At 31.0% G+C, this 69946-nt stretch overlaps 5 protein-coding genes, 1 long non-coding RNA gene, 2 other non-coding genes and 1 pseudogene across 11 annotated transcripts; 4 read left to right on the top strand and 5 right to left on the bottom strand.

Moving 5' to 3' along the window:
* Nucleotides 1-20585: 20585 nt before the first annotated feature.
* On the top strand, nucleotides 20586-27602 carry LOC118031279 (auxin response factor 3). Of its 2 annotated transcripts, XR_004684504.2 has the most exons (12): nucleotides 20586-21413; nucleotides 21730-21786; nucleotides 22181-22363; nucleotides 22483-22567; nucleotides 22713-22803; nucleotides 22880-23044; nucleotides 24030-24149; nucleotides 24222-24297; nucleotides 24970-25135; nucleotides 25235-26157; nucleotides 26781-26901; nucleotides 27351-27602. XR_004684504.2 is itself a non-coding variant. In XM_035035632.2 (11 exons), exons 1-11 carry the CDS (start codon nucleotides 21099-21101, stop codon nucleotides 26820-26822), a joined length of 2223 nt encoding a protein of 740 aa, XP_034891523.1. In that variant the 5' UTR covers nucleotides 20586-21098; the 3' UTR covers nucleotides 26823-27124. The 2 variants fall into 2 exon arrangements, 1 of the variants encoding a protein (XP_034891523.1); XM_035035632.2 differs by lacking the exon at nucleotides 27351-27602 and having other exon boundaries at nucleotides 26781-27124.
* Nucleotides 27603-28845: 1243 nt separating this feature from the next.
* LOC118031486 (uncharacterized) lies at nucleotides 28846-30353 on the bottom strand. Its single transcript, XM_035035919.1, has 4 exons — nucleotides 30176-30353; nucleotides 29679-30046; nucleotides 29481-29562; nucleotides 28846-29237 (listed from the first exon to the last, which is right to left on the bottom strand). The coding sequence occupies exons 1-4, from the start codon at nucleotides 30351-30353 to the stop codon at nucleotides 28846-28848; spliced, it is 1020 nt and encodes a 339-aa protein (XP_034891810.1).
* A 1819-nt stretch (nucleotides 30354-32172) lies between these two features.
* Nucleotides 32173-33220, bottom strand: LOC140956096 (uncharacterized). The gene is made up of 3 exons (XM_073412289.1): nucleotides 33143-33220; nucleotides 32900-33004; nucleotides 32173-32688 (listed from the first exon to the last, which is right to left on the bottom strand). The coding sequence occupies exons 1-3, from the start codon at nucleotides 33218-33220 to the stop codon at nucleotides 32173-32175; spliced, it is 699 nt and encodes a 232-aa protein (XP_073268390.1).
* A 1117-nt stretch (nucleotides 33221-34337) lies between these two features.
* Nucleotides 34338-34422, bottom strand: LOC118031698 (small nucleolar RNA R38). The gene has a single exon (XR_004684564.1). It is a non-coding gene; the product is annotated as a small nucleolar RNA R38 (small nucleolar RNA).
* Nucleotides 34423-35306: 884 nt separating this feature from the next.
* On the bottom strand, nucleotides 35307-35394 carry LOC118031697 (small nucleolar RNA snoR20a). The gene has a single exon (XR_004684563.1). It is a non-coding gene; the product is annotated as a small nucleolar RNA snoR20a (small nucleolar RNA).
* A 206-nt stretch (nucleotides 35395-35600) lies between these two features.
* On the bottom strand, nucleotides 35601-35682 carry LOC118031701 (small nucleolar RNA snoR64a; annotated as a pseudogene).
* Nucleotides 35683-39504: 3822 nt separating this feature from the next.
* On the top strand, nucleotides 39505-43552 carry LOC118031416 (MLO-like protein 12). The gene is made up of 14 exons (XM_035035827.2): nucleotides 39505-39848; nucleotides 39983-40040; nucleotides 40131-40288; nucleotides 40387-40503; nucleotides 40718-40778; nucleotides 41318-41406; nucleotides 41503-41577; nucleotides 41692-41780; nucleotides 41879-41928; nucleotides 42038-42078; nucleotides 42187-42360; nucleotides 42556-42591; nucleotides 42693-42821; nucleotides 42971-43552. The coding sequence occupies exons 1-14, from the start codon at nucleotides 39726-39728 to the stop codon at nucleotides 43340-43342; spliced, it is 1572 nt and encodes a 523-aa protein (XP_034891718.1). The 5' UTR covers nucleotides 39505-39725; the 3' UTR covers nucleotides 43343-43552.
* Nucleotides 43553-49812: 6260 nt separating this feature from the next.
* On the top strand, nucleotides 49813-52623 carry LOC118031485 (uncharacterized). Of its 3 annotated transcripts, none has more exons than XR_012171289.1 (4): nucleotides 49813-49946; nucleotides 50757-50927; nucleotides 51250-51364; nucleotides 52359-52623. It is a non-coding gene; the product is annotated as an uncharacterized lncRNA (long non-coding RNA). The 3 variants fall into 3 exon arrangements; XR_012171288.1 differs by having other exon boundaries at nucleotides 52307-52623; XR_012171287.1 differs by having other exon boundaries at nucleotides 51250-52623.
* Nucleotides 52624-58363: 5740 nt separating this feature from the next.
* On the top strand, nucleotides 58364-59373 carry LOC118031385 (glutaredoxin-C9). The gene has a single exon (XM_035035774.2). The coding sequence runs from the start codon at nucleotides 58586-58588 to the stop codon at nucleotides 59042-59044; it is 459 nt and encodes a 152-aa protein (XP_034891665.1). The 5' UTR covers nucleotides 58364-58585; the 3' UTR covers nucleotides 59045-59373.
* The last annotated feature ends 10573 nt before the right edge of the window (nucleotides 59374-69946 follow it).

Below are 69946 nucleotides of genomic sequence, written 5' to 3'. Positions count from 1 at the left end.
AGGAGGAAAATAGAAGTAAATCTGGATCCTGTACAGTGCCATTTATCGAAGGATTTGACTTTTGAGTGCAACTATTTGGTTCCATTCTGCCACCCCTTCTTGAGTTCCTCAGCCGTAGATGGGCCCATCAAGAAAAGTTGCCTCCGAAGATTCGTCTATGGAGTCAGTAGTGGGCCTCAATAAATAGCGAGTCATCTCAGCTTTATTCCTTGTTTGTTTGGCCTGTTAACTCACCACAGTGCACACCTCCATTTGCCTTCTAGCATCGGAAAATTACAATTTACATTTATTTCCCTGTAGTTTAATCTATTTTACAATTAATAATAATATAAATTATAACTTTTTAAAATGTAAAAACAAATAAATTATAGAATAATTTAGGTAATTTTTCCTATAGTAGTAAGAATAGTTTCACTCCAAAACATATTAGAAACAGAAGCAGCCATCAAGAGAGAATGAGCAGTTTTAACAATATACCTATGCTTTCTTTCAGCAATGTCATTTTGCTCACGAGTATTCGTACATGAAGTTTGGTGAATAATTTCATCTAGAGCAAGCAACTCACAAAATTTATTAGAAGTGTATTTCGACCCAAATCACATTTAAAACATTTGATAAAAACAAAATATTGAGTTTTGACAAGAGCGTGAAAGACTACATATATCTTAAAGAATTCAAAAAAATATTTCATTAAATAAATCCAAGAATAATAAGTGTGATCATCAATAAAAGAAACATAATATCTAGACACTACTTTTGTGGCAATAAAAGAAGGTCCCTATATATCATAATAAATCAAATCAAATGGAGAAGAAGAAAAATAAATACTTTAATAAAAAGGTAAACCAAAAAAATTTACCAGTTTACATCCACTACAATTAGAAATATCATAAGTTTATAAATTTTCTAAAGCTCATGTGGATGCCAAAAATCTCAAAGGAAAAGATGAAACATGACCTAGACGATGATGTTATAAATAAAAACTAGAAGAAAAAAAATACTCAAATGAAAAAAAGACACATCAACACTAGTAGTAACAACAACTAACACTTTTAACTCATTTAAAATATCTAGTCCTCTTTTCTTACAGCCTGTTCCATCAGCTTTTGAGATTGTAGATCCTGCAGACAACAAAAAAAGAAGAGGAAAAGATGACTAAATAATTACTAAAAACATATAATTTACTAATAAAAGGAAGATTCAATATGAGTTTTGAAATAAAATAAACATTAGGGAGAAACAAGTGAGGTGTGACAATATAACCAACATTTGTTAACAAATGAGTGTTTATCAACAATCATGATAAGAATAGAAGATGAATGAGACAGAAAAGCAAAAGATAAAGAATATAAAGATATGTGATGTTAAGCACCAGAATCCAAGACTTATTCAAAATGTGACATACATGAAAAACTATAAAGCAATTAACCTATGGAAGAGGAAGTAGACATAGCTTGTGGCTATAAGGAGAGAAACTTATGAAATTGTTCAGCCGGAGTAATATGCTTAATGAAAGGATCTGATGAAACTACTATTTCAATATTAGATTGTGGTGGTTTGTAACCTTGAGCTAGTATATAAGTATTAGATTGTGACTGGTTGCCAAGCTTTCAAGCTTAAGATTACTGCTGTGATTGATTCTATTGTCTCTACTTCGGACACTGAGCCTTCCAATTACCTTTTTACTTTCAAAAACTGCATTCGTTGAAGGCAACCCTTGCGTATAGCATATTCTGATTATTAGAGAGTGGCTTAGATGTATAAATAGCACTAAAAGTATAAATAATTTCCTTTTCATAATAAGAAGACGTATTTCTTCAGCTAATAACTCATTGACATCTAAGTCAACATAAGAAAGTAGAGAACGATGCAAAATTAAATCTTTAGGCTTTTCAAAATCACTACAAAGTGCTGTTAAAAATTGTACTAATTGTTGTTGTTCTCTACGAGCAATATAAGCACCATATGCTTTTAATTCTGTTGATTCTGTAATAGCCAATTAATCCTATAGATCTATCATAGTAGAATAAAACTCATGAATACTCATTATTTTGGTGAAGAGATCTTATGTCATTCTCCAATTGATATTACTTTGCAAAATTTGATGGAGTGAATAATCTTTGCAGATGATCTCAAACCTCATTTGTTGTCTCATATTTCATTAGTTGTGTATCTATGAAATGTTCAACATAATTGTTAATTCAAGTAATAATTTTTACATTGTTTGCTTCCCAGATATTTATCAAAGCATCATAACACTCATCAATATTCCTAGGTTTTATAAAAATTCTACTAACATATCCTCATATCTTTTTACTCTTATGAAAATTTCTCATCACATAACTACAATTCAAGTGATTCTTTCCATCCAACATCACACTCATTGACTGAGAGTGTGTTTGGTATTGCGGTTGCTGTTGTGATTTGAAAAAAGTTATTTTATAAAAAGTACTTTTAGTTGAAGTTGGTTTGAAAAAATAGGTGTTTGGTTAAAACTGTAGTTGAAATTAAGGTTGAAAAAAAAGTAGTTTAATGTGTTTGGTTAAGAATGCTTTTGAAATTGAGGTTATAAAATAATTTTAAAATATATATATTAATATTAATGGTTTTAAATTTAAATATTGTAAAATTAATTACTCCTATTACATCATGAAAAAAATAATACTTTATATAAAATATTTTTTATAAACTATTTATAATTTCATTACGTATAAAATTAATTCGATAAAAACTACAGTTTTCATAATTTTTTGAGCGTGTAATAAAATTACATAAAATATTATCAGATATAAAATTGATATTACTATGTAAGTGAATTTAATTCAATGTATACTAGTTTTTCGAGAAAAAAATATTGTTCACATCGCGAATGAATTTAATTCTCTAAACTAGTTTTTTTTTTTTAAAATCAATACAATTAACACATTAAAAAAAAAACTTGCGGACAGTGCAAGTGAATTGCACTGTTCATGTGAACAGTGCAATTCACTCGTGAACAGTGCAGTGAATTGCATTGTTCCTTATTTTTTATAGCTTGCAGTGCATGAAAAGCATGTCTTCATAGCTTTTCCTTTACAGCGTTTTAAACGCAAAAATCATGTGGGTCTCATGCACAGTAAATCATTTTTTTTTAATTATCAAACGGTTGCAGACTGTGTTTTAAATAAAACGCAGCCGCGTAGACAAACGGTGTCTGAAGCAAATTGTCTATTTTAGTAGCCATAATTAACAAATAAAGAAAACTAGAACGCAAAAGAAAGGAAAACAAAAAATCAGAATGCAAAAATTGAAAGAATACCTTCTCAAAATTATACGGTCACTAGAAAATCGAATCCAAAGATTCACGAAAACTGTGTTCAAGATTAAGTCTCATTCTATGAAACTTAGCTCTAATACCATGTTAACCAATCTGAAAAATAAAAAAATATACAAAAATAAAAAAGGGAGCTAGCGTTTCATTAATATTGTTTAACCTAAATATAGGCTAAATAAAAAAATTTTAAAAAAAAACAAAAAAAAAAACTATTTTACTATTAATAAATAATTAAAAAAGGGGAACATTTAGTTGAGTATTTAAATTTTGATTATAAAAGGACTGACTTAATATATAAATTGCCCATCTATAAACAATAAAAAGAAAGGCGTGTATAAATGAATAGGCGAACCCACCATGCAGTTATGAGCGGTAATCAATGTGCTGAGAATTTGCAACCACAAAAGAGAAGAAGTAATCACAGCACTGAGATATTTTAAGAAAATGTCAGATGATAATTTGTTACTCCATTAAGAGAGTGGCAGAGCAAGATAGAGTGCGTACAAAAACACGAGCATGGGGGACCGTGTCGAGACTGATGATTGACGCGACTAAAGTACGATGAAAGGCTGCGACAAAGGGCACAGAGCGGCACCCGCGTAAAAGTCGAGGGTTCCCTCTGCAAAAAGCCATCAACTTTACTCTCCGTCGTGGGGTGGCGGGGTGGTGGGGGGGGCCCCTCTTGATTTATTTATTTTCTAATTTTCTTCCAGATTTGACCTTCTCTGTTCATCTGCTGTCTGCGTGTAGTAATGTGATGTGGAGCCCACTCGAGAAGGGAGAGAGTTTGTCGAGGTGTGAGTGTGACACGAATGTGCAAGAGAGTGGGTTGGGTTTTTGTGTTCTTGTTCCTAGCCAGTTAGCATGGAGTGAAAATTTTTAGAGAGAGAGAGGAAGTGGAAAGAAAAATCTTAGACAAGGGATGGCTAAATTTAGAAAATTAATTCAGCACTTTTTCTTACATATAATGTACCTAATATGTATGTGTTAGATTTTCTATTATAATAATAGTATTTGAGGATAAATTGCATAATTATCATAAGAACTAAAAAGAAAGTATGAATTGACAAAAAAACAAAAACATTTGGTGAAATAGAATATTTTTTAATGTCATGGTTTGAAAACAACAAAATGTTTATAAACCGCGACATCAATTTAATTAGAATGTTTGTCTTCTTTATATAAACACGACCTATCATCATCTCAAAAGCAAATAAGCAAACTAGGTATCTTGCTTCTTATTGGGACCTGGTCTACGATGACTTAGGATCCTTATTCAAGTAAAAGTATGGTAATGGAAAGTTGTAGAAGAAAAACATGATCAAAGCATTCAAAGAGAATTTTCCTTGTAAAAAATCACAACACAAATTACCGGATCTAGAATTAGTTCTATCTTTTTCACATGATATATTTCTACTTTTAACTTGTAGTTTTCAGTTGAGTTAAAACCCTTAAACCATTCTTTTAGCAATTCTTGTGATGATCAAAGTATTTAAAGAGAATTCTCCTTGTAAAAATTCCCAGCACAAATCATTATATCTATAATTAGTCATATCTCTTTCACATGATATATCTCTACTTTTGACTTGTAGTTTTCAATTGAGTTAAAATCCTTAAACCATCCTTTTAGCAATTTTTTTGATGATCAAAACATTCAAAGATAATTCTCCTTGTAAAAATTCCCGGCACAAATCATCATATCTATAATTAGTTCTATCTCTTTCATATGATATATTTCTACTTTTGACTTGTAGTTTTCAATTCTTAAACCATCTCTTAGCGATTCTTGTGATGATCAAAGCATTCAAAAGGAGAATGTGATGATCAAAGCATTTAAAGATAATTCTCCTTGTAAAACTTTCTGGCACAAATCACCATATCTATAATTAGTCATATCTCTTTCATATGATATATTTCTTAGTTGAGTTAAAATCCTTAAATCATCTCTTAGCGATTCTTATAATGATCAAAACATTAAAAAATGACTGTCCTTGTAAAAAATTCCCAGCATAAATCACTAGATCTAGAATTAGTTTTATCTATTTTGCATGATATATTTCTACTTTTTGACTTTTAGTTTCAATCGAGTTAAAATCCTTAAACCATTTTCTTAGCAGTTCATGTGAATACATGCAAAAGAAATGGATTAGGACAAGAATGAGAAGGTTAGTTTTAAGGAGTTCCTCTTTTCTTTAAGGAAGTGACACCCACCTCGATGAATCTGAAGCAACAGACTTAAAAAACTCGATCCTTCTTTCTTATTTCTCAGTTGAAAGAGAGGAGAGTAAAGGAGAAACAACCTCGATCAAGTGGTTTTTGTTCATTGACAAAATTTTTAATGAAAGCTGAGATGGGGTAAGTTTAAAGATCTAATTCTTATTTTTAATGACATGTTGTGATTGGAAAACATGATATGTTTAATTGTCACTTTGGAGATAATAACATTTAATAAATATCATATTTTAATAAAATAAAAATATACAATTTAACCATAAATAAATTTAAAAAGTGTTATTCTACTCAAATTTTTTAATTACTATGTTAATTTTTCAAAAAAATCCAGTATTCGAGGGAGTCCAGTATTGTTTCATGGGTCCGTACAATTTGCTGACATGCCATTGAAATTGAAAATCTTTCAGGGTGGGGTGGAACATTGGGTTGGGGCATGGATTAGAGCGTGGAAAATAACGTGGTTCAGAGAATGATTATGAGCGATACCCACATTGAAGCCTTATTTTATGGGAGGGTGAATGGTCGCGTGTGCATTAATTAAGACAGCAAGCTCTACTTTAGTTTAAAGAAAATCATGTTTTGTCTTACCTAGTATTAAAGAGTGCAAACTGCCTTGTTAAAGTGGGCAATGTTTATTTTATTGGTTAATTATATAAAGGGACAATACTATTTAGTATTTACCTTACTCGCACTTCTGTCGCATGAAAAAAGGCCTTGGTAGTACAACAATATGATAAATAGTCTCAAAATCAACTATTATAGGGAAGTTCTTCTTGTTGTGTTTTTTTTTTTTTATTTTAAAATATTAAAGGTCAATGATAAAAAACAAACATAATGAAGAGTATGTTTGGAAATGTGATAATGATTGCTTTTTAAAATATTTTTTATTTTCAAAACACATCAAAATAATATATTTTTTTTATTTTTAAAAATTATTTTTGATATTAGCACATCAAAATGATCTGAAAATATAAAAAACAATATTAATTTGAAGTATAAAAAAATTTAATTTTTTTTAAAAACACTTTCAAAACTTAATCTCAAATACACTTGAAAGCTAATTGTAATGGAACAACCTAATAGAAATAGAAATTCATCCGGAAAAAAACTTAGAAAGAGAATAGCAAAGACAATTAAATGCAGATGCTGGATCATATGGTGCCAACCTAACAACATAAACATTTATTTTAATTTTAATTAATTTTTATTTATTTTCATATATTTTAATATGTTGATTTTAAAAATAATTTTTTTAATAAAAAATATTATTTTAATATATTTCTAAGCAAAAACACTTTAAACCACAATTATATATATATATATAATATCGTTTTAATATGTTGATGTCAAAAATAATTTTTTAAAAATAAAAAAAATATTATTTTAATATATTTATAACAAAAATATATTTTAAATAACAACCAATATCACATTATCTTTACACACTTCTCATTCTATCGTGAAAAACAGCATGCCCAAGATGATGCTTCCATGCAGTTTCATGATTATTGGGCAACCGAGCTAAATATATGTTTTGCATCCCCAATAAATTTACTATCAAGCATTGCAAGACATTAAGCTAAGACTTTTCATTTATTTTTTTTAAACAGAGAACATCAACAGCCCAAATAAACTCCTCACAAATCTGTTTACGTTGTTATTCTCTATGTTCCTATGCAAAATAATAATAATAATAATAATAAAATAAAAAAGACTAATGAATGACAAATAATCTAAAACGACAAGCATAAAATGCATAGAAAATTGGCAGGAGGCCTGCTGCGCACAAAAACAAAACCGGAAATAGATTCCAATCTTGTAAATTCAGAGGGGAAAAAATAAATAAGAGAAGGATCAACCTAATCCATCTAGAAACTAGTCGCAAAACTTGCATTTTCTCATCGTATAAAATATCATAAATCTAACTGAGTCAGCTCGCAGCATCTTTGAATTTCATTGAAGAAGAGAGAGAGAAGGACAAACCCAGTCAAAGTGCACTTTTCCAAATACACATCCAGCCAATGATCCAGAGCAAAACAAAATGCATTCAATGCAACTCATACTGTAGACCTTGCAGACAACAAATTATTTCAAAACCAGCTCTAAATGAAAGCATATTTTTTAGCAGAGCTTCTTTCACCTCTCATAAGATGCATCTATCAAAACCAAAGCAAGAACTTCTTCAAAAAGTAGAATCAACATAAGCTTATGTCTGAAAAGAAAGCTCCATATTTGCATCACCTAACAGCTGCAATGATGAGGCAGAAAGCATAAAATGTTTTGTAGTAGATCAAATATGAACAGTAAGACTTTTTTTTAAAACAAAAGTATGCAAAACACGTTGAATCAAATGCTAATAATGATAAGAAAATGGTTTTCAAAGGGAAAAAAAGAGCGAAAATTGGCATGGAACGCAATGTTGTGTGTTCCATGTTTCAAGTGGGGGAGCTTATGATGCGAAAATAAAGGCATAATTTGTTATCTAAAAGCTTTAAAAATAAATTAAAATTGAAGGGAATAACAGCTTATTCATATGAACCATGAAAATAGAGCAAGAAAAAAGAAACCCACCTAATGAAAATAGATAACTAACCGTGAGAAGGCTTTAATGTTGAATGAACCTGATGAAAAAAAGCAACTAAGAAAAACCTAAAAGCTGTTTAAAGAAAAAAGAATTGTCCTTTATAAGACATAAAGCAAAGCCAAAAAAACGAATCTTTTTTTTTTTATTTTTAAATACCAATCAACTAAGTGCCCTCAAGACAAGTTTCATCATCCATCAAACCAAAAAAAAAATCATCAAAAAACACCACATCATCCATTACATATGTTAATTGGGCTTATTATATATAAAGTCAAGAGCTAAAAAAATTAAAAAAATACTCAATAAAATGATTCAAAATATACAATGAAACAAAGTATAAATAAAGATATAATTTCTAATATGAAAGTAGAGGCAAGTCTAACAATGATAGGAGCAAATACATAATATATTTATAAATGCATGAATATAAAACAAATTAGTCCGAAAAGAAAACAAAACTTGAAATTTGAAGAAATCTTACATAAATTTTTATTAAGGTAAATACATGAGTTATGGATTTAGAAACATTGATTTTCTCAGCTCAAAAATTGTCTAAAGAAAATTATTTGCCTTGAATAAAGAAAGAGCCACCTATTTACAGGGGGAATGATGACAAATTTAAAATTTTATGAAGTTTTTTAATTATTGGACTTTTAAAAGGTTGTCTAATGTACCTGTTTGCCTTATCTCTTACCACTAAATTTTTTTTTTTTTGTATTTGCAAGTGGTGGAGAACTTATCTTTTATACTGACATAAATCTTTGGACTGAGAGTATGAAAGGCTAGAAGAAGATAGGTCTCATGGACCTGTTATAAAGGCATAAGAAGATGGGCATTATAAAAAGAAAACAAAATTAAAAATGGACGATAAATATTTTTGGCCTATAAAAACTCAGTTTTTTTTTACACATACACACACATATATGAACACAGGCAGAAGTGCCTAGGGTTTTTATATAGGAGGGAGAATTCCAAAACAATCGTCTTTGTTTTCATTTTCTAAATTGGTTATGGATTTTGAAGATGAAGAGGAAATAAAGCCATTTGATTTGGAGTCACTTTATAAGAGCTGCTTCATGATTTAAAAATATTCTTCTTTGGATTTTGCTGCAACAATAAAGGTTGAAACATGCGATTTTTTAGCTAAAAACTTAGATTGGGGGTTTAAGTCCTTAATCTCAGCCTTTTGATTTTCTTTTAACCATTGTATGACTGCAGGTTTGGAACTCTTAGATTCTGCTGTAAAAGGAATCCTATCATTTGACCTTGAATCTTATAATGAGAATGAGGGATCCATGTTATGTTTTGTAATCAAAATACCATGAGCATATCTAATGAATAAAGAATTTTGAACATAAAAGAAGAAGTGGTGGAAATCTTTTTTTGCTTTTCATGGTTTTGTAATTTTGTTTGAAAAAGGTATAAGCATTTTCAACCATAAGATAAGATTGAAAAAGGTTATATAAAAGACCAAAATAGTCCCACCATTGGTGAAACCATTCTGGTAATTTTAAAGTGTTTATAAATTTGTTGAAGTAAAATATCCAAGAATGACTACCCTTGGAGTTTTGAAAAAGGAAAGTATTAAACCATGTTTGTTGGTAATCTTAATAAGTGTAAGAGCAATAAAGTTTATCTAATGCGACTTGAAAAATAAATTTCTTTGTGGAGATCTTGTTTCAAATCAGAAGGGTAAATGATTTGTTTGGATAATACATTTAGAATAGATGGGTTTAGAATGATTATGCTGAAGTTTGAATTATTTAAATCTAGTTGATCCTGCTATTTCAAGGATTGCCATATAATAAGGTTAGGGTTTTGTAAAATTTCATTATTTATAATTCCAACCTGAAGGAAAAAATTGTTAAAGTTGTTATTGAAGGATCAAGATGAAAACATCCATCTTTAATAGATAAAACATTTTGAAAGTTTTGTTTTACAATATATTCAGATTTTTCTTTTCAAATCTTTTTATTTTAAGATAAATCAATTTGAGAGTTTTATAAAGATTGAAGCAGATGTTTTTTTAGAGGAAGATCCTACTTTGGTTTTGGAAATTGGTTGAGAAGAAGATTTACCTTCTTATGAGGATCTCAGGCTTATAGTTTGTAGAACCAGAACTAGTTTTAGAGAATTTAAAATGAAATCTACCTATTTTTTTACCTAAGAAGAATGATTCATTTTTTCTTCTTCGGTAACTATATCAATCCATCATTTGATTGGTTTTGCAGAAGAAAAGAGTTTTAAAGGGTTTAGGGGTTTTGGAGATTTTGGTTTTTGGTGTGGAGCTTTGCCTTTGTCTCTGGATTTTGGTGGCATCATGACCTTTTTGCAGAAATTCTATGGTTAGAAGATCAATTATAGAATTGGTATCTCCTTTAATAAATTCTAAATTAAAAAAAAAATGTTAAGTATAGCTTGTCATTGGAAAAAAAATTTGTTTTGATGCAATGTTTTGAACAACTTTTTAGTAAAACCTCTTTGCTGATTTGCAATCAATACACAAAAGAAACTTTTTGTTTAGTAAATCATTCTAAAATTTTGTAATGCATATGAAACTCAAAAGAATTTTTTTTTTTTTTTTTTATGGTTGAGTAATTCTTTTGACAATTATTTCAATATGCAAATATAAATTGAAGATTTATTTTGGAATTTTTAACTTTCTCAAGGATACCATCATAACCCAACTCCGAAGCATCTGTTTCAGCTATTTGGTGAGCTAGGGAATTTGTTATGTGCAAGCAAGGGATTTCTTGTACCTGTTTTTTTTATTTTTTTAACAATTCTAGAATGTTCATCAGATTATGTTATAAGATTTTTTCTTAACCTATCAAGCAATGGTTTTGCTAGATAACTAATGTTTGGATAGAAGTCTAAAACATAATTAAGACTCCCTAATCTTTGCAACTGATTTTCATCAAGGATTATGTTAGGAAATTTACAGGTAAAGGTGATGATTCTCTCTATAGGTGTGATTGTTGTGCCTTGTGAAATATAGCGACAAAGAAAACAAATGAGTTTGCAAAAGAGAAATCTTAGTTTTTGAAATAAATAATCCATTTTTATTTGCAAGAAAGAAGAACGTTTATAACTATTTAAAATGTTGTTCTAAAGAGTTTGAAAAAATAAGAACATTATCAATGTAAACTATGCAAAATCTTAAATATGGATTAAAAATATCATTCATGATTCTTTAAAATTCTGAGAGAGCATTTTTCAATCCAAATGACATTACATTCCATTCATATTGGCAAAAAAGAACTGTAAATGCAATTTTATAATGATCTTTTGGATGAATATGTATTTGCAAAAAACCTGATTTCATATCAAATTTTAAAAATACAAATTTAGAATGTAATTTTTGCAATAAATCTTTCTTGTTTGGAATTGGATAACTAAACTATTTCAAAGCTTTATTCAAAGGTTTGTAATTTATGATGAGTCATGGTGTGCCTATTTCAAAATTTTTGTTGACATAAGAAGTTGCACATAACCAAGGTGATTTATATTTTTGTATAAGACCTTTAGACTGTAAATTTTAGGTTTCAAGTCTACAATGTTGTTCCGGCTCAACATTTATCTGGATAGGTCTAGCTTTTGTAAGTATTTGTTTTTCATTAAAATTATCATCATAGGGGAGATCGACCATATGTTGTTTTCTTTTCCAAAAAGTATTTGGTATATCAAAACAAATTTATGATTCTATTTTGGTTTGGAAATTTGAAATTCTTTTTTGTAAAACAAGGTGTTGTAATTATTGTTATATTAAAAAAAAAACATCTTGTTTCGGATGTATAAGCTGAGTTTTTTTTTTTTAAAAATTAAAGCATTTATTTAATGAGTATGAATAGAACATGCTTTAATTAAATTAATATTTATAGTTTTTGGTTTTTCTAGGAATGGAAAAACAAGTTTTGAACCATTGAATTTTGAAGTAATGCTTTCATGACCAATTTTGTAAGGATTGGTCATATAAATGAAAGGAGTGTCAAGAATAACAATATGATTAATATCATTTATAACAACAAAAATGTTCTTAAGATAAAAACCATTGTTTGAAATGGATGCTTGATTTTTATTTTTTGTTTCTAAAATTGTACTGTTTGTTGTAGAAAGTTTTTCTTACTGTTTAAAAATTGTTTTGAAACTAATCCTTCTTTGATACAATTTAAATCTGCACCTGTATCAAATAAGGTTTTAGTATCTATTTGAAAATCATTTAGAAAAACCAAGGTGATTTTTATGAAATTTTGTTTTGATGTAATTTGAGTTAAAACAAGGAGAAAATCTTCAAGAATATGCTCAATGTTTATCAAAGCATGATCTCTTAAGTCATGTTCTATATCATGATTAGAACTTCATTCTTTATCAGAATCTGAATCATTTTCTAATTTTATAAAAAAAAGTTGTAATATGGCAAAATCTTTTTGTTAAGCTTGTTTAAGGTTGTTAAGCTCAGTTGTGATGGTTTTGATTTCATGTTATAATTCTGGAATAATAGTTAGAGGTTTAATTTTTTTTAAAAAGGATTTTTGTAAGATCATAAGTATTTGTACTGGTTGAATGTATAAAAGAATGACTTTAAACATGCTATAATGGCTCTAGTTTATCAAAAGTATTTAAGAGTTTATATAGGTAAGTTTTTTATAGTTAAGGATCATCAAGGCATTTGATGGCTTTAAGGATGAATTATTGGTCTTTGGTAAAGACATATATTTATCTTGAAATATGTGGTCAGAATAGTCTTTTGAGTCAAAACTAGATGTTATCATCTCATTAATTTTTATGGGTTCTTCAAAAGTGTCTAAAGGGTTTGTTTTAATTTCAAAGGCTTCAATTAAAAGAGAATGGATATGATGAATAACTTCTTCTTCTAATTGAAGTTCATGGAGTTTGGTATTTACATGAAAAATCTAGAAGTATGATCTTTTTTGCCATATTTGTAACAGGTAATGGTTTAAAGTCAAATATGGGCTTGGATTGGGATTTTTTTGTTGCTTATATATATATATATATATATATATATATATATATATAGGAGACTTTGTAGTAAGCTTCATATTTGATATTAAAACATTTTATTTATTTCTGGGCTAATTGTTTGTGAAGTGGTTTAGGAGGTTTTGAGTAAGGCTTGGAATATGTACCACCATAAGCTGGTATTTTAATAGATAAGTTAAACTGTTGATAAAAACTTCATAATTCATGTATGGTTTGTTCTATTTCCCACTTAAGGTTTTTTTGGAGTTTAAAATCTTGACAGATTTTGATACCTTCTTTTTAGGTGAAACTAAAAAGTTCACCATATTATGAGTGATTATAAGGGATAGTTTTGTTGCCAGAGGTGTCTTTGATTTTTTTTTTTTAACTCTCTCTTCTAGAAGGGTATGTAATTCAGCAAGAAAGTTTTCGTTCCTGAAAGGTTGCTAGAGTCTTCTTAGAGCATAACACAAGTAAGAATGATGTTTTTGTACCGTTGGAAGTCACTAAGTTTTTTACATCTAATATTTGAAAGAAGTTCAACATTTTTATCATTTAAATAGAATGGATCTCTTACGAAATGTAGAGAAATAGTTAGTATCAAGGTTGATACTACATCTTAGATAGTGTTACCAAATGGGTTAAGGATCGGTGTTTGGTTTGTATAGGTTTGAATAAATTATAGAATTTTTAACATTGGGTTTCAATGAGATGACAATCTCACCATACTTTTAATTGACTATAAATCATGCAATTAAAAGTTCAGCTATGGCTTTGTCTAAGGTTCTAGTCCGGGTTCTGTAAGTATTGGCAGTGATTGTCATTTGTTATAAGGTATTTATGATGTTGTATGTTGTCATTCCAACAATTTTCCATTCATAGAGGGAAAAGGCGTTGAACTTATATTGGTTAATAATGCCTGGCTCACTTTGGATTCCTATGTTTGGTGTAACAAGAGTTGTTCTGGGTATAGGGTTTCTCCAATAAAGTTTGTTTATTTTAGGAATTTCTTCTTCGAATGCTTCTTTTTCAATAAAAGTTTGGTTTTTGTCATGTTATATAGTGTTTACATGGCTTGTGAAAGGTGGTTACTGATTTAGGGTGTGTTAGGAGCAATTAAGATGGAAGAGAAAACTTCATGGTGGTTGAGATGGTCCTTAATAGCTTTATGAAAATCTTTTTTGTTATTTTGAATTTGAGTTTGGCTAACTTTAATGACTTAGCATGGTTTGAAAACTAGGTTTTTAAGCTTTTGTTTATTAGGTTTTGTGGTTTCAACAAGAGAAAATAGAGACTTTTGGTATGTGTTTTCTATTCTGCTAAGTTGTTATCCTGTGATGTTGAGGTTGTGTTTGTGAATTTGTTTTGTTGTATAATGTGTTTGGTGTTGGTGGTAATATCTTCATTTGAAAATTTATAAGAAGTAGCTTTAACTGTTTGACATTTATGAGAGATTTTAAGGTTTCTTAATGGAGGATATTCAGATTTATTGGGGGAACCATTTAATAGTTCCCAAATAGTGGTTTTGTTCCTTGTTTTAATAGGACATATATATTTTGTAAAAAGATATGCAATATGATTTTAAGAAGTATAATATAACTCAAACCAATTTAAAAACAAGATTTGTATTTTATGTAATGCAATAAAACCATAAAAGCATTTTTGTATTTCTTGTTTTAGTTTTAGATTTTTTTTTTTGAAAAACCAAAATCTCTATTTTTTATACGAGAAATTATGGTTACTATAGAAATCATTATACAAAATATTTTTTTTATTAATGAGAAATTCTTTTTCTAAAGAATTTAGTTCATTTTGGATATTTTTTGTTATAGTAGAGAAAGTTGGAGAGGTTGGTGAAAAGGGTCAATCATTTTCTAGATTTGTATATAAAGGCTTTGGTATATTTGTGGTATAATCTACATTTTGGAAACTAATACTATGAATATCAGAGGTTGATTTTGTAGATGAGTTTGCATGGTAAGGTATATTTATGACAGAGAGGATCTTAAATATTCTTTCTAAATTAAGAGCATTAAATGAAGAGGATTCATTTGAGAATTTAAAACTTGTTGAATGTTTGTGGAAGGTTAGTTTAGCCTTGCCATCACCATATTGAGTTATTTATTTAAGCTGGATATTTGGTTGTTGAGGTTGTTGAGGTTTAGGTTAGGTTACTCTTTAAAGGATCCAATCTTCTAGTAAAGTCATATATTTTTATTGGATGGCTTTGGGTATAATTGTGTTTGATTTTAAAATGTTTGTTCTTAAAAGCAAAGATAAAGTAAAATTAATACTTCGAATGTATTGTAGTCATGAGTTTTTATTTGTAGGATTATACTATGTAGTATTTTTTTTCATGAAGAAAGATGATAAGATTTGGGTAACAATCAAATGAGACAGACCACTACATAAACATGATTTTATAGAGCTTAATAATGAATAAACTGGATTTAATCTAAGTTATTTTTACATGGAATCATGTTAGAAATTGACTTGTACAAGCTCGGTTGATTCTGTAGAGTAATTTATGTTAAAGTTTAAATGAAAGTTTGTTTGGTTTTTTAAAAAGAACTATCAAAACAGTTATTAAAAAAAATTAAAATATCATTTTAAATTGACCGACTCAAGCAGTGACCTTTTAGGAACACGACTATAACTTTTCAAGAAACATGCACCATCCCATTACCATGAAAGGGCAAACTGACAGCAGTCAAGGACAAATGCCTTAAAAAATCATTGCGTGACCAAAGAATAGTAATGTTGAGCTGACCTCAATTTCTGCATACAGACACAGTGAAAAGAGTATGTATTATGTTAACAGTTTGCCAACAAAGTAATTAACCATCATAGATTTTGACTTTGAAAAATGAGAAAAAATGGAAGGTGAGAATTGACATGGAAATTGAAGGTAATTTGCTTTTGTGTGGTGAAAAATATTAACCTTCGCGGTTAAAAAACTTCTATGTTTAAAATTTGAAACCTTTTCATTTATTTTTAATGTTTTTAGATATTTTTCTTATCATAAATTGCAGTCAGTTTGCCCTCTTATAGTAATGAGATGGTGCTTGTTTCTCGAAAAGTTATATCCGTGTTTCAGAGTGTTTTTAGGATAAAAATTAATTTAAATTAATTTAATTTTGTTTTTTAAGTTAGTTTGGTTTTTTTCCTGATTAGACTTGGTTTTTTTTCGGTTTAGGTTCGGTTTGGTTTGTTTTTCTAATTTTTAAACTTAAAAAACTAAAATCAAACGGGTCGGTTTTTTTTAAATTTTAATCGGTTTAATCTGTATTTTTTCAATTTTTTTTTAATTTTCTCAATTTATTTGATTTTTGAGTTTTTTTTATTATCCCTGACTGATATAATAAAAAAATATTTTAAAAAACTGCATGCAAAAGGGACAAATAAATAAGCTTAAAGGGCAGTTTGAAGCTTTTAAAGCAGTCGAGCCGCCCCATTTATAAAAAAGCAAGGAGGTGCCCAAATAAGCAGGCCGGCTAATAATGAAACAATCTTAGTGCGGTGGGTGGGGCAAAGTGAAGGCAAAAAGGAAAGTTTGATAGACATAGGAACTCACCCTCTTCTGCAGCGCGTTCCAGTATGCCGATGTGATCTTTATTCCCTGTTTGGCATTTTATTCTAAACGGGTTGGCTAAAATTAATTGATTTTATGTATTTTTAGATTATTTTGTAGTATTAGTAACAAATATTTTAAAAAACAATTATTATTATATCCTAAACACTCCTTTAATATACATTAACATTTGTCGATGCAAGAAGATTAATCCTCCATAAATATAAAACTGTAGATGATAAAATTCAGGGATGCTCAAGTTTTATTTTACTGAATTTTATTTATTTAATAATACAATAATAATGTATTCCTTAATAAACGAACAATCATGTATTGTTATATCCTTTAATAAAAAGTTTATGTTGTGTGATATTTAAGATACGATGCAGGTGAAAATTGATAGAGCAACAACACAAAAAATATAGAAATTTTAACGAGTAAATGTAGTTCATATGTGAACTATAAATGTAAAGTTTTATTAACTAAAAAAATAAGTATATGATATTTTCCTTCTCAATACGTCTAGGATCTTTAAACAAGGCAAAAAAAATCTTATCTTTGTTAAAAAAAAATTTAAAATTTGAAAGCAATAGGAAAATTAAAACAAAAATTTGAAATTAAAATAATAAATCCAAAAGATGCTTGAAAAATAATAAAATTAGTCAAAACAAAACAACTTCTAATTCTAATTTTAAAAGATTCAACATGTAATTAGCGAATATTAAGAATAAATTTTAAATAATAATAAAAAATTATTTTAAAATACTTTAAAATAAAAAAATATTTTAAAAATATAGTCAAATGTGCATTGAAAATAACATTTTTTTATTTTTTAAACATTATTTTTAATATTTGCATATTAAAATAATCTAAAAACATAAAAAAAATATTAATATGAAGCAAATAAAAATATAAAAAAATTTAATTTTTTTAAAAGTTATTTTAAAATACAAAAACAGAACGTAACCCTGTTTTGTCTAGGTTATCTGAATTCAACCTAATTTAAAAAGATTTAACATGTGTTAGCCAAAAATATTATTTTAATAAAAAATATTATTGTAATATATTTTTAAATAAAAATATATTTTAAAAATACAACTATTATTACAACCATCAACACACGTTCAGTGAGTGTAACCCGTTTTGTCCGGGTTATCTGGCTTCAACCTACGAAGCTTTGAAAGCAGGCCTACGTAGCCATAGGCCCGAGGGACTGTGTTCTATACATTCGATGGCTCTGATAAAGACCTGCCCCTTTCATTACCGTGACACATTTGTCCATCCGCCACGCATTTTGACTAATTTACCCTTGCTGCCAAGAGATTAGGCCACGATAAAGACACGTAGCTTGCTAATAATGAAGCGTACAAGCCTGATTACCCATTTTAGTTCATTCTCCATTCTCTGAGCCCTATGCCTACAGCTCCTCTGAGGGTTCCTTTGAATTTAAGGGACTACACAGAGTATTTAAGGACCATGTCTTCTCAATTAATGGCTTTCTGACACGTGCTGGTTCACTTGGGGTGTACTGTTTGAAAACTATCACCAACAGTTTAGGCTCTTGTGCCCTACATAGTCAACATACAGTTAATTTTGATTTTTTTAGTGTCTCCTATGACCTACCTACAGTGCCTGCAGCCATTTCTGAATTGCAGCTAGCCTCTTTATGTTTTATGTTTATTGATTTTTAAAATTATTTCTTTATGATTATAAAAAAAAATATTTTAAAAAATACTAATTTAATTTATTTTAAAAAATAATTTTATAAAAATAATTTTAACTATAAAAATAAACACTACTTTATAGCATGTTTGAGATTCTTATAGCAACAACGGTTTAAATTTTTTCACTTAAAATTATATTAAAATAAATTTTTTTAATTTTTAAAAATTATTTTTTGATTATTGCATGTTAAAATAATTTAAAAATATAAAAAAATATTTTAAATAAAAACAATTCAAGATTTTTTGTAACATGGTACCAAATACTCATATTATTTTTGTAAAAATAGAGAAATTATAATGATAAAAATGAAGTTGATCATGCCACCTGTATATGATATTTGTGCTTTTTTTTTTTTTTTTTAAAATACACCATTAAAGTTTAAATAACAAGATTGTGTGTTTTTTTTTTAATGAACAAGTTACTTTAGCTCAAATTTAAGGATGAACAAAAATATATATTTTTTTTTGTTTAAAAAGTGTTATTAAATTAATTTTTTTTTATGATTTGTTGATATTAAAATACATTTAAAAAAAATAAAAAAAATATATTTTAATATATTTTTAAATATAAAACATCATGAAAAGTTACCATGCTACCCTCCCAAGTAATTCCAAAGAAAGTTCACATGACAATAAACTAATCAACTACGAGTATAAAGTAGACTCTAGTTGGCCTAGAAGGAGACACAACTGTGAATGAAAGAGAAATGAAATGAAACCAAATAATACAGATTTGTCCCTGCTAATCCTAACACAGACTAGCCATGGATTAATGCCAATTATTAAAGACTATTATATATATATATATATATATATATATATATATATATATATATAAAAAAAATACAGCTTATCCACTCTTTGGCCAGAGTATATTTGATATTGTGGTAGCTGTTATAGTTGTGGTTTAAAAAAAGTTATTTTATAAAAAGTATTTTTAGTTGTAGTTGGTTTAAAAAAATAGGTGTTTGGTTAAAACTGTGGTTGAAATTGAAGTTGAAAAAAAAGTAGTTTAAAGTGTTTCGTTAAGAGTGCTTTTAAAATTGAGGTTATAAAATAATTTTAAAAAATATATATTAATACTGATGATTTTTAATTTAAATATTGTAGATTTAATTATTGCTATTATATCATGAAATAAATAATATTTTATATAAAATATTTTTTATTATTCCATGAAACCATTTATAATTCCATTACGTACGAAATACATTCGACAAAAACTACGGTTTTAATAATATTTTTAGCATATAATAAAATTGGATAAAATATTATTAGGTATAAAATTAACTCTAAACTATTTTTTTTTTTTTAAAAAAGAGTTCTCTCAAGGAAGTGAACAATGCACGAGAATTGCATTGTTCACTATTTTTTAAGTGAACAATGAAAAAAAAAAGCATGAAATTGATCCTTCTTTTTTTCTATATTTTTAATGCAGAAATTAAGTAAGAAATTAAATGGCGCACTGTTTATTTTAAATAAAACACAGCCGCAGAGCTAAAAGGGCTCTTGACAAGCAGCTAGCGTTGCTTTTAGCCCAAGGAAACAGCTATAATTGCCTAGAGGCTCTAGTCCATAGGGCAGAGTCAAAACTTGAAGCAGCAGCAGCGGCAGCGGCAGCGCCATCATGACGGGAAGAGACTCCCAGCTGAGATCTTGAAGGCCTTAAATTCCAGATTCCACCAATTGGATGCTCGAACAGACAACAGATTAGATTTGAGAAATGAAAGTGAAAAGCTTGGAAGTTTGGAACACTAAAGTGCTGTAAAAGTTCCACAGCAGATGGCAACACTCAAGTTCGGCAAACTGAATCCATTCGAGCTTTCTGTTTTTTTTGATGACAAAAGCCCTGTAAAATGTTTATAAAATAATTACACATTTAAAGCCATTTAGCCTATTTTTAAATTTTTAATTATTTTGATGTTTAAAATAAATTTTAAAAAAATTATTATTTTAATCTGTTTATAAAAAATAATCTCTTTCAAATTCCCTGTGCTCCCTATAGACTCTAAGCAAGGGACATGAGGGCGATTTGAGAAGTGAAAGGGGACAGAATAGACATCCGCCCGGAAATACAGGGCTCCGTACAGGAACTCTTTCACTGCTACAAAATTTATAAACTGTATTACATTACATTTATTGTTGTTATTATTATTATTATTTTTATAGAAAGGAAGCACTTGAAAAAGAAAAGATAAGAGAGACAGATATAGTTCCCATTAAAATCTCTTTTTCTGTCTCTCTCTCTAACACTACTGCCACACATCGCATCCTTGCAGGGTCTTCACAGCATGGCAGCATTGCGGCAGGCACTGCATCTCAGTTTTGCAGATCATGAGCAAGAAAAGAAACCCATGAAAAATTGAGAAGAAAATAAATAAAAAGTTGAAAGCTTTAATTTAATTTAATACTAGTACCCTTTAAAGCTTTTGATTTGATATCTTAAAAAAGCAGAGAGAGACAAAGGGTCTCTCTTTTTAAGAGTCTTGACTCTAATCTCCTTTTAGGCCATTGCCAAAGTTGCACTATAATGCAGTCATGAAATCTCTCCTTGCTCACAAAAGCACTTGTCTTTTAATAAACCTTCATTATTGTTATCAACAGTTACTCCTTGTTATTCTTCAAGAACTCTACACTGTTCCTGTTGTTACTGCCTTTGTTTAGGAAAGGCTATATAGCTAATCAAGGCTAAAAATGGTGGGTATGATAGATCTCAACACTATTGAAGAAGATGAAACTACACCGTCTTGTGGGTCTTTATCTTCCCCATCATCATCCTCCGCTGCTTCTGCTTTGAGTGCTTCTGGTTCTGGCTCTGGTTCTAGTACCTCTTCCGTTTGTTTGGAGCTTTGGCATGCTTGTGCTGGCCCACTAATATCTTTGCCAAAGAGAGGGAGTGTTGTTGTGTATTTCCCTCAAGGCCACTTGGAACAACTCCCTGATTTGCCTCTTGCAGTTTATGATCTCCCTCCTCATGTCTTCTGTCGAGTTGTTGATGTCAAGCTCCATGTAAGTCTTTGCATCATTTTGTATGTTTATGTTATCTGTATGTTGTTTTTATCGATGCAATTGTTCAAGGTGTTTTTATTTGTTGATGCTGCTTAGTTTCATAGGGAAATTAAAGGGTTGCATTTTTGTTAATTAGTTTTTGCAATTGCGGAGAATTTCATTTGTTAGTTGTCTAGCATTGTAAATGTGAGGATTTCTATACATGTATTTGGTTGTTTTTGTTTATTTTATTCTGGTTTTGTTCAAGGGAAATGGAGTGCTATTTATGTTAAATACAGATTTGTGGTAAAATCGTGGTTTTTTCCCCTTGTGTCAGGCCGAGGCAGCAAGTGATGAGGTGTATGCACAGGTCTCCCTGGTTCCTGAGAGTGAGGTGGGTGCTTTTCTAATCTTGCTTTACCTTCAGTTGTTGAAAAATGTAAGAAAATTTGGTAGATTTGAGTGTTTGGATGATAATATTATGATACTGCTGAAAGGGATTTTTTTTTTTGTTTGGGCTTGTAACTTTAACTACCTTATTGATTTCAAAACGTTTAAGAGACAGATTTAAATCTTTATTTAATCAAAATTAAATGGTTCATTAACAAACAGAATGCTTGTCACTTGTAGATATGCATCATTCTTTAAATTTCAAGTGTTCAATTTTAAATTTCAACTACTTTGTTGCTTTAAGTGTATCTTTTGGTTTGTTTTTCTTGATTCATTATGGTGTTAACTGAGGTTCTGGAGACGGGGTTCGTTTCTCCTTCAATTGTTGTTGTGCACAGGAAATTGAGCAGAAGTTGAGGGAGGGGATATTTGAGGGGGATGGTGAAGAGGAGGATGGTGAAGCCACTGTGAAGATGACAACACCCCATATGTTCTGTAAGACCTTAACTGCTTCTGACACTAGCACTCATGGAGGCTTTTCAGTCCCTCGTCGAGCTGCTGAGGACTGCTTCCCTCCTCTGGTAAGTAAAACTGTATTATTTATTCATGTTCTCTTACAACCATTTATGTGTGCGATTTCGACTTCAACTGTCCTACATTCTCAACATTGGATGTTGACTTGAATGGATTCCTACTATAGGATTATACTCAACAAAGGCCTTCACAAGAGCTAGTGGCAAAGGATCTTCATGGCTCTGAGTGGAAATTTCGACATATCTACAGGGGTATGCTTGAGGCAATTGCACTTGCTTCTTAAGCTTCATACCTTAGTCTTTCTCTCAGTTGATTTATAGTTTGCTGACTGATTTTATGTATTTCCCTTCCCCTGTTTGATTCTTGAGTTTGCATTTTTCTTTTTGGTTTGAGCAGGTCAGCCACGGAGGCATTTGCTCACTACTGGATGGAGTGCGTTTGTCAATAAGAAAAAACTTGTCTCTGGGGATGCCGTACTCTTTCTCAGGTATGAATACCTCTTTTCTTATCAATGGGATATAATAAGCCCAACTTTATGGTTCTGTATTTGTATCTTCCATCAGGGGTGAGGATGGGGAATTGAGACTGGGAGTTCGAAGAGCAGCACAAGTTAAATGTGGCCCTACATTTCCAGCTCTATGGAATCATCAGCTGAATCAGATCTCTCCTGGGGATGTAGCTAATGTTATTTCTACTAGAAGTGTTTTCCACATTTACTACAATCCAAGGTAATTTTCTTCTTGTTTTGTCCAGTATTTGTAGGAAAATTGAACCAACAATTTGATTCCAGTATGTGAAACTATCGGATTGAATTGTCCTAGTAGAATGCTTGTATGTAAATATTACTGAAAAATTTATATAGGGTGGTTGCAGCATCTTTCAATCATTATGGTGGCTTGAAAACTTAAATATATTTTGTGGTGGCATGTATCGCGTGCTTTATACAACATTTAGTTCCATAAAGCTCTCACTCAGTTTTTATCAACTAATTCATGCCATAACTGAAGATTGAACTGCAATTGAACACGCTGTTGAAAGTCTCATCATCTGATTGCCACCCTTTCACGGTGTTGTCTCCAGTATTCTTTTTACATATCACAAAAGTCCTTACCCTTCTATTATGCATAACACCGCTTCAAAGGTTTTCCCATTGTTGTTCCTCATGTTTCCCCTCTTACCAAAAACATCGTTGCAGAATCAAGATTGGTATGTTGCACAAGGTTTGTTTCAACTTTCTTCCAAAATCCTGTGTAGTTATCACAAAAGGACTTCCTGTTCTCCAAACCTTTGTGTTTTTTATCCGTTACTGGAGAATGCACAACTCAATTGCTTATTGAATCTGTCGCTGGCTGGGTGACTTGAGAGCCATTGTCATTAAAACTTCAAATTTTAGTGCACAACATGACACATTTTATTGTGAAAAGTTTACCCTTGCTAGATACTGAGCATGTAGGGGTTGTGTACAACACATCATACTGCTTTTGAGTGTAAAAGAAAAAACTCACTCGGCATTCATTATTGCAATTATAGTCAATTACATATCTTGATGAGCTCTTTTTGGTTTTGACATCATCTATTTGACTTGAGTTTTTTCCTGTCTTGCCAATTGATAAGTTTCTCAGTTGTTTCTTCTTCTGCTACCCATATTTTATCACTGTGGATTTATTACTTTCTTCATTCCTGAATTTTCAAGTTCAATTTCTTACTTTGTAGGACCAGCTCATCAGAGTTCATAATACCTTTTAATAAATTCTTTAAGAGCCTTGATCAATCCTTCTCTTCTGGAATGAGATTCAAAATGCGTTTTGAAACAGAAGATGCAGCAGAGAGAAGGTTTGCCATCCATGGGTTTGGAGCTTTTAACTAATTATGTTATCAAAACATTAACTCAAATACTTTTTGCAGATACACTGGAATAATAACTGGAGTCAATGAGCTAGATCCTGCTAGATGGCCTGGTTCAAAATGGAAATGCCTGCTGGTATGTAGTTGAAAATCATATTTTATAAAAATTACTTTCAAGTTCCTAAATGCTGGTGGAAACCTTTTTATTGCAGTAAGGTCTGTTTGGGATTAAGTTGTGGGGTTGCGCTTAGACTTGGGTCTGCTTTCCTATGTTCCATCTATGTGGGCATTGATGCATTGTTGCCTCATCCTCAGTCTTTTATTATCTAAAGTTTGGAAGATCTACTGAACTGAAATTACAAGCATTACTTGCAATGGTTAAGATGCTTTTCCACACTCCATCAGGGGACCTTCAATATCTAACCATTAATTAATGTCTTGTTCTTTCTCCATGATAGGTTCTTTCTCCATGATATTATACCGGGTGTTCTGTAGTTGTACTTTGGGGTGATGATATGTTCTGGAGCCATGATTATTACTGTATATCACATGTTTAAGGAATTTTTGTAATTATAGAAATGTATAAGTGATTTTGCTTGGTTAGTTTAAAAGTGGGATGTTTGTATTATTTTTCTGCTTGGCAATCTGGGCATTTTGTTTTGTTCTTTTCTTCTTCTGGATTCCTTCTGTGCTCTTTCTCCTAATTTTGCCTATTGCAAAGCATCTTTACAATTTTTGACATTTAATGTGTCATGTTAATCGAATGATATGTATTCTGGTGGATCTTTTTTCTTCTTCTTAATCTCAGGTAAGGTGGGATGATACGGAGGCTAACAGGCTCAGCAGGGTTTCTCCTTGGGAAGTCGAGCCTTCTGGCTCTGGTTCTTTTTCCAGTTCCAATAACTTTATGGCACCTGGTTTGAAGAGGAGCAGGTCTGGATTGCCTTCATCAAAGGCAGAATTTCCAATTCCTGGTAGGATCTGCTTTCCCTCAGATAAATGCATCACCATTTCCAACTTTTTCCTTGTTCTGCATTCAATGTTACTGACTGGTCTGCATGTTTTTCTAACAGATGGGATCGGAGCACCGGACTTTAGGGAATCTTCAAGGTCCCAGGAGGTCTTGCAAGGTCAAGAAATTATGAGTTTTAATGCTCTTTATGATGTTGTTGATGGTCAGAATCAGCACCCATCTGAAATAAGGAGTTGTTTTCCTGGTTCCCATAGTTCTGGGATTGCTGCATTAGGAAGTGGTATCAGAGACTCGATTGCCACTTCAAATAATTCCTACAAGGGCATAGGCTTTAACGAATCTTATAGATTCCATAAGGTCTTTCAAGGTCAAGAAATTTTTCCAAGCTCACCATATGGAAGAATCCCAAATGCTAATGAGGCTCGTGAAAATTGTAGTCTTGGATTCTCTGATGGTGTCCAAAGGTCAAGCTCAAGAAACGGATGGTCTACAATGATGCAGGGTTATAATACTCAAATTCGACCTCCTGCACAAGTATCATCACCATCTTCGGTGTTAATGTTTCAGCATGCTAGCAATCTAGTTCCAAAGCCATCTTCCAATTTTAATTTCAATGATCATGTGCAGCAGACAGCTACCACCCGAAGTTGGTTTTGTGGTCCTGAAATGCAGGGGGGAGATTTCAAGTTGTCTGCCCATTCTGAGCCCATTGTAAAAAGAGACTGCCAATGGAGCAATAGTCCTTTTGGTCTGTCCCATGAACATCTTCAACATGGCGTTTCACAACCTATTGTAGCTCAATCAGCCTTTAGGGGTAGTCAAGATCTGGTGTCGTGCAAAAGCAGCTGCAGACTCTTTGGTTTCTCATTGACTGAGGATAAATGCCTTGTTAATAAGGAGGACAATATGACCTTAATAACATCTCCATTGAATCCTGGATCCTCCTTTCTGCCTCGCCCTGGAGAGCACTTCCATCCAAAGCCTCCAGCAATAAATAATGCAGTTGGGAGCGGTTGTACCGAAGTAAGAGGCCTCTATTCTGTTCAAGCTTTTTGATAGTTCATTATATTATATTTCAAGCTAAAAAGGGTGTAGCTTTGCAAGAAAGAGTGTAGTAGTGCTTTATAAATGATGGGGTATATAATAGTCGCGTATGCTAACTGGGTATTTACAACTCAAACTAAGCCACAAACTAAACTAGTTGGTTAGCTATATGGAGCTTGATCATGAACTAGTTGAACAACATTTATTTGATCTGAAAGGGATTTGATGGTTTATGAGGAAACTTGATTCAAGTTGCTGGATTTCATAAGCACCTGGGCAGTTGGTTCCTGCTCATTTCTGTTACCAATGCTATTTATTCATGGAGTTGTGCAGGAGTGTAAAACCTGTTTGATTCCCAGCCTTGCCACTCAAACAGAAAACTTCCATGTCGGGTGCAGTTAAGGGTGGAATTGTGCATGTGGTCGATACTGCGTTTGTATCAGTTTAGATCTGTAAATCTATTTTCAGGATCATTTCGAATGGTTGATCTTATCTTATATGCTGCATTATGTAATGAAGTCGATAGCTGTTCGTGTTCATGCTAGTTTTTCACCTGTTTGATCTAATCTGATCTCATTGAAATTGTTTGCATTGTTTTGCAGGCAATTCTGCAACCCCGTGCTGAAAATTATCGTATATACTAATGAGGCCGTACAAGGGATGCTTTCTGTTGCTTGGTTTTATATGTATTAGCTTGTGAGAGAATATAATTATTCTCCTAAGGTAACTTGGCTATATCCTAACTCCTTTGACTATGCAACAGAGCTGTTTGTACCTGGTACTAATCTATTAGATTTCCCATGATAACCCACATTCAAGAATGTTCTCTTCATACATGCTTGCACAATCCAATCTGGAAATGTAGTTGTAATAGCGCCAGATATTTTATATGGTTGTCATCTCTCAATATGTTTTGTTCTATGCTAGCCTACTACATTCCGAACTACTCTGTTCTTGTCTGTTTGTTCCATACATTTTTCTCCTCGTTTGTCCTGCTTACGTTCTTGTTTGCATCTGAGATCACGTGTTATAAATTGATTGGAAGGTAACTCTGATATCTACAACAAACGCAAAGAAACTGTCTGCAGAATAATGTTTTGTTGTGGTTATGGTTTTGGTTCTCGCTTTGCAAATCTTGAAAATGGTTTTCATAATTTATTTCTGGTCAACAGCTGTGATTCTCATGCTCATGAGCTCCGAACAAAGCAGAAATTGATGCTATCATCAGTTGCCGGACCAGTTAATTAAAAACTTGATGAATAATGGAAATGGCCGGGCGTTAGACAGTCCTGCTAGTGTACCAAGCAAAAGTTCCAACAGGACCTGTTGGAGCTTGAGAGCTATCACATCAACTGTTAATTTCACTATAACTTCGTATTTTCGACAACATTGCGACCCACCTAGATTCATGAGCTTTCTTATCATGTCCCCCAGTACTTAGCATTATTTCTAAGCATGTGATCGTTGGTCCAATTTGCTAACTGTGATTTCGACATCTCGGACTTCACCAATAACGTACCTCGAGAATCATTTTGTAACTTTCAATCGCACCAATTACATACCTTCTTGAATTTGGAGAAGAGCGTATCAGATTACCCAAAAAAAAAAAAAAAAACAGGAACCTCTCGATCTCTAGTTGCTTGACAGAATAATATTGGTTTCCCAAAAAACAATTCGTGGAACTTGTTGATGAACGCCCTGGCCTAGGCAAACGCCTCCAGCCGCCGCTTCATCAAGCAAGCACGTCCGAAGAGGGCGTGGGAGATGAGGACAACGGCCAACCTTGAGGTGTTGCTCATTTTGGGTGGCAGAACCTGACGGTGTTGCCTTCGAAAATGTTTCCTTTCGACTCAAATGGCAATGTTGGATTTTGTGCATCATCGATTTTCGTTGAATTTGATCACTGGTGCTAAAGTAATCTCTGTTCTGGGTTCCAATATTCGAACTGATTCAACCATGGGACCAAATAATTGAGCAGATAGAAACCATGGAGGTCAATGATGGCTAATGTTTTATATTTCTGTGTCACGACTTGGGGTTGGGATGACCTTTGCGTTACTTTGCATGTATCAAGAGACACGATTCATCACTCCAGATTGATAGAAGGAAAGGAGAAGATTGCAGAGAATTTTGTTTTTTGTACTTCATTAAAAAGAAAGATTAATGGTGACGACTAAGGGTGTGTTTGGTATTGTGGTAGCTTTTGTGGTTGCGGTTTATAAAAAGCAGTTTTTTAAAAAGTACTTTTTGTGAGGTTGATTTTAAAAAAAGTTGGTGTTTGGTTAAAACTGTGGTTGAGGTTATGGTTTTAAAAAAAGCAGTTTTTGGTGTTTGGTTACAAAACTGTGGTTCAACAATTGTGGTGGAAAAAAAACAATTTTGTGTTTGGTAAAAACTGTGGTTTAAAAAAAAAAAATTAATTTTATTATGGTTTGTGTTTTATATTTGATTGGAATTAAATATTTGATTGGAATTAATTAAAAGGACATTGATTGGAATTAATTAAAAGGACATATATAGACACATATATATAATTCCAAAACATAGGTGTTTTGTAATTATGATTACATAACAAAATGAAAAATCGTTATACATTAATGTACTCTTTTATTGTTCCATCAAACTATTTGCAATTCCATCGCGTACAAAATCCATACGTGAAAGCCTCTACGAGCCTTGAACGGCCGAAGCCTGAACATTATCAGGCAAAAAGTCATCTGGAATCAAATTGGGGTTGCGATCATACTCAGAAAAAACTGCATCATCTTGCGATCTCCTTCTAATATAATTATGTAGTGCCATTGATGCAACTACAATCTCAACTTGTGTTTTGTATGGATAAGCAGGCATGTTTTGCAAAATTTTCCACCTCTGTTTCCATACCCCAAAAGAACGTTCGATCACGTTACGTAGTGACGAGTGTGCACGATTAAACACTTCTTTCCGACCACTTGGTTGTCCACGACGTCTAAATTCTTGGAAGTGATACCTCTCGCCTTTGTAGGGACCCAAATATCCATACTCGTTTGGATATCCAGCATCAACCAAATAGTATTTTCCTGAAAAAAATAACATTGTAATTTTAAACAAAACTTAAAAAAATAATTATATTCCTTCAATTACCCAATCTTCAATTTAGTCAAAATCACAACCTTCTGGAGGTTTTGGAAAGTTGATATTGCTATTGTCAATAGCCTCCAAAAAAATACGAGTATCGTGTGCACTGCCTTCTCATCCTGCCCACACGAACATGAATTGCATGTCGAAACTACAAGCGGCCATTACATTTTGTGTTGGTACACCTTTTCTTCCAATAAATGGAATTTGATTTGCAGCTGGTACGCAGGCACGAACATGTGTTCCATCAATTGCACCGACACAATTCTACATGCCACAAAAACATTTATAGTACTTATATAAACTTTTATAATATATTTCATACTCCTCTGAACAACTTAATTAAACTACTTAATATATATATATATAAAAATTAATCTTACCTTGATATGTGGCATAAATCTTGGATTCATAGCAATTTCTCTTGGTGTGCTCGTAAATTGTGGATCTACTGGTTTTATGATTTCCACAGCAAACAAACGTAGTGATTTAAGCACTTCTTTAAAACATCGACTAACAGTTTCACCTGAATGTTGGAATCTTTCCTGCACTTGTCTATTTGACGCCCCAACTGCTATTGTAAATAGAAACATTGCTACCTTTTCAATAACGCTCATTCTTCTTGACGGTTTTAAGCCATAGCACGTTTCCAAGTCGGTGCACAAACTCAAAAAAGTGATTGCGTCCATCCTGAACATGTTAACACTTCGTTTCCAATGCCCTTTTAAAACATCCGTCAACCAACGCATCCCTGTGTTATATGAAACCATACATGGTTCTTTAAACATATAATTATTATAATAATAATTTATAGCTCCAGCTATGCAAATAATTAATTTTTTCCTATCAAGATGCCTCCTTATAATAAATGCATCGTCACCATCACTGTCATTACTATTGTCGGAATCGTTTCCATTACTGTCATCTCCAGCACCATCAACTGAGGCACCACTACCTTCACAAGGATAATTAATTTGATCTACAATGCGGTTCATTATAGTATCATAATTACAATTGAAATCTTCATTCAATATGTCATTAAATCGTGGATCAGCCATAACTTCAATTACATGTAAAAAAGAAAAAAAATTATATGTTGTTAATAAAAAAAACTTTAAATAATTAAATATCATTCAATAAAAAAACTATCAAAAAGTTAGTTCAACATAAGTTTTTTCCATACCTGTAAAGCCAACAAAAAAGAAGTATTCTACTTGCTTGTATTTGGTGCAACTGAGAGGTTTTTTGAAGCTTGTTATGAAGAAAGCTATTTCATTGAAAAATATGATGCAAACATTCCTCTTTATATAGAAAATTTCAATGCTCTTTACGTCTATTTTACAATTTTTCATCTTTCAACACAAGTACATTCATTCACATGTATGCATGTGCTGTAAAAGTAGCATATAATGTTACTTTTACAGCTCATATATGTACATCATCCTGCAAAAAACAGAGTTCACAGCTCATATATGTACACCATCCTGCCAAAAACAGAATTCACATCTCATATATGTACACCATCCTGCCATTCATTTCCAATAAAAACAGAGTTCCAAGTTTCTGAAGCAGTAGGACGACCAGCAACAAAGAAAAGTAAGAAACAGCATCAACATTTGTCCCATCACCTCACAGCAACAATGAAAAAAACACAAACAGTAACTGCAAAAGAGGTTGCTTTTTCAGACCTCACAAGATCACAGTAGCTAGCAAATGGAAACAATTACAGCCAATGAAAAATTCAGCTACAACATGTCAAGCTCACAGTAGCTAACCAATTGAAAAAATTCCAGTCAATGAAAGAAACACAACAGCATGTCATTTCCAATAAAAACAGAGTTCCAAGTTTCTGAAGCAGTAGGATGACCAGCAACAAAGAAAAGTAAGAAACAACATCAACATTTGTCCCATCACCTCACGACAACAATGAAAAAAACACAAACAGTGACTGCAAAAGAGGTTGCTTTTTCAAACCTCACAAGATCACAGTAGCTAGCAAATGGAAACAATTACAGCCAATGAAAAATTCACCTGCAACATGTCAAGCTCACAGTAGCTAACCAATTGAAAAAATTCCAGTAAATGAAAAAAACACAGCAGCATGTATTATCAAACCTCATGGCAGCAAAGAAAAAAGAATTAACAGTAAAGGTAAACAATGCAGCAAATGTCATCTTATCTCGACCTTCTCTCCATCTCATACAAAGCTTATCTCCTGGTTTCTACATGCATGCCTAATGTTTCCACAGTTAGATGTATTCCTAATCCACACAGGACATACATGAGCATCTAGCTAGCTACCTAATGGAAAAAAAAATACAGCCAAGGATGGAATGACCAGCAGCATGTCAATCTCACAGTAGTTAACCAATTGAAAAAATTACAGCTAAGGAAAGAAACACAGCAGCATGTAGTATTATTCCCAGCAGACCTCACGACAGGAAATAGAAATATACAGTTAACAAAACAGTTAAGGTAATTTTGAACAACCATTTCATGTAAATTAACAACCAATTCCATTAAAGGGTCAACCATTTAACATTAACCATTGAACATTGTAATTCGTAGATAAAATACAACATTACAACCACCAATTTCTCATACAAGTTTGTTTACTCCCGCAAAGCAATTTAATAAATATAACAGTACATAAATTACCGCAAACGCATATGCTCCTATGCCTTAAAATCAAATGTGGAATAATACAATGCCTCGAACAAACTTTGGCAAATGGAAACTACTCTTTTAAAAACCGTCATCCCATTACTCTGCAACAAAAAAATAAACATGTATAAATATCATAAGCACTTGAACATACTTTAATTGATTAACAGTTAAGCTACTTAAATCATACCATGTCAGCTAAGCACGTTTAGTTCATGCATACATTCGCTGCAACCATCTCAACTTCTGTTGCTTATCGCCCATACTGGCCCACATTTCTCTTTTCCTTCTTGAAATGAGAAACCCTGTAGCGAAGTCGTGGAAGTCATCTTTAATTGAAACTCCAGGAATTGAGTGCAGCTCAGCTATCACCTCGGGGATGCTACAGCCTTTGCGATCCAAATTAATCGACGTCGAATCACTCTTAGTCGACATACTCTCAAGAAGATGATTGCACCTTGTCATCAGCTGAACACCAATTCCAGATGTTTTCTTCTTTCTACATCGCACATCGGCATGATCTCGTCCTTTTCTTTTGCCGCTGCTTTTTGTATTGCTGTTGGTTGACATATTTATCTCTCCAACCATTCGAGTCATGTCAGTCTGGAAATCTGGATTGACATCTTCCTCCGAATCACCGCTGCCTTCTTCCAAACCATCATCAACAATGTCGGCATTGCTTGTACCAGGATCAACACCATTGCCGGCAGGTACACCTGATGAAGGAGCCTATGCAAACGCTCCAGTTGCGACAATGTTGGAATACATTCGGTCAAATTTATTCTTCAAAGATGGCTCAATACCGACATGTCTGAATTTTTTGGCTCCTCTAATTTCCTGCGTATAAATTAAATCAAGTAATGAAGATCAATACTAGTAAAATTTTAGGGCTGGAATTTGACAATAATAAAAGAAATTGTTAGGATGACAAGGAATGTACCTGAATTTTTTGTTTCCACCACTCATCGCTAGCTGCAATTGTGCCTATTTCACTATTCCAGCCAACTCCGGTTTCTGAAACCAGCTTATTCCATATCCTCCAATCCTTTTTGCATCCATCCCATTTGTTTTTCAATTATGTTTTAGTGAATGCATGCCCAGTTTGTTCTTTGAATGATGTTATAAGAAATTTCCACCCCGTTTTATCGAAATGAGTATTAGGTCTCATTCCCATATCAATTGCCTTAATGCATATATCACAAAATATATGCAACATGTCTTTTGTCCAAGCAGCCTTATCAAAAGATTCAAGACCTTCCATGATATCTTTTAACACATTTAAAAAAATTTTGAAATCAATAAATGATATCAAATAAATAGTGGCACATACATAAACCGTGGACTATAACAATAATATAACAGTAAATGTTCAGCACATACATGTATTTGAATGGGAATGTTCACGTTCATTTGTAATGAAATGTTAATTGCAACCCATTAATTTTGAACTGCTCAGAAAACTCAGTTTCAGCCATGATAAAAAATTTGAATTATCAAGCAACACTTCATTGTCATCATGCTGTTTGGAAGACAAAAACAGAGGGAAAAAACAAATAGAATAGAATATATTTGCTAAAGTACATAAACAAAGAACAACAGACAAGCAGTATATAGAAGCAATTAAATTTTGCTAAATTCAAAACAATTGATGAAGGCACAGTAAACAGAAGACAATCAACAACAGTTATGAAATTTGTCAATTGCAGAACACACGGTAATTGATCATGCAGGTACAAAAACATGCAATTTTTCATCTAAAAAAATGAAAATGAAGATGGAGATAGGGTAGGAACTTACATCAGTCTATAGGTGTCCAGACCAGTGCAGTTCTGCAACTTTGTACTACAAACAGATACACAATGGAGACCCAGAAGATAAATTAGATTTTGAGTGACGATTACTACAAAATTGACATGGTATATCAACACAGTACACAAAAGCATCACAAAAATGAAGGTTTTCAATTCCAGAACAGTTTTTGAAAGTAGTTCCGAAGAGACAGAACACATTTTTTCATGAATGGAGAATCGAAACATTTGTAAGTCCTTTATTCTCCATTCATGAAATAGTCCTTTATTCTCCATTCATGAAATAAACTTGCATGGACTATGAGCAGTAAAGATAAATCTGTAATCGAAACATTTGTGCTGCATGGAAAAAATCGAAATATTTCTGTTCAAAATAGCTTTAAAAAGTTACTGTAAATCTAAAGTTCAGCATTACATGGGAAGTTTTGCGAAAAAAAAGTATGATAAAAACTCATATGCTGGCTAATGTAAAGGAATCAAGCAAACACACATAGAAATACTTTTTTTCCCAGTTAATTAGACCACTCATGGGATTACAACAAATTATAAAAAAAAGCTTGTAAAGAACTCTACAGTTTCAGATTCAACAATAATCAGCACTAATGCATCAGCCATGGATAACTGTTATTTTTTATGTTTCTCATCATGCACAAAACAGTAGACTTCAGAGCCATTTTTTAGCCTTCGAAGACAAAAACATGTGTTTGTTTATGCAAAATTGCAAAGGTAAAATGGAGAGACCAACTAGTTCAACATGGCTTAAGAAATGACAAACTTGTCTATGTTGGCAAGCAAGCATGTTTATCTGTGACTGAAAGCTAGGAAGTAAACTGAAACAAAATACTTGACACAATGATAATATCTAAAGAAATCAAAGAAAGATATGGTCAGGCGTAGATCCTTACATTTTTGGTGATTCTGACCCAGCAATCTTTTTCAATGAACGCTTCTTTTTCAAACTGTAGTTGCCTGAGACATGCCGGATAAATTGAAACTGCAAATACCAAACAAGAAACTGTGAGCATCAAGTAATTCCAGCAAAAACTCTTTGCAGTTCCTTTAGACTAGTAACAGAACTGGAAACTAATAGCCTTTATCAGCAAACAACTCCAGGGACACCCATTATCATTTACTGAATTTTATTCTTCGAGATTTCATAGACATCAGTTAGAGCTCTAGTAAACAAGCAAAGCATTGCTAACTCCCGACAGTACCAAGACCAAATACTGCAGGAACTTAGCCATTCTCATCTCAGTTTATAAAAGACCAGAATCACAAAATCCATTACATCTACACCTATCTTTATATATGCATCATACACGCACTAAACCCATGAATGTAGCTGTTTTCATCTACAATGCAGCGATCATCCATCCAACAAACAAATTAAAAAAAACAAACCTACAGCAGCATAGGAAATACAAAAAACAGCTGAAAGCAAAATCTTGAAAAACAAAATAACACTGTTATTTTTTATGTTTTCTCATCATGCTATAGAAAACAAAATCTTGAAAAACAAAAAAAAAACAAACCATTCAAGCCTCAGACCGTCCTACTTCATGCATTTCAACAGTTAGGCAGATCCATAGACATGCTTTCAAGGGAAAATAGTATTGTCATCATTGGCTGCCAGCACAGTAATAAAAAAAAACCCATGAAAGCAAATCAAAAGAACCGAAACCTAAATAAGAGGCAGAGCATTCAACAATTCAAAAGATTCATCATTTGCCTCTCCGAATTGAAAAAAAAACCATGAAGATAGTATTGTCATCATTGGCTGCCAGTAATTAAAAAAAACCCATTGAAGCCGAGACTTGAAGACAAAAGCCGAGAGCATCAGATCTTCCTATTCAAGAATCTAATCATAAGAACCCAACCCCAAATAAGAGTCTGAGCATTCAACAATTCAAAAGATTCGTCATTTGCCTCTCCAGATTAAAAAAAAAATTCAAGGAATTGTTAAAGCAATGCAAAAATCAGAAGAGGGGAAGATAGAGGGGGTTTTTGGAGAAAGTGAACGGCGGTTTAGGGCTGAGTTTTTCAGAAAGCCATTACTGTGCCGTTTATAAAGATTTACAGAAAAAAAAATTTGGAATCAAGCATGCAGCAGCACAAACATGAAATACTTCATCTAAAAAAACCGAAAATGAAGATGGAGATGAGGGAGGAACTTACCTCAGTCTCTGTCTTTTGCAAACCCAAAACGGTGTAGCAGTTGTGTTCTGCAAAATCAAAAACAATAGAAACCCGTTAGATTTTGAGACACACGTTAAACAAAAATTGACAAGGGGGACGCATATTAACTGGTATCTCTTGGTTTTTTTTTCTGCAATTGTAACAATGGAGGGACAATCGAGTGACGGTTTGTGTTTGATGGACAGAGGGGAAGAAGTGTTCTGGCGTTGGTGTTGGGGCAAAATAGAAACGGGGTTAGCAGGAGAAGAGAGAGGAGAAATAGTTTGGGGGAGGAAATTTGGGTTTTTAGCTCGTCAGATCTGCAACCGTTTTGGAGGTTGTTTACAGGGGAAAGTTTGGTGGTGAGAGAGAGGTAAGGAACCAAAGGTAAATTAGGTAAGGAACCGAAGTTTGGGGAAAGTTTTGGAGGTTTTTAGCTCATCGGAACATTGATCTGTGATGTGGGTTTGTAACCGTTGGAAAATGGTTTGCAAATTGACGAGGGACGACAGAGAGAAGTTGGGAAGTAATTGCAAATTGAAAAAGCAAATGTAAATTGTCGGTGATGAGAGAGAGTACAGACGCATGAAAAGCAAATTCATTCTGCTTTTCACTTTTTTCAATTGAAACGTGATTTTTAATGGGACCCACGTCAAATTAAACTATGGTTTGTGGTTAACGAAACGGGTGTTTTACTGCTTTTTAACCAACCGCAACCACATAAGCATTGTCAAACACCATCTAACAATGATTCAATTGTTGAAGACAATTGACGACAGACCCTGTGATTTGGCTGCTTTTAAGGTATATTTGAGAATGTGGTATAAATCGTGTTTTTTTAAATTTAAATTTTTTTAAAAAAAACAAAGTTGTTTTATATGTTTAGATTGTTTTTAATATATTTATATTAAAAAATAAATTTTTTTAATTTTTTTTTGATATTTTTTTAAATAAAAAATACTTTGAATCATCATCACTGTCACAATCTTAAATATATTCTTAGAGGACATGTCAACGAGTTTCAAGTTTCAACTACAATTATTAAAAATTTTGATTTTTTATGTATTTAGTAAAATATATTAAAAATAAATTTTAAAAAATAAAAAAATTATTTAAATAAAAATTATTTTAAAAAATAATAACAACTAACCATCAATAATTAAGGTAGATGCATGGAGGCTGCAAGTCTCTTGGCTAGAGAAAGTCCAAGCTTTCATATCTTAATCTAGCTAAAGTATAGGGACACAAAGCATGCAAAGACATGCAATGTACAAGTATAATACAACGTGTAAAATATGAGAAACATTAAAAAAAAGGTGTCCTAAATCTTAAGATGCGAAGAATTTCTATGTTTGATTTTGATTACGCGCACCGCCCACCACCCCACGTAGCGTAGTAACCAATATAATATACTTTATTTTTGTATTTTAAATATATTTTTTTAAAAAAAAATATTTTTTTTTGTTTTTTTATTTTAAATTAATATTGATTTAATATTTTTAAATTATTTTGATGTCAAAAATAATTTTTTTAAAATAAAAAACATTTTGATATATTTCTAAATAAAAAGCATTTTAAAAAATAATTCCAACAACATTTCCAAACAGTGAAAAAAAAATTCATCACAGTTCATGTGTAGAAATCTTTGCATGGTCCATGTGCAGAAAATTCATCTTTTCTAATTTCCATGTAAAATATAGGAGTTCGGTCTTATAGTTATTACCATCTGTATAGCTTAAAATAGAGATGATTATTTTTTATTTAATTTTATTTTTATTTATAAAAATAACCAAATTAAAATTTTATAAAATACAAAAAATAAAATTGAAAACCAGTTTCAACCAACTAGTTGCGATTCGGGTAGGTTTGATTATTTTATATTAAAATCAAAACGCCAACTGACCAGTTTTGGTTTGGTTTGATTTTTTATATTTAAAACAAAAAAACTATATTGTTTTCTAGGTTTTTTTTTGGACTTTTAATGGGATTGGTTTTGGTTCGGTTTGGTTTCTAGGTTCGATTTATTTTAACTAAATCGGTTCGGTTCGGTTCGGTTCGATTGAGGTTTTTCGATTTCAGGCTTATGAAACTAAAATTAAACCGAACCGAATCAAATATTTTTTAAAAATATTCTAATCAAGTTTGATTTTTAAAGTTTGATTTATTTTTTTTCTCAATTTAATTGATTTGTCGGTTTTTTTTCACTCCTGTCCTAACTCATTAACTTCCTAACCACAAAAAAAAAATGAAAATAAATGAACAGGCACTTGAAATCTAGATAGCACCACCACGTATTTCAACCAAAATATTTTAGAATTGTACCAGTCATCATTAATTGTTCTGGTCAGGCTTTTATTATTTAGAGATTATACTCTTTGTTCAGTGTTCAGAGTCATTCAGTGCACATCCGTCTTTTACGTAAGAATAAAATCTATAAATAATTTCATGATAAGGTTACATATATGTAAAAAATATCTTTTTTATTTATTTATAAATGTATCAAATTTTAGTATAAATATTTCCTTAAACATAATTAAGGAGGGATTTAATTGTAAGATGATACTCTCTATTCTTAAAATTAAGACCTACAAAAGATTAAGGCATTGTTACTCAAAAATCCATTTTTTTAATTATAAATGAATTTTTTATATTTGTAATTATTTTGATGTGTTGATTTTAAAAAATAATTTTTAAAAATAAAAAAAATATATATTATTTTAATATATTTTATTATAAAAAACACTTTAAAATACAGACATACTCAGCTGAGACAAAGTTCTTCTAGGAGTGAGCAAATTCGGTTCGGTTCGGTTTTTATAAAAAAAATAACCAAATCGAAACCGGTTCGAACCGGTCAATTTCGGTTCGATTCGGATTTTTTAGGGAAAAAACCAGTTTGGTTCGGTTTTTTCCGGTTTGGCTCGGTTTTTCAGGTTTTTGCTCTGTTTTTTCGGTTTTCGCTCGGTTTTTTTCCGTTCGGTTCAGTTCGGTTTTATAAGCCTAAAACCAATACCGAACCAAACCGGTCGGTTTTTTTTTTAAAATTTTAATCCGTTTTTTTTTATCAATTTGATTTTTCAATTATTTTTTTCTCAGTTTTCTCGATTTTCTCAATTTTTTCTCGCCCCCAAGTCCTTCAAACAAATTAAAATAATACGTTACATTTGAGAACCGTTCGAGGTGATTATAAATTCAAAATGAAGTATAAAATAGGGAACACATCACAATATGGTGGTGGGACCTCATCTAAAGCTTCACAAGTGACTTTCTTTAAGTTATTCATTGTACACGTCATTTAAAAACAAAAAAACAAAAAAAATCTCCGTACCACATGGTACGTAAAACCTAACGTAAGAAAGTAATATTTGAATTTGACTTAGTGGTTGTTTTTAATTTAAAAATATATTAAAATAATATATTTATTTTGTTGTTTACATCAACTCAACAAAATAAATAATTTAAAATTATAAAAAAAATAATTTAAAGTTAATAAAAATAAAATTTTACAAAGCAAACAAACACACTTGAAGTTGGTTTGTTTGTTTGGTTTTTCTGATTTCTTGCTACCAAATTCCAATAACATGACATGCAACCTGGTATATATCAAGGACCCAGAAGTCATGCGTTGTTCTTTGTTCATCTCCACCTGAAATAGAGCTCGACAGAAACAGAGGTTCCTTGGAAAAATCATCCTCAAAAATCATTCTCAAGCTAGGCAATTGAGGACCGGCCTCCAATATCACACGCAAGAAAGAAAAAGAAAGAAACAGATAGTCATAAGAGATGGCTGGAGAAGGAGAAGCAAAAACACTCGAAGAAACACCAACATGGGCTGTGGCTGCTGTTTGTTTCTTTTTGATATTAATATCTATCTTTATTGAGCACTTGCTTCATCTTTTAGCCAAGGTATACATAAATATATATACACAAAACTTAAATTTACAGTACTCGGAAATATTGGACATTCAACTAAGAATAATATTGATCTCCATTCAACGATCTGGCAATATTAACTTTCCACTTTGTTTTTGGGCTCACAGTATTTCAACAAGAAAAGGAGGAAGTACCTCATTCAAGCTCTGTACAAGATCAAAACAGGTGATGTATAATACACATCAAAACATATATATAACAGGAAGATCTTGTTGCGCTAATCTCTAAAACTTTATATGTTTTCTGTTCGTATAGAGTTGATGCTACTGGGTTTCATCTCATTGTTGCTGACTGTATTGGAAAAGCCAGTTGCAAATATATGTATCCCAAAGAGTGCCGGCGAAACCTTTCTTCCCTGTGGTGGTGTGGATTCAAGTGATTGGAGTGAAGAAGAAGCCAAATGTGCAGAGCAGGTATATAAACTTCGTCCACTAGATGCCTGCATATATGTTATATATAAGATCAATATTTAACACTGGTATTTGTTTAATTTCACTGGATTCTTGAACAGGGACAGGCTTCTTTGTTGTCCAGGGAAGGTATGAGGCAACTCCAGTACTTGATATTTGTGCTTGCTTCCTTCCATTGCATATCAAGCATTTTTACTTTCGGCCTGGGGATGGCCAAGGTAAATTTCATTTTCTTTCTTTCTCTCCTAACTTTTGATGTTTTCCATGATCTACTGTTAAGTTGTTGACTTTCAAGAACAAAATCAATTCAAGAAAGCCTCCAACAAGAAATGGAAGTTGTATGGGAAGATTCATACCGTACCAAACCTTGAGTTTTTTAGTGATTGTGAAATGTAAAAGTTTGACATGTGTTTGAAAATTTGCTTTTTTTAGATGAGAAGATGGGAATCTTGGGAGGCAGAGACAAGGACACTGGATTATCAATTTGCAACAGGTATGATCGATTGATGGTCACGATCTTGTTTGGTCACAAAATTCTTTGCTGGACCACGTTAGTTTTGTCTCATCAATAAAATAAATGCTGTGGCTGCTGATGGATTAAACATTCAATGAACACGTACATTCTCGATGGTTCAAGCTCAAACTTTTTTAGCTACAAGAAAACAACATTCATAGCTATGGGAGAATGGAATATTATCAACATTCTCATCTAAGACATGAGGGACACACAATATATTGGAACAGCAAGAACTTCATTGGAAAATATCGTATCTGAGAATTAATGTGTTTGTAGTTCAATATCATCTAAATTTCCATGATCAAAGAATAAGATTTAAATTTTGTGATTACATAACTTGCAAAAATATATTTAATGGATTTGATCATAATTTCACAAGAAAAGAACACCTACCTATGAAATCAAAGCAACAGAAACTCATCATTCCTTAAAGCATATAAAAAGAAGTAACATAGCTAGTGTGCTACTGGGTTATAAAGATTTGTACTTATTTTGCTGTTACTAATCACATACAGATCCCAGGAGGTTCCAGCTCAGTCATCAAACACCATTTGGGAAGCGGCATCTGAGATATTGGTACGAAAACTCAGTTCTTCGCTGGCCGGTTAGTTTTTTTTTTAAATAAATAAATTAATAATGACCATGTTTAAATTATATCTGATTATTTCAGTAATGTTGTTGTTTTGCCAATCTTTTGCAGGCATGTTTCCTCGGACAATTTTATGGTTCTGTTTCCAAAGTGGATTATCTAACACTGAGGCATGGATTTATCATGGTATATGACAACCTCAACCACGTGAAATAGAGACAGATTTATAGCGTAAGGATAATAAACAATTGTTAACTGATGAGATTAATTGGTGTTTTTCTTTTCCTGCTCTTTCTGCAGGCCCATTTTGATCAAGATAACAGCTTTGATTTTCAAAAATACATTAGAAGAGCCTTGGATAAAGATTTTGGCGTGTTAGTGGGGATAAGGTAATGAAAACTAATCTTCAATCTTCAACGATCAGTACAACTCATTAATCCCAAAAACTGTAAACTTAATTCTTTGCCTAAAATCTCTGATTTTGCAGCTTCTGGATTTGGATGTTTTCTATATCTTTCATATTCTTCAACGCACACAGTATGTTCAAATAAGCTGATCACTTAATTTATTCCAATTTTGTTTATATAAATACCCCATCAAATGTTCATGATTCTAATTTTTGTCAATGTTTATCCTATGTGTACAGAATTTTACAGTCATTATTGGCTTCCGTTTATTCCACTACTGGTAAGTACATCGACTCCAATAATTAATCAATATACTTGAGCAAGATTCAAGTAATTGTGCATGAGAAATCTGTACGTTGAAGTCCTTCACATATGTTGTGTTTTGCAGATGTTGTTGCTGGTTGGGACAAAGCTGCAAGCCATCATAACTTTAATGTGCTTAGATAGCCATGATAAATCTCTTGTTGTTGAAGGAACTATACTCGTTAGGCCTAGTGACCATTTCTTCTGGTTTGGTAGGCCTAAATTGCTTCTCCACCTTATACAATTCATATTGTTTCAGGTTGTTCTTTGATCCTTCAAACAAATCTTCTCATTTTCATTATACAAATTGCTTCTCCACCTCATACAATTCATATTGCTAGCTCTTAAAATGCTAACCAATTAACAGCACAGATATGCAAGTAAAGATAAAGAAAAGAAAAACTCTATATGAGGCTGCATGAATTTATTCTAAACTATATTCTGGGCTTTGCAGAACTCCTTTCAATTGGCATTCTTCACATGGACTTGGGTAAGAATTTATTAGGAGAACGTTTTTCTTAAGGAATTTATTCTATGAGTTGATTTGAATTAAAAAGAAATTACAATTCTAACGCTGCTTCAAAATTTCAGTACAAATTTGGATTTAGATCATGCTTCCACCGGCGAACAGAAGACATTGTCATAACGCTTGGCATGGGACTATTGGTTCACTTCCTCTGTGGCTATGTGACCCTACCTCTATATGCTTTGGTCACACAGGTATGCATCTACATATATATTTATGATCAACAGATCCTACGTATAAAATTGTTCCTGCCTTCAGAAAACTTGGTTAGCCACAAAGATTTAACTTAAACTGTATATGATTATGTATTCAAGAATTTAAACCTAAATGAGAATTGCAACAGATGGGTTCATCAATGAGGACAGCTGTTTTCACAGAGAATGTGGTTGAAGGTCTGAAGAGATGGCGAGCAAAGGCTAGGCAGAACCTGAAAATTTCCCACTCAGCCCGCCCCTCCCTTGATGCTTCAGTTGACCCCTCACTTTCCATCGACACTTCTCCTTCTTTCAGTCTCAGTGCTTCATATTCTATAGACCCAATTCGTCCATTGGACAGAGATCATGTTACCACTGAAGTAATTGATGAAGCAAAACACAACGATGAGCAGCCTGGGGAGCCTAAAAGAAATGATTCATTTGAAGGCTTTAACGTGAGCAACGCAGCCCCGGCGACGGAAAAACAAAGCGCGCGGTTTATAAACACTTGGCAGCTATAGTGCCCTCTTTGCGACAAGAGATTCTGTTGCTTGATTTATTGTACAGTTTTTATTTGTTAATGTTCCTTCATTTCTTCTGTCATTCTTTTGAACATGAAGCTAGCAACCTCGTTTGGATGTTTTAAGTTGTAGCTAGAAATCTACATGTCTAATGTAGAAATCACAAATTAAAAAAAAAAATCAATACAATATTTCACTCCTGGTGATAGCTTCTCCTAAGTAATTTATTTCATTTCCAAATGAGCATCTGTTGAGGTCTATAGTTGTTATATATGGCTAAAAGTAAAAGAAAATACTTTTAAACTATCTATGAATTAGGTTAGTCATCTCAATTAGAGTGGTTAATCACCATTGGCATATTCAAGTTGCTAATTATGCCAGGAGTTTGAAAAAAATTAAATGAATGAATTCATCATAATACAAAAAAAAAAAAAAACTAAAAAATTTATCAACTAAAATAAGATCAATACTAAGCAAAAAAAATAATTAAAATTTTGTGCATCTAAATAATTAGAAATTTAAAAACCCATACTTTCCAAAAGCAAAAGAAAAAAAATGAAACTTATTAGAAAAACAAAATAGTCTAAGAGCATAATGGGAGTGACTGAATTAAAACAAAATAAAATGTAACTAAGGAAAAAAAAACATTAAATCATTAAAAAGAGTGTAATTAAACTATGTAATAATTTCAAACATCAATGAATTAAATGAAGGAGGAGGAAGAGAAACTCACGATTGAGAATTGGGAAAGAACAATGAGAATAAAGATATAATGAATATTTATATGAGAGAACATATAGATTTTTGTTTTTATGTATAAGAACGTGTTAACAATAAGTGCAGGCTAAAAGGTTTATTTTACTACCAGAAAATTAACAAACAATAACAAAAGCATTAATGAAAAAGTTTCTATCTCATGGAAATAGCAGTGGAAAAGTTCAGTTGATAATTATCAATGAAAATATTAACGAGATATTTTTCCGTAGGTATTTCCGATGAAAAAGTGTGATGGAAACTTCAAAAAAAAATTGTCGCTAATTTCATCAGTATTTTGACATGTCAGTAAATTCCAATGAAATTTCCAACAGAAACTCCATCGGCAAATATTAAGATGAATTAAAACCCGCCACTCCTCTCATCTTTCCATTTCATCTTCTTCTTTGAATTAAAATTATAGCAACTCTCTCTCTCTAAAAAAAATTTGGTAGGGCAGCCCTCCTCACAAATCAGGTCACCCAATACACATATTGGAAGGGACCTGTTCCCTTCCTCTGCATCTTGAGTTCAAACCTCACCCTGCACGCCTGTCACCCCCGCGGTGCCTTACATGCTAACTGGGTTTGCAGATGTTCAGTGAGCCGTAGATTAAGTCGTGGTGCGCGCAAACTGGCTCAGACACCCACGTAAATTCAAAAAATAAAAAAAAGTGGAGGAACACAACCTCCTCTATGTCACTTATAAAATGTGATCGGCTTACTACATGTTGTATGGAAAAGTTTGTCTTCAATTGAGCAAAAAAAAAAAGAGGGAGAAAGAAAAAGTAACATGTGTTTAATCTTCGTTTTCTTTCTTGAAGTTATTTATTTTGGTTTAAGTTTTATAGATTTTGTTTAATCTAACATTATGTTTCCAGGGTTTCGATAAATAATTGGGGGTTTTGGCTTCCAATTTGGGAATAAAATTGAGAGGTTGAGAAGAGATGATCTATTGAAAAGAAAACAAAGAGGAAATAATAGGAAGTGGTCAGGTCTCTCTCTCTCTCTCTCTCTCTATCTCTTTCTTTATTAGCCACTATCATTTTATTTAGGTCTCGATCTATCCTTCTTCTTTTTTATTTCACGTGATTTCTTCTTTGTGTTCACGTTTCTTTGACTTTACATGTCACTAAAAGAAATCTTGCTTTATTTGCTAAATTTATTTATTTTAAATCAACCAAAAGAAAAGAAAAAAAAATCCTATGTTGCAATTTTCACAATCGGGATATTGTTTACAGATTTTTATTTTGGTATTTAATCATGATTTTGATTAATGATTATGTTAAACAAATAGATATGCGTGAATATACTTATTAGAAAGGAAAGAAATAGACGAGGGTTATTTTCACTTTTGAAAATTCTCTTATATCTAAGAAAAATTAAAAGCTGAGTTTTTGCAATTTGAAACACTTAATAGTATGAGTTTTTGTGCAACTCATACAAGATTATATCAAACCTGACGTCTAAGGCTAACTTGTTCATTGATGGGTCAAACTTGAAATCAATGATTGGATTATGAATTAAAACCAAACACGAGTAAAAGAATTATAATATTGTATATTATAATATTGAAATCATCCTATTTATTTTGATTTTTCTATAATGCAATTCTTAAGAGCAACCTCGATTACCTAACATTTGACACATAATGATTAGACTATCATTAATTGATTTTAGACTATAAAATTTTGATATCTTGAAGGTATTTGTATAACATTTTACCTCTACTGATAGGCCATAATATGATCTGGTATATCTTTTCATCTTTGGTTTTTGATGCGTTTTCATATGATATGGTGCAGTATTTTCATTAGTTACTTTGAATGCAAAAAATTTCTCTTGATGAAGAATTCAGGTTCCAATAAGTTTTTACATTCAAATTTTTCATTCTTTCAACTGTCAGACTCATATCCATTACAGCAACTTCTATATTTCTTATGGTTTTGTTAATTGTATGTTTTTTGGTCTAAAATCATTTGTGCATTATAAAAAAAATAGACTTGATTTTGAAATTTAGGTTTTTTTTTAAATACTGATAGAATCACCGACATATTTTCTAGATTTTTCAATGGTTATTTGATCTGCAATTTCATTTAGTAATTTCCAATGTCAATGGATTTTTCAATGGAAAATACGTGGTAAAAGCACACTCTGGATGATGGAATATTCCATTAAGAACTTTGTCGGTATTAGAAATAATTGATGTAATTTTCAATGAACTAAAATCACCAACGTTCAATTTTTCAATGACCGTATTCCGTCAACAATTTCAGTGATGATTATAATACAGACATAATTTTCTTTAAATGCCAATGGAATATTTCATCGATATTCGCTAATTTTCTAATAGTATTTTTCCCATTGATATATATGGCTAATTTATACAATATGGGATAAATATGGGTTTTTAATACATAATGATTTTGAGGCTATAATAAAAGTCTATAGATTTTGATCAAGGTGTAGTTTTCTAAATATGCTATTTAGATAAAGGACAATTCATTCTAACTCGCTCTTAAGTTAGTGCATGGATATCTTTAATGCTCAACTTGTCATATAATCTTCACTATGGTTATGTATAAACTAACTCACTAGGCTTAATTATATAAGTTATTTTTGTTTGTGCATGTGACAAGTATGTTAGTTTCCCAACTAGTTGCTTATATCTCTCTTTATTAGCATGAATCTCATTTAGGTATTTTCTTAGTCCATGATTTTTTACTATTGGAGTGTCAACTGGTTTGTAGTCCAACATGCTAGTATTTGAGAATAAGTCCAACATGTACTTCTTTTATGATAAGAAAATACCTTTTGTTGATTTGGCTACTTTTATGCCTAGAAAACATTTTCAACCCTCAAGATTCTTCATTTCAAATTGAGCTACTGAGTTTCCTTAAAGTCTTAATATTTTTTTTATGTATCATTGCATGTAATTATCATTTCATCACCATAAATTATCAGTATTGTTACCTTTTCCTATCTATGTTTAAGGAATAAAGTATGATTTGAATTACTTTGTCTGCATCTATTTTTTTCATAGCTAAACTAAACTGATCAAACCACGCACAAGATGATTGTTTTAACCCATTCAAAGCCTTTTGCAGTTTACACACTACCCCCTCTAATGAGCTTATAGAAATGCTTTTTTTTTTTACATCAAATTGATGTAGCAACCAATCTAGCACTACACCATTAAATAGTTTTGAGAAGGGATTAATTCTGTTGGTGTAAGGCACGTGATTTGTTGGTAAAATATTTCTTGACGCCTCACCAACAGAATCCGTTCATCTGAATATTGATTGCCAGTAATTTCCCTTTTCGTCGCTAATTCTATCGAAAATAAAAAAACCAAACACCAACAGTCTTACAAATGGCTAAGCACGCCAAAAAAACAAATTTCCTGCGAGAAATTTACCGACGGAATATCCGTCAATAATTGTGGCATGAACGATAAATATTTCAGAACTCCCTGTCAAATAACGACGGAAATAGGTCGTCGGTAATAGTAACGGTAAACACCGACGAAATATATTTGTCAGTGATTGTGGCATGGGTGGTAATTTTGTTGCAACTCTTGGTAAAATACCGGTGGCTTGGTTCCATATGTAAAACAGTCGATATTAATGTAAATTATTTTTAAAAAATTATTTATTAATAGTAAAAAAATCTAATTAACCAAATATTTTTATTAAACATTAAAAATATAAAAATAATGTTAAATAATATTCATCAAAATATTCATTACAAATTTAATGCGTTTAAAAACAAAATTAAACTAGAATAATGACGGAGGAGGAGAAGGAGAATGAGGAGGAGACTGATTGTTCCCAGGACCGTACGACCAAAAAAGAGCTGCACATGTATCATCACCCATCCTTGATCTAATTTCCATGATCATTTGACGAAGCTGATCATAATCCGTCAAGAGTTGTTTATATTGTTGTTTTAAGGTCATGAACTCATCAGACTAGGTGCTCGATACTGATGAAGAGTTCCCAACGGTTAAGACACTACGGGCCGACCAAAGTTAGCTAATACATTGAAATTAGGGTTTTGTGAATAGTAATTTGTAAGCTTCAATTTGAGGTTTTTTTGGGTTTAAAGAAAACATGCCTAATTAGGTTAAACAAAGTTAATATATGGGTTAAACATAAATTAAACATGTTATAAGCATAGAAATTGAAATTATTGTTATGTAAACAATCCGTAAATTTTAATTTCAGTTTTTTTTTCTAGGGTTTCCAAGAAAACTTGTCTAATTATGTTAAACAATGATTAAAAAAAATTAGTATAAGGGTTCAATTGACAAATTAAACATGTTATAAGCAAATATTTTAAAATTATACTACTTATAAATTTCAATTTGGTTTTTTTTTTTTTATGGTTTCCAAAGAAATATAAGACATATCATGTATGAATCAATAACGTACATTGCAAGAAGAGAGAAATTGATTAGAAAAAAAACATAATATTGATTTTGAATTGAGTTCGATCGTCGAGATAAGAGAGAGAGAATGTTATTTGAAAAGAAATTATGACTCGAGAGAGAGGGTGTTAGATATGTTGTTTGTTTAATATTTTGATATATTATATATAAAGGTAATTTAGACATTTTTTTTAATTTAGGATTTTCATTTGACCGAGGATATATAGTTTATTTTCCAAAAAAAATAGAGGTAAAGTGAAAAAAAAAACTACAAGATGCTTAGTGTAATTAACCTTAAAAAGAATTCATGTTTTAGATTTTCATTTTTATCAAACAAAGAGGATCAATAAGATTTCTATTTGATTGGAGAATGGGAGTGCATGCATTCTTTCTTTCACAAAGTGTGCACATAGTAGTGATTTGATTTTGCAGAAAGAGACGAATGAATTGACGAGTGTAGACAAATATCAATGATGTAATCCATGTGAGTTTTTAGGTTTCGTCATGTTCCCTCCATTATGGTAAAACAGATATAAATATAACTAAAATCTTAAAAAAAAAAACCTTATATAGAAGTATAATATTATTTTTTACTTGATTGTATTTCTATTTCAAGAAATATAATATTATGTGACATCATTAGGGAAAGATACAAATAATAATAGGGATTAAGACATAAGATAAGCAAATGAGATTGATGTATGTAGAGATAGGTGTGAGTAAAAAAAATAAAAAATTGATTAAACTGAGAAAACTGAAAAAAAAAATCAAATCATGAAAAAAATCGATTAAAATTAAAAAAAATTGATTAAATTGATTAAAATTTTTTTAAAAAACCAACCGGTTTGGTTTTATAAGCCTGAAATAAAAAAAAAAAAACCTAACCCAAACCAAAAAAACCAAGCCAAACTGAAAAAACCAAGCTAAACTGGTGTTTATTCTAAAAAACCAAACCGAACCGAACCAATACAGGTCGGTTTGAATCAATTTCATTTTTTTTTTTTAAATGATCACCCTAGAGGTTAGCTTGAAGCAAAATCTTGATGTGAATAAAAATTATAAATTAAAGATTTTTCATAATTAATTTTTTTTTAAAAAAAAATTAGCGGAATTCATGCAAAATTATATATTGATTATTTAATATACAGTTTCAATGACACATCATACCCGAACTTTATTAGATTGGGCTCAATTCAATGGACTTAAATTGGGCTAGTCCACGCACCGAACTCCTGTAAGAGCAAAAAACAAAGCTTATCTTTATTAGAAGAGGAGGAGGGACAGTTAATAACGCCAGCTTGTCTTGAAGAAGAAAAACAAAGCCATAAATCCCACCTAAAACCCCTCCACCGCTTATCTCTCTGCATCTCCGGCTTTGAAGCACGAACAAAAGGCAGAGGCAGATCGATCGAACCCACAAAAGGTACAATCATTCTGACCATTAACTAATTATCTCAAATATTTGTTGAAATCAAGTAATTAATCTCACTAGGTTCCAACTTCCAAGTATGGTTGTCATTTGATGTTGAACTTAACTTCACTTTTGATAATGTAGAAAATCGTTCATCCTCTAAAATAATGGAAATTTTGGTGTAGATTTTTTCTTATTTAGCATTTATAGAGTGAAACTAAAAATTGGTTTGATATAATTTTTTTGATAGGATGGAGTTAGCCATGTATGGTTCATTATCTTGCATTTGATTGGCAAAGTAATTAGTTTGCTTCTTGATTGACAATTTATTATCTGTTAAGTACATTGTCTTTTGCATTGCTCAAGAAACATTGGAAATCCCTTCTGCTTTTGTTGAGATTTCTAGTACTGTTGAATTTATAAGAGTATCATCATTTCATGCTTGATCAGTATGTAATTTTGGGTTGGGCTTGCCTGACCCTTTCTTTCGTATTCAATCTCGGTTGGGTTGTGGTTGTGGTTGTGGTTGTAGTTGTGGTTGTGAAAGAAGCGATTAACATCAAACAGTTCTATTGTGATGTTGAATTGTCTTCTAATTTCTATTAGTTCTGCTATTCCAATTGCTTGGCACTGACTATAAGGCTGTGATTTTTTTTTTTCCCTTAATGAGTTGTAGTTCCATTTCTGTCATTGTTTTTCCATTTTTATGTCATGGCATAGAATTGCGCAGTGGAGCTTGATGTTGTTCTTTCGTTCCTTGGATTTTGAAACTTCATGTTTTACTGGTACACGGTTTATTTGGTACTAATCTGCTTTTTATAGGTTGGCAACATGGCTATGAAGAATGTCAATATCCCAAAGGCGCCTAAGGTAGCCTCTACTTTGGCTACAATTGGACCTATTGGTCTGTATGCTGTATTCAACAGTTTAAACACTGTTGAGGGTTGGCATAGGGCTGTTATGTTCAACAGCATTTATGAAGTCAAAGAAAAGGTAAGGCCTCCAACAAACTAACCAGTCCTTCTCATGAGCAACCTACAACCTGCCGTTTTTTTTTTAATTATTTTTTGTTCCTTCTTAAAATTCTGACCATATGATGCACTGGTAGTTCTCCATTTCTAAGCAAACATCCTTGGTAAGGCAGCCTGGAATTTCTTCCCATGCCAATTTCATGTTGTGTCATGTGTCTCTGATATTATGGGATAATTTCTCTCCTTGCATTGCTGAAAGTCAAAATATATATCCTTCTTTTCCTGTTTTATTCTATCTCACTAATAGCTATTTTGCTTGCTTTGCTTGTATGCATAATGTGCAGGTCTACACTGAAGGAACGCACTTGATGATTATGGCTTGAAAGGCCAACTATTTATAATATTCATGCACAACCCCACCTCATGGATAGCACTGCTGGAAGCCGTGACCTCCAAATGGTAACTTTCTCTCAAAGAATCTATGTTATACTCCCAAACTCAGGAAAAGAAACCAAAGAGAATTGAAGTAGTGCAATTTATGATTAACAAAATGAAAGTTAGAACTTACAAGTATTCTCAAACTTGTTACAGATGTCAAGCTGGGAGGTTGTTTTGAAAAACAGAAATTTAATTCTCTCTAGCTGCTCCTAGATAGATTTAGAAATCACATTGAATAGATCCGCTACTTGGTTATGTTTCGCTTTTTCTTATAGATTTGCATATGTACTTTTCCAATATGATTTGCATATGTTGTGTATGTACTTTCATTCCATTTCTTAACTATAGTTGTTATATATCCCTTAGGAAGTAAATACCTTGTAAGCATTAGAGCCACTTTATTACTTGCTAGGATTGGCTTATTCCCCTTGAATTTATAGGATATTGGAACATCATCATATTAAATTGAAAATTGAAAAATAATTTTGAGTACTTTTAACAATTATATTTGTGACCTTGAAATTCTGAGAATATTTGCTATTTCATGTAATAGTTTATGAAATGCATTCAATTCATGGAAATCACATAGATTTTTCTGCGATTTTACTAATATTGTTGTGACTCTTATTATCCAACAAGTCAATGAGGCGTGTTCATTCCATGGAAATCATTAGGGCTTGCAGATTCTACAAGTATTTTTGTGCATCATAGAAATTTAATACATTCTTCGCTTGAAGATTGAAATTATTTGTTCAGGTTATCATTGTGGCATGTCTTTCTATTGTTTGATGTTATTCATTGGAATAATTAGTGAAAATATCCAGAACTCTATCTGGAATTACCATCTCCAAATGCTTCAAGTGTTGCAGGCTGGTTATTATATTACATTTCCTTTAAATTGGCTACCGCTCCTGTTTTGAATGATCCCCTTGTCTATCAATAATTCATCTCGATTTTCATTAGGAGGGAGCAGCTTTCTTTGCCTACTAACTCCTTGAATGCATCTTCATAACAGGAAGATAGAGCTTTGATTCCTTACTCGTTCTGCGGCAGGTCAAGCTCTTGGTCCAAAATACAATGAGAAAGTCCTGCCTTGGATAATCCATGAAACACTTATCTCCAGGGTGAGGCCAAGACAGCTGAAGTGATTTCACAAGCTATGGCCAACAATCAGTCATTCCTTGCACCAAGAAAAATTGAAGCTGCTAGAGAGATTGCTCTGGTTATATCAAATGCGAAGAACAAGGTGTGCTAGAATGCCAGTGACCTTCTGCTGAACCTTCAAGCTTTTAGATGGGTTTTCAGTATTCGCGTTATGAATGACTAGAAAATTGAGGAACGATATTATGTCAGTTTATTAGCTGTTCCCTGCTTCAGTACTCTCTGCTAAATGCCCTTATTATGTTTACTTTAGTAAAGTCTATCAAAAGGGGTATGTAATAGATCTAATTTTTTTTAAGGAGAACACCCCCCCAGGGTTGTTAAAATGAATTGCTCTATCTGTGTAGAGAGCTTACCATGAACTGATCTTATGTGCTGATAAGATGTTTGGTGTTTTTGTTTGGCCTTTTTTCTTATGGTCTGAATTCCAAATCTGTTCTGCTTCATCTAATAGCATTTTGGGATTTTGATTTTGACGTATATTCGAGCATCCGACTGCGTTTTAGATGGGATGCTGCCCCTTTTCCGTATTCGAGTGCTGCAATTTGACCAAAAAACAAGAGAGTTGTTCTAGGTTAAAATTATTACCAAGATTGATACAAATAGAGCACCAAATTTCCTTGCGGGAAGTTTATGAGCCCCCGCCACCCGTTTTTTCTTAATTCCCCGTCAAGTTTTCAACGGGATTAAAAAATGATTTCAGATGCACAGGCTTCCCGCTGCTTGATTTAGGAAAATCTTGAAGGAATAAATGTCCAAACCAAGTGGGAACTTTAAATCCCCACGACAGAAATTCTAGCTCCGGAGAAGACTTGCAAGGACTTTTGCCCTCGAACACTGTTGTTTTAGCTGGAAAGAGCCCAGTTTGTGGACCAAGTTTTCGAGGTTGGATGCTTTTGTAAGAAAGGAATTTATCCTCCAATCTCATCATCTGAAAGGCATGAAGTTGTCTGAGAGTCAAAAATTGCGGACAGAAAGGAGACCAACTCATTAATTTCTTAGAATTCACGTTGAGCACAAGGATGTTTGTTTTTCTGACTTGCACAGCAAATGGGGATCTCTGATGGACCCCGGAAATCATTGATGTGTTCACCGATGAGGTCAGTTATAACGAAGTAGTCCATCTCACGCCAGATCAATTTTATTTATTTGTCCAACTAGATATTTTGATAGTGGTTTTTTTTAATAGTTTTTTATTTAAAAATATATTTTAAAAAAATTATTTTTACTATTAGCATATCAAAATAATCTAAAATTATAAATAATTAATTTAAAATTAAAAAATTAAAAATTTTAAAAAACATTCTTTGAACGCAAAAACACATTTTTTACCTATTCATGAAATTTACTATTGTTAAAAACTCACTATAAACATTGGTTCAAATCAAATTGTGATAACAATTATTTTTTTAAAGTGTTTTTTATTTAAAAATATATTAAAATAATATTTTAATTTTTTTTTTATATTAGTACATCAAAACAATATAAAAATACAAAAATTTAATTTAAAATAAAATATTTAAAAAAATTTAATAACACTTTTAAAATACAAAAATAAACTAAAAAAACATTTAATTCCGCACTCAAAGTCACTAAAGTCAAGTGGACTTGGACATCCTACTACTACATCAAAGAATTATATTGGCATCTTTTTCCCGGTCCATTCAAATAAAAAAGATAATTTTATTATTATTATTATTATTATAAATGTTTGTATCAGCTTACACATATTTTAATTAATTTTATTAATTATAAAATTAATAATTATATAAGCTTGAAATAGTCCTAAAAAAAACTTAAACCCATCATTAGTAAAAAAACAAATTCAAGAACTGATTAATTGAATTACCCTAAATATATTGCTAGATATTTTGATAGTGGTATTTTTTTTCAATAGTTTTTTATTTAAAAATATATTTCAAAAATATTTTTTAGAAAAATTATTTTTCCTATTAGTAAATTAAAATAATCCAAAATTATTAAAAATTAATTTGAAATAAAAAAATCAAAAAATTTTAAAAATATTCTTTGAACACAAAAACACATTTTTTACCTATATTTCAATGTTTATGATATTTTTTATTGTTAAAAACTCACTATAAACATTGGTTCAAATCATATTGTAATAATGATTGTTTTTTAAAGTATTTTTTACTTGAAATATATTAAAATAATTTTTTTTTAAAAAATTTATTTTTAATATTAATACATCAAAACAATATAGAAATACAAAAAAATTAATTTAAAACAACAAAAATTTTAAAAATTAAAAATTTTTAATAACACTTTTAAAATACAAAATTAAACTGAAAAAACATTTAATTCTGCACCCAAAGTCACTAAAGTCAAAGGTATGAACTTGGACATCTTACCGCTCCATCAAAGAATTATATTGGCATCTTTTTCCTAGTCCATTCAAATAAAAAAGATAATTTTATTATTATTATTATTATTATTATTATTATTATTATTATTAATGTTTGGACTAACTTGTATGTATTTTAATTAATTTTATAAATTTTAAAGTTAATAATTTATGTAAGCCTTAAATATTCTAAAAATTTTAAATTATAATTATTGAAAAATAAATTCAAGAAATTAATTAAGCTATCTTAAATATTATTAATAAAAAAAATAATCTTATTGGTGAGGTGTCATGCTCCGATTGTTCAGATTAATTATTTCTGTTAATTAAGCACCCTAGACAAGCTATAATCAAATTGCATGGCAGATGGCAGGCATAGCATTATAACTTGATTAGTAGGCCCACACACTGACACGTGGGTATTACACGTTAGTGGCAGACAACTTTAGACTGTTCTTTGCTGTCTGCCGTGGGTTGTATGATCTCCTTTGTACAAATCTTGATAGAAAACCCTGCTACAGTAGGTATTAATTTCTTTTTCTTTTTTTTTAAGATTTTTTTTTTAATTTAATGTGAGATATTCAGGTTAACATATCTCAACAGTTAAAATTGACCTGTATTTGCTACAACGTAAAGTTGACCCACCAGCGGCCCTCAAATGTCAAAGTAAACCCAGACTTGTAATTTTCCTCGTAATTCCGTGATTCACTTATTTCCCCTGTTTTATTTATTTGTTTTATTTTTTGCTCTCCTTCAACTTTGTTTTTCTCGTAAAGTGACGAAAGGTCTCTCTATATATGAACAGACAAATATTTAAACAACGAGCCCCACATTTTCCCCTTGAGTGAAGTATATCACATAAATTATTTTGTTTTTGCATTTTTAAGTTTGTTTTGGGTAAGAGGAATTTTACAAGAAAAAGTGAATATGACACATCTTATAATCAATCTAAAAACATGCTTTAATTTTTTTTTTAAAAATAATTCATTAAGAAATTTATGAAAACCAATCGATTTATATTTTTTTTTATTATACTATCATCCCCCTATTTAAACTATTTTTAAAAAAATATTAACATCTTATATTTGCTTTAAATCCTTAACAAAAAAAATATTTTCACTATTTCAAAGTAAATTATATGCATCAAACTATGTTTTTTTTTTTTTTTTTTTTTCCTATTTTGACTACTAAATTTCCAACATTGTTGGGCTCCCAAGCATATTTAAAAATATGTTTAATTCATTAGTTTTCGATTTAGTATTTTATTAGAATATCCATATTTTAAAAATCTTACTTTACACATTGTTGGGCTCCCAAGCATATTTACAAAAGATTAAAAGTTACTTTACATTCTCATACTTTTGATTTGTATTAATTTACCTTATCAATTTTATTTGTATTAATATCAATTCTATATTTTCAAAATCATCTTTGCTTGCCCCGTCAATTGGTATTTAAACAGATGAGAAACCCTCATCTAGATGTCCAAACCTTCAAAACGTGTATAACTAACGATATTTGTTATAAATTAAAATCATGAAAGAAAAACAAATATTATAATTATAAAGAAATATAAATAATAATACGCTATAGTATGTTAAATTAGAAACAAACTAGACATCATTATTCAAAGCGTGAATTGCATTGAACAGTCCAATTGAACATAAATAATAACCAAATATAACAACAAATCAACTTTACAGCTTCCTAATTACTTATGTATCCCAAACTATATCCTAAAGGTTTACCACTTAATATATTACAATCTACATTCTACAATTTAAAGTTTCAGTAAGGTTTAAACTTGAAAAAATAATTTGATAAAAAATTGTTATATTCATAAAAAAAAATTAAAACTTTAAGATATTCTAAAAAAAATCATCCATAAGAATCATAGCTGGCAAATCGAAAGTTAGGGGCAGGTCCCATGTGATAATATAAATTATTTTGTCTGTCTTCTAGACGTGAAAAAAGAGAGGGGGATATTAGCATAAATGATCATTAAAAGCCAAAATCCACGTGATATTATTACCTTGTGGGTCACGAGGCGATGCAACGTCAGCAATTAAAAATGGACCGGGTTCTAATGCGTGTCAGAAGATGAAAGGATCTGTTTTAAAAATAATTGGGAAGCCATGTTGGCATCGTCAACGAATATTATCCAATTCCACGTGGCACATCAAGATGATGCAATGTGGTCCGGTGTATGATGCTATATGTGATGTCACTAGCAACCCCTTGTTTTTTATGGATGACCTGTACACAGCTCGCCGTCCTGGAGCTGCTTCTGTCTTCAATGAAATTGTAAATGTGATGGATATAGAGGTTAAAGATGGTATTCTGTAATCTGACGGATATTCATAACTGAATTTTCATCTAATAATTTTTTATATTTATATATAATATTTTTTTTTAAATCGATTTAATAGATTGATATCAAAAATAAATTTAAAAAATAAAAATATATTATTTTAATTTATTTTTAAATAAAAAAACATAAAAAAAAAGAGAGAGAGAAGAAGAAGTTAACACTATGTCAGGAAACCCCGTCCTTTATTTTTCTTCAAAATCGTGCTCATCAAAGGCGGGGATTTCGTCATCCTTACATGTGAGGCGAGATTCCTTAAAACGCATATGCTCTTTCCAGGAGGAAAAAAAAAAAGGAAAAAAAAGAAGAAGGGTTAGCTAGTTAATTAGTATGGCATCGATTTATCTGCAATTTAATTCTCTCATTAGTTTTTGTTTAAGCCAAGCCCTAATGAATCTACTGATATATTAAATTAAAAATTTAATCTCTTTGGTAATTCTTGGCTCTTCCCCTTTTAAGAGAACTTGGAAATATTAATTTATATTCATATGGAAAATAATTGGATTTTTTTTTCTTTTCATGTAAAAATTAAATGACAGCTTAATTTTATGGTGTTAAATAAATAATTAGTGTCATCTTATTAATTATTTTATGAAATTCACTTTGAAAAAAATAAAAAGATGTAAGTAAAAAAGAATCTTAGATAAAAATATTATTACTATTTTTAGTAAGTTATGAATTTTTTTAAAGTAAATTTAAAAAATAAATAATATGATGCAGTTATTGTAATATCATTTTTATTTTTTAATATTGTTTTTGCAAAATAAAAAAATATTTTTTTTATTTTTAATTTAAAATTTGATATCGGGATGTCAAGAAATTTCAAAATCCAAATAAAATAATTGTAAAAATAGTGATATTAGTTGTTAATTTTGCTTTTATTTGTTTATCAAAACAATTCAAAATAAATAACATTTTTTTTTGTTTATATTTCTAAAAATTCGAAAAGAAATGAAAGAATAAAACCAATTTCACGAATGGTACTAAACAGCCCCTTTAGTTTATATATATATATATATATATATATATATATATATATATATATATATATATATATATATATGTGTGTGAAGAAAGAAAGAAAGAAAGAAAGGGTCATGACTCATGATCATAAGATGGAACGACTGAGAATCCGTCCACCAAGCAATGACGGAAGGACACATCACACACAGTCCCTGTGACGTAAAAGATTGCGTAACTGCCGTTGACGTTAGAGTCTTCTCATTTCCCCTATTAATCCCCCAATAAAATGCCTCCTCGTTTCCCCTCTCTTTCGACGCATTCCAAAACAAAATAACACACCTTCGCATAATTCCAATCTCTTAACATTGTCACCCTCACACCATTAATGCAAGAAGCAATCCCATTTAGAGCCTACTCTCCGGCCACCACTTCCGGCAACCGGAGACTCCCGGCACGCGATCATGGTGGTGCTAATACCAGCAGTGGACATGTGCTAGTGGTGACCAATGGACATGAAAATCATGTCCAGAAATTGGTGTTAGAGAATTCTGTCATAGTATTTGGCAAACGTGGGTGCTGCATGTGTCATGTTGTGAAGAGGTTGCTGCTAGGGCTAGGTGTTAATCCACCGGTCTTCGAAGTGGAAGAGCAGGAGGAAGATGATGTGATTAAGGAGTTGTCAATGATTAATAGTGATAGAGGAGGGGAGGGTGCTGATCAAGTGCAGTTTCCGGCGGTTTTTGTCGGGGGAAAATTGTTTGGTGGATTGGAAAGAGTCATGGCTACTCATATTACTGGTGAGTTGGTGCCTATCTTGAAAGATGCTGGAGCTTTGTGGCTATGATCTCAATATTTTTTCCCTTTCTTTCCTCTACAATCTCTGATGATTTTAATGTACTATGTTTTACTTAAGGTTCTTGAATTCTCTCAAGAATATTTTGAGGTAGGGCTACAGGGCACCTTATTTTCCTCTGTCTATCTGTCTTTAGTTTAATTTGTCTGTTCATGGAAATTATGTCAAAGAAATAGCGAAAAGAAGACCTTGTAAATCATAATCTTACTCTTGATCTTGATGTAGAATTATAGCCATGTAACATTTCTATGGAACATCATGAATACGCACGACTATCATGGATCATGTGCGTGTGTGTGTGCATCACTTCCTTTTTTTTATTCAATTCCCTGCTTCCTTGAACCCATCTTTTGTGATGAATTCCTTAATTACATCTTTCATTTTCAAATGGGGACACTTTTTTATGGTGCTTTGGTATGAGATATTTTTCAGTTTTCCTTTTGGATGAGGGGTTTCACTTGCTTTCCCCCATCTTTTCATGAGATGGCTGACAGTTCGAGTTAGGCCTTGTAAAAAGATGCATAAGATTTACCAAAAAAAAAAAAAAAAAGACTTGCACAAGGTCTTCTTTAATATATATATATAATACTAGAAGCATTGTATCTTACCCCAATTTGGAAAGAGATTGATGCATGTATAATTTTCACTAAAATAACAAATATATGCAAGTGTGGATGTTCACGACCAAATTGAAGTAAGGCTCAAAAAACAAAGAGTCATGACCACAATTATGATATGAAGCTGAATCATGTTTATTGTGTATCCCTTTTGCTTTACAAAATAAAGTTTAAGACATAAATGTCTGGTGTTCCACACTTATATAGCTTGGACTGTAAAGTCATGTCATAATCTGTTTGTTAGATCAATTTAGGTTATATTTTTTTTTTTCTCTCCTACAAATGAAAATCCCCCAACATCAATCGTGATTTTAAGTGTCACGGGTCTGGTTACGGAGATTTAGTCAGATCTAATAGCTTTTGGTTTGGCTAATAGAATTTAATATTGCCAGATATTAATCCCCCAACATCAGTGGGTCTGGTTGAAAGCTGGAGCCAATAACCATGCAGCCGGACCCAATAACATTGGACCTGATGGCCAAATTAGACTTAACAATATTTTTTGACTAATAAACAAAAAGGACAACGCCTCTTATGTGCTACAGTGTCATTAACAGTGCAAACACTCTATGCATGTCTACAGTGTGGTCCACAGTGCAATAAATCTATATTCACAATACTATTTTTTAAAAATATTTTGTTTTTTTAAAAAAATATATTGAGATAATTTTTTTTTATATCATCACATCAAAATAATACAAAAACATGAAAAAAAAATATTAATTTGAAGGAAAGAATAAAATAAAATAAAATTCAAAATTTTTAAAAGCATTTTTGAAACGCAAAAACAAACATGCTTTAATAAGAAAATTCAACCCAACCTCAAATGAAAAATAAAATATCATCACCCAAGTTTTATATAATATAAAAAAAAATCCCATCAATTTATTTTCTCTTTACCCCATGAAAAAAATTTAAATAAAAGAAAATAAATAAAATCTAAAGAGACAAAATAAAACTGAAAATATTTGGCGGCCCAGTTGGACCCAATAGAGTTGGGTTTGGCGGCCAAGCCAGACAATGCCTTTCAGGTGCTATAGTGTCGTTTACAGTGCAAACACTCTATGTCTACAGTATAATGAATTTATGTCCACAATACATGCACAATATTTTTCCCATGCCTTTTAAAATATAGTATAATTATATCTTCAAAATCAAACAATGAAATCCTTAGTTCCAAACCATATTTGAATTCGGAAGATTTAATCACTAAAACTTAGTTAAAAATTCATCCACATAATTCGTGTAATTTTCTCATCTATAAAAAAGTTAATGCTTTGTGACATATATATGATGCATGTACAACCTCATTATAAACCCTTTCAACAAAACAATTTAATAATGATGTGATTGAAAAATTAAAGAATAACTATATAAAAGAGACTCACCTGGAATACCATCATCACTGAGTGTAACAAGTAGCTTAGGTCATGTGGCTAACCTATGCTATATGACCAGCCAACATGGATTCAACCCAAGCCAATTCGATTGAGAAACAGTTTTAAAGGAACACTCTTCAAATAATACCCGAACCACTCAACCTATCCTCTACACAGGTCATCCCAAGTATTAAATTCTCACATGTTATTCTATCACAAGTAGACCTTAACGTCACCCTTGCAACTCAATAGTGAGCCACCAAACATTGAAGATTATTATCCTAAATGATGACATTAGTGATAGGTTCTACATTTTTTTTCCTTCTCTTCCCTCATCTTCGTGCAAATTGGTACAACTCAGGCTATATAAATGTCAATATGCTATAATGTAAAAGATTTCAATTTCTAGTAGTTAAACACTCTTCTTCTAGAACCTTTCATTATTATTTTTTTGTACTTTCTCTATAAAATACATATATAGCCCTTCTCGACTTTTAAACCCAATTCCCTTACTATTTTAATCTTTAACGGGAGGATTAATGCACAAAAGAGACTTGTTTTGCAAGTTCTCAATCCCAACAATCATTCTCCAATCGAGAACCCCAACCACCTCACCTTAAACTTGGAATCTCATTTGTCTCTAAGGATTTATAACCTCAATAATACAACTTATTAAAAATCATTAGCTAGGTGTTTGAAGGTGTAGAAATTATTTTGCAAGGAAAACAATTAAAAAATTAAACATGTAATATAATGGACTTCAATTTTTATGTGCTTTTTTCTCTCCAAATTTTACTGAAATAATTACTCAATATTCTATGAGTATCCATTATTTTATACTTCATCATACTTAAATTAAACCATATATAATAAGTTGTAAATGTTACTTTGTTGGCTTAGATTATTGAAGATCTTTTTACGGTTGGTAAAAAGATAATTTGGCCAAGATAGAAGTTTATCAAGATTAATTAGCAATATCTTATCTATAATTATCTGATTGATTTAGATTATTTAAGAGATAAGTTCAGATAGAGCGGAAAAATTTTATTCGAAGATAACTTTATCAATCTTTTTATAAAATACGTTAGCAGTCTATTACCAACATGAAAGTTTAGAAAACTCGAAGATTATCCTTATCCTTATCATATAAGACATGTATATAAGGAAGGTTAAGTTTGAAGAAATGAGTGTGTGTCATGTGTTTCAGAGGAGAGTTTCAGAACGTAAAAGCATCAATTATATTGAAGCAAGTATGTCAACCAGTTAAAAAGTTTACTTAAAGTTTTGCAACATATACTATTGACAAATAAGGAGTGTGTAGGAAATTCTCGAGGTGAATTGATCCCTAAAGAGTTTGAGAGCTTGAAGACTCTTAGGGGGAGTTCCTGTGTGAACTGTTAGCAATCGGAGGTTCTAGTTAGGATGACAACATGATTTTTGAAGATTGTTAGATGTATTGGCAAGCTACTGTGGTAAGAGACATAACATGTTCATTGTCTTATCAAGTAAAGTAGTATAGACACAAATGGTTGTGTTTAAAGATACTCTTTTTGTAATTGTTCAAACTAATGAAACAATTATCTATCCTGGGTTTGTCTGCTCCAAATGGTTTTTTTTATTATTATTTGTTATCTTTTGAAGAGTTATTTAAAAGGTTTTTCATTCGTAACCAAATACCTTATGCATTTATGTTTTTTACATTCTTTATTTATTTGGTTACTAATCAATGTTTGCAAAGTGTTATCAAATCATTTCTTAACAGGTGGTAAATAGGAAAAGTGACTATCATAATTGATAATCATATTAAAGCTAAAATGATTTAATTATGTGATTTAGTAAAATAAAAATGAAAATGAAAATCATAATAAGTTTAATATATTATTATCAATTGTTACATGTATTATAATCAGGTATTATGATGTCTTATTGTATGGATAAAATATTATAGACTATACACAACTGAATATATTTTAATTATGAGATTTAACTACAATAAAAAATAATATTGATCCCTATCTTATATTTTGATGAAAAAAGCTAATCAATTCTTCTCATGAGGTTCATGAAAAAACTCATTAGATTTTACTCTTTTCAAGGTTGATAACTAAGTTAAAAAGTTAAAGATGAGTTATTGAACTTAGCAATCCTAAAGATTACGAGTACTTATAAAACAAGTCCTTTATATAAGATAAGAGAGCCTCAAATTCTAAAGTTAGCATACATTTAGGAGGATGAAAGCTTTTGAGGTTGTGTTTTGAGTGTGTTTAGAGATGTAAGAAATGTTAGGTAAGGTTTTCCTAAGTCCCACCAAGAGAGGCCAAGAGAGGACCTTGCGTTCGAGTATTGCTTGCCCAAACTTAACTAGGAGATGAGGCCAACTCTAACTTTTCTTGGGCATTGAAACATGTCTTGTGAAGCACATCCAAAGGTAAGAGGACCCTTGGGCCCTATCCTTAATCCAAGGCTTGGGTCTGGATACTTGTTAAATGAGTAAAAGCTATTTTTCCTGGACCTATTAGTAGCCTTTCGAAGTATATGTGGTCATGGTAACACAAATATCTATAGTTGTGTCTAGGATATCTTATCAAAAGATACTCTTTAGATGAGCGTTTATGATATGTAGGATCTTTTACCTTTTGTATATTATATTGTAATCATGCCTTGTATTTATTTTTAATTTGTTATATCTATGTTGATGTAGGTATACTTGAGCCTAAAAAATAATCAAAGAGAAAAATGACTTAGAGGAAAAGACAATTAAGGAACTCATTTGAGTCTAGTTCCAAGTAGTTGGAGATGATTATCCAACTTTAAGAGAGATGGGTTGACTAGGCATATGTGTTATTGCAAGCCTAGTAGGCAATACCATCAATTATAAAGGAGATAAGCCCATATATAGTGTTGATATTTGACAAGGCTGGCTTGAAGGTTGTTAGGGAGAACCATGCCGAGGAAGCCCTCAATATGAATAATGATTATATTTTTAATAACTTTTTATAATAATTGTAGGGTTTAGGGGAAATAACTCATACAGAGTTATGAAATAACTCACAATCTTATTATACTATGGTAAAGTGGTTTATTTGTCTAGGTGAAGAATGCCTTTGTATTCGGATCAAGTTGTTCTTTATACCCTAAAGCTATAATTTAGATTTTTTAAAGAGATTTCTTTTAGTACTAGATGTACATCATAATCAAAAGATCATATATTTGACTTGTCAAATGACAAATATTATGTTTGGTTAATGATAATGGTGGATAAATTTTGGTGAGTCCTTTTAGCTTTTTTTTTTTTTTTTTTTTTGTAAGGCCTTTTTTTAGATTTCATGCCATGTTTTTCAAGCCTGGTTTTGTCTTGTTCAAGTTAGTTTTGTCCAAATAGAATTATGCCTAGTTTAAACTCTTTTATTCTATTTTTTAGACCATGCTAGATTTTTAAACTTGGATATGAGAGAAGCTTAATATGAAGACTTGTAAATATTTTTTATAGATAAATATGAAGATTTTTCATGGAGACTTTCTTGTTACTTATAAGTTTTCTAAGTTTATGAGTAAAGTGACTATTTGTGTTATCGTGAAGATTAGAGAAGGAGAACTTGTATTTTTTTTTCCCAAGTAAAATGGTCTTTTAACTTAGTTTGCATGGATAGTTTTGACACTTAAGTCCAAATACATATTATTTCATACATAGACAAAATCACTCTTTGCTTGAGGATGGGGAACCATATGAAAACATGATAATTTATCATGGATATGTGGAGATTTTTTTATGGAGAGAAATATGGAGAAGCAATCTTAAAGGGAGAATTCAATGGAAATCACATGTGGAGAAATATAATAGTGATTGCATATAAAGAAAAATAATACTTCTTTTATTCATATATAAACATTAAAGTGTAAAGATATATTTATTGATAATATATCTTTATATGATTTGAATGTTATACACGAGGGATATTCTCCCTTTCTATGTTATAGAGATGGTAAGTGTTGGCCTTGATCAATCACTCTTATAATATTGTATGGCTCATCCTATTTTAGGACTGCTTTTTTCTTCCATATTACCTATTGCCTTTAATTTTCTTAATAAAAAAAAATTTCCTTTTTGAATTTTCTATTTTTTTTACTTTGTATTATAGTATTGAGCTATTTTGTTAAACTTTTTGTTTGGAGTTTAAACCCTTTGTACATAGATGTGTGTAAGGAGGATTCAAAGTCTATATATGTAAGAATTTCTAAAACTTAAGTATAAGGTGGTTACTCCCTCAAATCTAGCCTAGATATGTGCATTCGAGGTATGGCTTTTAACCTTGAATGTGATTTTGTTTAGGAATTCAAAAAAAAAAAAAAAAAAAAGAGACTTAGACCTATTATGATTCCTCTTAAGTGATTGGAGATTATTTAGAGGTTGATTGTGATTTAAGATCTAATCTTCGTACCTTTAAAAATATAGGTTTGCACGTCTTACCATACTTGATTCTTTTCATTCTAATATGATTTTTTATTGCTTGTGTGAATTATATAAGAGTTGTATATGGGTTAATGTATAACTTTTTCCATAAAGACAAGTTACAAATTAGAAGGTTGAAAAAGAAAATGTTAGCTCTCAGTATGTTTGCAAGTAGGTTCTTTTTCTTACTTATATGGTCGTTCATGAGAGTTTATATACACAAAGGCCACGTCTACTTACATAGAACAATGGAAAAAAATAGGAATAAGCTTTGTAGTTAATTATAGGGGTAATTATACAAGATTATCGAACAAATATATGTTATGTTTAGGCATGATTATCTTAGCCTAACTAAGGAAAGGCCAAGAGATAGCATTGGGTTCGAGCATGGTTTGCCTTATCATAACTAAGAGGAGACTAAGAGATGGTCTTGGGTTCCAGCATGGTTTACTCAGTCCAACTAGAAGGATGCTAAAAGATGGTCTTGAGTTCAGGCATAGTTTTCCCTAACCCAACTAGAAAGAGGTCAAGAGTTGGCCTTGATTTGGGATATGGTTTTTCATTGCCCAACTAGGTGGAGGGCATGAGATGGCTTGAGTTCAGGCATGACGAGCCCAAATTCAATTAGGAGGAGATCAATAGATGTCTTATGGACTACATCCAAGAATAAGAAGACCTTGTGATCTTATTCTTGACTTAATACTTAAACCTGAATAGTTATGAAATGAGTAACAGTATGTATTATTTTAAACTAATCACCATCCATTTTTGAATTATTCCAACTAATTTGCTTATTGAATGATTTTAGAAAATGACTTGTATATCTTGGAAATTACAAAGCTATTTTATAATTTCATAGTTGTGACAAGATAAAAGTAAATTAAAACAATGCCTATGGATTATTTCTATATAAAGGCGTTATAGAATTAGCCCTACCATGTGATCATAACTTGTGTGCTATGATTAAAAAAAAAAATTACTAGTAATAGAATTTCTTATTTGAAAAAGAAAAGAATATCTCCTTTTATATAAAATGTCTCATTTCTAGTGATGAAAATTCTACACTAGTCCCAATGAGCTAGGTTAGAAATCCTACCCAATCAAATGCCTACATGTCAAAACTGCTATTAATTTCTTTTAATAAAAAAATAAACCTATGTTTTTCTACAAATAAAGATTTTTTTTTCAAAACTAAACAATTGATGTAATTAATTTCTTAAAACCATATTGAGATGTTTTTTTTTCACCTGGTCCAATTTTATAATCTATTTTAATCAATTCATTATTAAAATTAAAATTTATTTATAATGCTCAAATTAAATTAAATTAAACTAATAAATAAGTTGAATTTATTTATTTGAAAAATATATTCTATTATTGAATTTAATTCATCATCTTGTTCTTAAAAAGATCTCTCGATTCTCTGCTCTTCTCAACAAAGCAATTACCGTCTTCAACATCACAATCTCTCTCTCCACCTCCAATTCTCATCCACCATCATTATCATAAATAACCCACGGAACCAAACCCAAATACTCATTACAAAGCCTATTTTCTCAAGGCTATAAAATCCACAATGATATAAAATGAGAAGAGTTTGTTGATGGTAGTCTAATTGAGGTTTTAATAATATTTATGCATGTTTTGGTTTTCACAAGATAGAATTTACAATCTTTATTATAGCAATATAAAATTTCATTAAAGTTCCTCAATTAAATTCAATCATATATATATATATAGGACAATTGATAAAATTCAAACTTGGCTTCCCTTATGAATTTGCTTCGACAGCAAAGATGTCACCTTCACTTTCTGTCGGGAAAATGGTAAACATGGCAGCCATGCATGGATTGTAACCCGACGAAGAATTATTGAATAGATATTTTGAAAAGTATAGGTTAATTATTTAAGTTTTATATTTATTTTTTGAATATTAATAATTCAAGTTTTAATTTTAAAATTTGTGAGATAAATCAAAATATACACAAACAAATCAGTTTAAACACTCATATTAATAAAAAAAAATTAAATAAAATTATTGTGTAAGTACACATGTGATTCCCTTTAGTGTCTTGTTCTAATACACGTTTTAATTTCTATAAATAGAAGACAAATGGTATTGGGAGCATCGCCCACGAATTGACAAAAGATTATTGGGAGCATCTTACTTCACAAACGTTTTATTTCTATTATTTATTGTCTTGATTCATTGGATAGACCTGATCCTTGTCGAGTATTTCAATGATTTATTTGGGAATCAGAAGCAGAGTTCTTTTCTGCCTTGGCCTCTCCACACAAAGTCATACATAGAACAGAGGTATTCGCATGCTGATGATAATGATGGCGCAGTTTCATACCCTTTTATTTTGACCCATTGGTTTCATTTTTTACCTTTTATTATTATTATTGTATATTTATCTAATTACCGCCTAACCAATCATTTGCCGAATGTACATGATATCAGTCGCATTTATCACATGGGGTTTACGCATTTATCACATGGGGTTTATATAGAAGATTGTCAAAAATATTTTTTTTAACATAATATAAAATACATAATATAAATTTGGATTATAAATTTAAATTATAAAATCATAAAATTATAAATAAAATATTTTAATTAATTATATACTGATAATTCCAGTTAAGTAATAAATAATAACATAACATAATTAAAATAAAAGTGAAATAAACAATACAAAAATTCAAGCACATTAAAATATAAATAAAAAATTTATATATAATTTAAAAATAGAATACAATGTACACATCAGAAATATTATGAAAACTATCTTGTTTATGAGAAAGGTAAATAATTATATTCCTATGTTTGAGCCAAATTTTTATGTTTAATATATAAGTTAACAAGCTTAGCATAGTTTTAACATAAATGTCCTCAAGGGGTGTAGCGTGGTGGCAAAGGGCTTGAGATCTGCACAGCAGGTCTTGAGTTCGAGTCAGGGTGTGCACTTCTTGTAAGAGCCTGGGACAGCCGGGGTTTTACTTGCTTATCTGGGTCCACAAAGTGCGCTTTCCGGAGGGGTGGGGTTTTCTTGAATCCAAAAAAAAAAAAAAAAAAAATAGTTTTAACATAAATGTCTTTTCCCTACTCAATTTGGAACTTTTGGTAAAACTTACAAACATGTGGCAACTTGGTGAAGAATTCATTACCGAAATATTTTGTTGGAGAAATAAATGGCAATAGTTTGCAATTTTTTTAAAAGATTTATTCCATCTACAATTGCGTTTTCGATTTCCAATTTTAATTGTTTTGCTAACGAAAAATGGGCGGTAAAAACTTATAAGTATTGGAAATTCGGTTGCTTTCAATAATTTAATATAATCATATTGTGTTTTAGAATGAATTTTCCTCCAACTTTTTCTTTATGTTTTTGATAGTAATTGAGAGAGAATATTAATAAGATTTAGTTAGTATCTTTCAAAAATAATAAATTAACTAAAAAAACTTATAATGAAAAAAACAACAAAAAAATATGAGTATAAACTTTATGCATTATCGGGCAGTATTGAAATAATGGCAATGCATTGCTTATGGCGATATTTTCTACTTGAGAAGCACAAGTAGTTTGTTTCTCGACGTAGATTACATATTTAGTTTTTAGTTATACTGCGTAAGGATTCTGACTCGTGATGGATGATGGGATTTGTTTTTTAGAATATAGTTGTAATTATTTTTTTAAAATAATTTTTATGTTGAAATGTATTAAAATAATATTTTTTTATTTTTAAAAAAAATTTATTTTTGAGATTAGTTTATCTCATCAAAACAATCCAAAAATATATATAAAAATTAATTTTTAATAAAAAAATTAATTTTTTTAAAACTCAGCGCAGTACTAAAAATACATGTTGGTGGTTATGAGTTCGAAGTTCAAACTGTAACGTAGACAAAGATAACTTAATTCAGCCAAGGTTTTGTACACCAATGAAATAATAATACAGGTTTTTATGATTAAGGAGGTTTGTTATTATTTTTTTTTGGCTTTTGCGTTTTAATTCTTAAAGTTAATATCTAGTTAAGAATTTGTTTTAAGGAATCAAGGTGATGTGAAAATTACATATCTAAAATCATTAAAAAAAATTAGTTTTGATTAACACTCAAACAAATCTAAATCTAGAGAAGATTAGAACTAGATGAGTCGATGGACATTGACTCTAATATCTGAAATGTATTATCCTACTTTAACTAATATGAATACTTCTTGATTTATATTAGATAACATTATTTTTATTATTAATTTTTATTAACGTGAATGTCTGGGATAATTTACATGTATCTCAACTAATTTTATGGACTTTAACTTAATGACAATGTAAGTCTCCAGTAACCCTGAGGTTTGTGGGACTCAAACTAGTTATCTCTAGAAAATAAATTTAAAGCCCAACAAGTTGAATTACACTCTTTATAGATAACATTATTCTATGT

The sequence above is a fragment of the Populus alba genome, chromosome 11 (assembly GCF_005239225.2).
Source record: "Populus alba chromosome 11, ASM523922v2, whole genome shotgun sequence".
In the NCBI taxonomy this organism is placed as follows: domain Eukaryota; kingdom Viridiplantae; phylum Streptophyta; class Magnoliopsida; order Malpighiales; family Salicaceae; genus Populus; species Populus alba.
The sequence above is the reverse complement of the archived record's forward strand: the minus strand, read 5'-3'. Positions and strand labels throughout refer to the sequence as shown.

Excerpts from the sequence above, each read along its gene's own strand:
- LOC118031279 (XM_035035632.2), top strand. The coding sequence starts at position 21,099 with ATGGTGGGTATGATAGATCTCAACACTATTGAAGAAGATGAAACTACA. Across the intron at positions 22,364-22,482 it reads AGGACTGCTTCCCTCCTCTG|GATTATACTCAACAAAGGCC; the intron begins GTAAGTAAAACT and ends TTCCTACTATAG. Across the intron at positions 24,150-24,221 it reads GAAGATGCAGCAGAGAGAAG|ATACACTGGAATAATAACTG; the intron begins GTTTGCCATCCA and ends TACTTTTTGCAG.
- LOC118031486 (XM_035035919.1), bottom strand. The coding sequence starts at position 30,353 with ATGGCTGATCCACGATTTAATGACATATTGAATGAAGATTTCAATTGT. Across the intron at positions 30,047-30,175 it reads CAATAGTAATGACAGTGATG|GGATGCGTTGGTTGACGGAT; the intron begins GTGACGATGCAT and ends CATATAACACAG. Across the intron at positions 29,238-29,480 it reads TCCATTTATTGGAAGAAAAG|GAAAATACTATTTGGTTGAT; the intron begins GTGTACCAACAC and ends TATTTTTTTCAG.
- LOC118031385 (XM_035035774.2), top strand. The coding sequence starts at position 58,586 with ATGCAAGAAGCAATCCCATTTAGAGCCTACTCTCCGGCCACCACTTCC.
- LOC140956096 (XM_073412289.1), bottom strand. The coding sequence starts at position 33,220 with ATGGAAGGTCTTGAATCTTTTGATAAGGCTGCTTGGACAAAAGACATG. Across the intron at positions 33,005-33,142 it reads TTTGTGATATATGCATTAAG|GATTGGAGGATATGGAATAA; the intron begins GCAATTGATATG and ends GGATGCAAAAAG. Across the intron at positions 32,689-32,899 it reads GGTGGAAACAAAAAATTCAG|GCTCCTTCATCAGGTGTACC; the intron begins GTACATTCCTTG and ends GCGTTTGCATAG.
- LOC118031416 (XM_035035827.2), top strand. The coding sequence starts at position 39,726 with ATGGCTGGAGAAGGAGAAGCAAAAACACTCGAAGAAACACCAACATGG. Across the intron at positions 41,578-41,691 it reads TGAGGCATGGATTTATCATG|GCCCATTTTGATCAAGATAA; the intron begins GTATATGACAAC and ends CTCTTTCTGCAG. Across the intron at positions 42,822-42,970 it reads TATATGCTTTGGTCACACAG|ATGGGTTCATCAATGAGGAC; the intron begins GTATGCATCTAC and ends GAATTGCAACAG.